At 46.2% G+C, this 60,948-nt stretch overlaps 1 protein-coding gene and 1 long non-coding RNA gene across 5 annotated transcripts; one reads left to right on the forward strand and one right to left on the reverse strand.

Moving 5' to 3' along the window:
• Window positions 1-4,167: 4,167 nt before the first annotated feature.
• Window positions 4,168-21,456, forward strand: LOC132416084 (uncharacterized). Of its 2 annotated transcripts, XR_009517458.1 has the most exons (4): window positions 4,168-4,328; window positions 10,872-11,064; window positions 15,782-15,974; window positions 20,692-21,456. It is a non-coding gene; the product is annotated as an uncharacterized lncRNA (long non-coding RNA). The 2 variants fall into 2 exon arrangements; XR_009517457.1 differs by lacking the exon at window positions 4,168-4,328 and having other exon boundaries at window positions 10,758-11,064.
• A 226-nt stretch (window positions 21,457-21,682) lies between these two features.
• Window positions 21,683-60,400, reverse strand: PDPR (pyruvate dehydrogenase phosphatase regulatory subunit). 3 transcript variants are annotated; one of them, XM_060000155.1, is made up of 20 exons: window positions 60,296-60,400; window positions 52,165-52,452; window positions 50,861-50,994; window positions 46,883-46,964; window positions 46,624-46,787; window positions 45,698-45,819; window positions 44,762-44,879; window positions 43,861-44,010; window positions 41,320-41,512; window positions 39,664-39,788; window positions 37,646-37,801; window positions 37,308-37,441; window positions 36,788-36,936; window positions 36,200-36,312; window positions 34,728-34,822; window positions 33,220-33,309; window positions 27,672-27,854; window positions 24,930-26,607; window positions 24,352-24,498; window positions 21,683-21,970 (listed from the first exon to the last, which is right to left on the reverse strand). In XM_060000155.1, exons 2-18 carry the CDS (start codon window positions 52,386-52,388, stop codon window positions 26,203-26,205), a joined length of 2,637 nt encoding a protein of 878 aa, XP_059856138.1. In that variant the 5' UTR covers window positions 52,389-52,452; window positions 60,296-60,400; the 3' UTR covers window positions 21,683-21,970; window positions 24,352-24,498; window positions 24,930-26,202. The 3 variants fall into 3 exon arrangements, with proteins under 3 accessions (XP_059856138.1, XP_059856137.1, XP_059856139.1); XM_060000154.1 differs by having other exon boundaries at window positions 24,352-26,607; XM_060000156.2 differs by lacking the exons at window positions 52,165-52,452; window positions 60,296-60,400 and having other exon boundaries at window positions 24,352-26,607; window positions 50,853-50,911.
• Between the last annotated feature and the right edge of the window lie 548 nt (window positions 60,401-60,948).

The raw sequence follows: 60,948 nt of genomic DNA on the forward strand, positions 1-60,948 counted from the left end.
GTGTGAGGGAGTGTTCTAACTTCATTGATTTACATGTGGCTGTCCAGCTTTCCTAGCACCACTTGCTGAAGAGACTGTCTATTCTCCATTGTATATTCTTGCCTCCTTTGTCAAAGATTAATTGACTGTAGGTGTGTGGATTTATTTCTGGGCTCTCTATTCTGTTCCATTGATCCATATGTCTGTTTTTGTGCCAATACTATGCTGTTTTAATTGCTGTAGCTTTGTAGTATTGTCTGAAGTCTGGGAGGGTTATGCCTCCTTCTTTGTTCTTTTTCCTCAGAATTGCTTTGGCAATTCTGGGTCTTTTATGTTTCCATGTAAATGTTAGGATTATTTGTTCTAGTTCTGTGAAAAATGTCATGGGTAATTTAATAGGGATTGCATTAAATCTGTAGATTGCTTTGGGTAGTATGCCATTTTAATAATATTAATTCTTCCCATCCAAGAGCATGGGCTATCTTTCCATTTCTTTAAATCATCTTCAGTTTTATCATTTTTTTTTTTTTTTTTTGCGGTACGCGGGCCTCTCACTGTTGTGGCCTCTCACTGTTGTGGCCTCTCCCGTTGTGGAGCACAGGCTCCGGACGCGCAGGCTCAGAGACCATGGCTCACGGGCCCAGCCGCTCCGTGGCATGTGGGATCTTCCTTGACCGGGGCACAAACCCATATCCCCTGCATTGGCAGGCGGACTGTCAACCACTGTGCCACCAGGGAAGCCCCTATCAATATTTTTATAGTTTTCAGCACATAAGTCTTTCACTTCCTCGTTCAGGTTTATTCCTAAGTATTTTTATTTTTCTGATGCAATTTTATTTATTTTTAAATTTATTTTATTTTATCTTTATCTGTGCTGTATTGCTTGTGAGATCCTAGTTCCCCTACCAAGGATCGAACCTGGGCCCTCAGCAGTGAAAGTGCGGAGTCCTAACCACTGAATTGCCAGGGAATTCCCTTGATGCAATTTTAAAAGGGATTTTCCTTTCCTTTTCTCATATTTCATTATTAATGTAAAGAAATGCGACAGGTTTCTGTATTTTAATCTTGTATCCTTTTACCTTGCTGAGCTCGTTTATCAGTTCTAGTAGTTTTTGTTTGGAGTCTTTAGGGTTTTCTATGTATAGCATCATGTCATCTGCATATCATGACAGTTTTACCTCTTCCAACTTGGACACCTTTTATTTCTTTTACTTGTTTGATTTCTATGGCTAGGACTTCCAATACTCTATTTAATAGAAGTAGTGAGAGTTTTTATCATGAATGGATATTGAATTTTATCAAATGCTTTTTCTGCATCCATTGAGATGATCATGTGGCTTTTGTCCTTTCTTTTGTTGATGTGGTGTATCACATTGATTGATTTGTGTATGTTGAACCATCCTTGTGAGACATTTTGCCCAAGTGAAAGTATTAACTGGTTACTGTCATAATCAATTTTTAAAAATTAATTTTATTTATTTATTTTTGGCTGCATTAGGTCTTCGCTGCTGTGCGTGGGCTTTCTCTAGTTGCGGCAAGCAGGGGCTACTCTTCATTGTGGCTCGTGGGCTTCTCATTGCGGTGGCTTCACTTGTTGCAGAGCACGGGCCCTAGGCACGTGGGCTAAGTAGTTGTGGCTCATGGGCTCTAGAGCGCAGGCTCAGTAGTTGTGGCGCACGGGCTTAGTTGCTTCGCAGCATGTGGCATCTTCCTGGACCAGGGTTTGAACCCGTGTCCCCTGCATTGGCAGGTGGATTCCTACCACTGCACCATCAGGGAAGCCTTATCATAATCAATTTGAAAATTGATTTAAATCAATTTAAAAATTGCTCTTTCTCTTTAGATTTAGTCTTTGTTGGTGACTGCTACAGAGGTCCAGGAAAGGTAACCACCTCCCTGGGTGGCTACCTGGGTCATACACTAAGGAAGAGGCAGTGCTGGCCAGCTCTAAAGTTGTACTCTTAACCAACCACCACAACAACCCTTTCAGCCTGGACTCTGAGAGGCTCCAGTCAGCTGATGCCCCAGATCCAAGTGTCTGAGGGTCCCTAACTCTACAGAGCCTCTCATGGGAAAGACAGCAGAGGGATGGGCACACCCCTCTTTGGGAGGCTACACCAAAGGAGCCTCATTCGCTCCTGTGTCACAGGGACCACGCTGGGTTATCAGTTATCATCTCTCCGGGGAGATATTAGTCTGACTTGGGTTTCTAACTAATCGCCACAGTGTGTCCTCCATATGAGGGGCTTTCTGAACCCAGGAAACCCCATTTCATAGGCCACAGCGCCACCTAATGCTGGTTTATATGAACAAAGAGAGTGACTGAATCATGCTGATCTGAGACCACTCCAGCATTAGCCCCATTTTACAGTTTGGCAAACAGAGGTTCTTTAAGAACCAGCTCAAGTCCTGCCTCATCCACAAAGCTTTACACAACTACTGTTTCTCCTCCATACTCTTCAAGAGTTGGCACCCAGGGGATTCCAGATACAAGAGGAGTTTGGAAAGCTCTTTAGAAGGACGGACATGTCTCTCAGCCTTGCTGATTCCAGTTCCTGTGGAGGATATGGGTTTAGATTCCCCAGGTGATTCTAATGCACCACCACTGTTTCTACCACATGTCTTAGCACTGACTTGAAGAGTTCACTACTTCATAGAGACTTAGATGTGAGGCCTGGTTTTTATTATCTGCAACTTGAGAACGTGCTTCTCTAGGCCTCACTTTCCTCACAGGTCAAGCAGGGATACTCTGCTCTAATTCACACAGTTGTGGTGAAGTTTCAACAAGGCAAGGCAGTTAGGGCACAGGAGCCATTTATAAAATTACTCTGTCTTATAGGGACTCTGAAATAGCACCCTGCACAGCACTGAGTCCATAGCAGGTGTTTTACTGCAAAACTGCACCATGATTTTTGGGTGCAGGTTGGTGTGGTGAGCGCACTGGCTGCTTCTCTCAGACAGTGAGCATTTTCCCCACAGGTGTGAAAAAGAGTGTAGGCACAGCCCTGGTTTCCACACAGACATGGGCTCACAGGTACGTGGGGGATACGCCCTGTGCCAGGTTCTTACCATGGAGTCCGTGTAAGGCTGGATGTCAAGTCCAGTGACAGCGATAGTAACTTCAGGGGGAGGAATGGGGTTTCTCCCCCAGCCATGCCCCCACTGCATGGAGAGTAACACTTGTAAACGTTTGTGTCGTCGCTATGTCAGTTCTCAAATTCTCTTTTACACTTCGATAACAGAACCATGGTTTTATGTGCAATGTTTATCCCATCACTCAGCAGGATGCCCCGCCACAAGAGGCCATCCATTGAACGAAATCGGCTTGTATGGTGAGATGGGCTTGAATCCAAAGAATGGGAACTAGCGAGTTGGCCCAACACGCAGGGGAGGCTGTACCATTAGATCGCTATCCATTCAAAGAATATGTACTTTGTGCCATTCTCTAAGTGCTGAGAACATGGCCCTGCACGAGATTTAGGTTCTGTCGTCACAGGGCAGAGCTTGCAACTAGTGGGAAAGGCAGTCAACAAACACTGATCTACTTCAGTGCCAAGTTCTATAAAGGAAAGAAAACAGGGCGATGTGATAGTAAGCAAGGTGATGGGGGAGCTTCTCTGAAGACGGAGTGAATGATTCCTCTTCCTCTGGTCCAGACACGCAGAGAAGGCGCAAAGAGTAAGGTCCGGCCCGGAGCTCAGGTCTTCTTATCCTGCCTCCGAGGTCTGGCCGGGCCAGCAGACAGGATTTCCCATCTGCTCTGCTAGCAATTCGCCCAAGAAGACCCGGGCGACTTCCAAAAAACAAAGCGGCTGTCAGTCCAAGAATCTTCTTTACGCCCTGACTAGTGTCTTTGGGCGGTGGACCTCGTGGGACCAGGCCTGGGGACTCGCATAGAAGGAAGAGAGAACCCCCGCCCTCCCCACACTGCAGTGGGGCTGCCGCCATCATGGCGATCCCGGCTGCACCTGGACAATTTAACAGGGCCCGAGGCTAGAGTCCTGAAGCGGCCCTGAAACACCACGCCTGCAGCTCACCGCCATCTTGGCAGAGGCGGTTCCCCGCTACACACACCCAGGGGCGGGGCCTCGGGAGACCCAAACAGGCCCCACGTGTCAGGGGCGGAGCCCTACCCTGACGTCACGGCGCGCGTCGGTTGGAAGGAGGACTAGAGCCGGCAAACCCTAGCTGGCTTCTCGCGTCACGGGAACTTTTTCCTCCCTCCTGTCCCGACCCCTTCCCTGTCCTTGTCCCACCTTCCGGCCCCCGGGAACCCCGGCAACGGTTGTGGCTGCTGCTCCGCTTCAGGCGGGGTGTTGCTGAGCGCGGAGCCCGAGGGCGCCCGTGAGGTAAGGAGAAGCTGCGGAGCCGCTCTGGCGTCCCCGTCCACGCGGACCTTGGCGGCCCGGGACCCACAGCGCCCCCCCTTTCCTCTGTGGTCTCGGTCTGGGGGCTTCGGCGTCCCTCGTTTCCCGTCGGTTCTGCCTGGTCCTCGGAAGGCGCGTCCCGGCGCCGGGACTCCGCCCGCCGGGGCCGACAGCGCGTCGCCCGGTCTCCCTCAGCCTCTCTGCGGCGGTGGCGTCTCGCGGACCCGTGCCCGGCTGCTCAGGGCCAGCGCACCGGCTCTGGCAGGCGCCCGCAGCCGAGCCCGGATGCCCAGGGCGGCCGGGGTAACCTCGCTCCTGAGGCCCGCCTCGGGCAGGCAGCCCCCACCCCCACGCCCCAGCGTGGGTCGGGCTTGCCCAGCTGGGTCGTCTCTGCAGGCGTAATTGTTTTCCCGCGTGGCAACGTGCGGTCCGCTTGTGCTTAACTAACCAGTAGAAGTTCTGCAGAGTCAGCGGTGAGGTTAGGTGGAAACGTCCATGCCGGGGCGGTGAGCTCTCTTCCCAACGTTTGACCCTTTGGGCCTGATGTGTATGACACCGAGATTTGATTCAGGCATCTTCACGTCCGTTTCGCCCGTGCTGGGGGGCGGCGAGGTAGCCGGGCTGAAGGGGACACGTTCCTAGGGCTAGAGATTTGTGTTAAGTTCTCAAACTTGGCTGATCACCTGGTGCACTTGTTGAAAAATATAGCACTCTGGACCGCAGCATCAGAATCTCCAGAGAGGGAGCCTATGAGTGAGTGTGTGAGTGTGTGTGTGTGTGTGTTTTAAAATGTGTCCCAGGTGGCTCTCATTTGGAGGCAGGTGTGGGAAATGTTGTGTTAATCCGTCTCCTCTCACCCAGTCTCCCTTGTGACCAGCAGCCAATTTGTACAAGGTGTTGTGACCATGCAGAGGAACAGCTCAGAAGGAGTTGGAGCTGTCCTCTTGCACTTGTTGGTGTAAGCAGATCTGAGCATAACCAGCGTCAGTATTGAGATTGTTTAGCAGGAATTCTTCTCCTTAGCAGAAATTAAACACATAATTTACTTTCAACCAGGTGTGTGTTTTACTTTGTTGTCTTTGACATCTTCCGTTTCTTCTCTACTGGCTTTTTCTCCTCTGATCTCACTCCTTTGCTATCGCTGCCAAACCTACTGGAATAGACTCTGATGCCATTGTTTCCTATACTGTTTTTTTTGTTTGTTTGTTTTTTGGTGTTTTTTTTTTGGATGCGTCCTCGGCATGTGGGATCTTAGTTCCCTGATCAGGAATCGAACCTGCGCCCCCTGTAGTGGAAGTGTGGAGTCTTATCCACTGCGCCACCAGGAAGGTCTCTAGAATCTTCATTTCAGAGATGTGCTCAGGCCTCTGTGTGAAGGCTGTGGGGCGTGGGGAGAATGGTGTGCAGATTAGAGGCGGGAAGCCCAGTTGGGAACCTTCTGCAGTAAACAGAGAGGATGGCGGGCTGTGCTCAGTTCAGGGCAGTGGAGATGGAGAGTAGACCCACTGGAGGGAGATTTACGATGTAGGGTTGTTGGTTAGGTCTTGATGATTGACTGGAGAGAGGAGATGAGAGAAAGGGGGGAATGTGGGATGACACCCAGGATTCTAGTGTATGGTGTTCCTGGGGGACACAGGAAGTGGAGCAGAGTTGGAGATTGGGGAAGATGGCTTTACCTTTTGGATGTGCTCAGTTTGACCTGTGGGAGTCCAAGTGGAGGTGGCCCTTCTTCCACTAGACGTGCGGGTCTAAGGCTCAGGAGTGCTATGGGTTAGGCCATCAGTCATGGCAGGAAAGGGAATCACCCTGAACAGTGGTGGATGGGGAAGCGAAGCTGGCCTCAGGGAACCCTGGGGGACGTCAACACAGAGGGAAGGGCAGAGGAGAGAGGCCAGTGATCGGGGCAGAAGGTGCCACAGAAAACAAGGAAAGAGTGTGTGGATAGGAGGGAGTGAGATGGTGCCCAGAAAGTGCCCTTGGAAAGGAGCAACATTTGCGTTCCTGGTGAGAGGAGTGCAGTGGCCTGGTGGGGCAGAAGCCCGACCACTTTTGGTTCAGAAGAGAGTAGGACGGGAAATAAAAAAGACAGGTTGTGAAATACATGTTAGGAAATTTTTGCTTAAAAAGTCCACAGGCCAAAAAAAAAAAAAAAACAGTCCACAGTCCAACTATGCCACCACCAAGCTAATAAAAGAAGGACTTAAGGGCTTCCCTGGTGGCGCAGTGGTTGAGAGTCCGCCTTCCGATGCAGGGGACGTGGGTTTGTGCCCCGGTCCGGGAAGATCTCACATACCGCGGAGCGGCTGGGCCCGTGAGCCATGGCCGCTGAGCCTGCGCGTCCAGAGCCTGTTCTCCGCAACGGGAGAGGCCACAACAGTGAGAGGCCCGCGTACCGCAAAAAAAAAAAAAAAAAAAAAAAAAAGAAGGACTTAAGACAAAGGTGGTGGCAAACATCAGGGCAGCTCATTGCTGCAATAATAACATTCTGGGAAAATATAATTGATACTGGTATTGGTGACCTTTGAGTGGAGGGAAATCTTCCTTCTGTTTTTGATGTTTCGCAAAGACCATCATTTTAGAATTTAGAATTTTAAAAATTAAAAATTGCTAATTGAGTGTTTTGGAGCTTTGTTTTATTTCTGAAATCGCCTGGGCGGGGGGAGGGGGTACTTGAGCACATCTAAATGCCGAGGAGAAGGAGGTAAATGTGAGGGTATGTGAAAGAGGGAGGACAGCTGATGGAGCTCGGTTCAGGGGAAGGGGGCAGGAAGGGGGATCCAGGCCGTTGTAAGGGATTAATTTCTGACCCTGTGAAGGAAGGCAGGGATGGTTTGCTGATGCAGGGAGGTATACAGGTGGTGTTTTGGGGAACAAGATGAGACAGGTTATCTCCTTTGATGAAGGAAGAGAGGAGGTGGTGTTAAAGGTTGGAGGAGAGCCATGTTATGGGTTCAGAACCTGGATGTAGAGAGAGCTGTGCCTGTGGCTTAATAGGAAGTAGCCCGGAGCGAAGTAGGGGTGCCTGCTAACTTAAGGCACAAAGGAACAGGGTCTTTCCCAAGTGTGACTGAGTGGTAATGGTTCAGAAGCAAGGAGGATGCCGACTGTGCCTCTTGATGGTGAGGTCAGTGGAACAGGGCTGGCTGTGTGACAGCGACAGTTCCCTCAGGAGAGCTGCATTTCCATTAAGACAGAGGGTGGAGAGAACATTAGTGAAGTGTTACCAACCAGGGATCTTGGCCTCCTTAATCAATAGAAATTGATAAGAGGCCAGACAGAAAATTCAGGCAGGGCTTTATTGGGCTCCTGCTGCAGCAGGCGGGAGTGAAAACAAGTAACAGTTTCCCTTGATTGCTCCGAGGAGGCCGGCAGCGAGCTGGTTCCTTATGTGGGGTGAGGGCAGGGGCGGGTCCAGGAGTCAGGCCAGAGGGGTGGCTTGGGTGGTCTGCCCCCCCCCCTCTGGTGGTGGTGAGTGCAGGGGGCATGCACAGGACCCTGCTTTTGCTCCTGACTCCTGCTTTTGCTCCCAGCTCTTCACAAGTGGCAGTTGGCTTTTTTTTGGTCTTTTTGTATCTTGTCTATAATTTCCCCCAGCTGTGCATGCATGCATATAGTTATTTTTAGTCCCTTATAGTTTCTTTGTATTTTGTTTGTATTTCATTTGTTCAGGTGTAAGCACTGCAGCAAAGGGTCCCAGGTCCTAGTCTGTCTCATTATCCCCTGAGGGATTCTACACCTTTTATTCTTAAGGGGTAAAGGGCCAAGGGTCTCATCTTCTGGAACGTCTTCCTGCCAGACAGGGGCTGCAGACCCTAGCTTACCCTAGAGGTGTAGAAGTCCCTCTCTGACTGTTCCAAGGACCTGTAGGGACCTGGGCCACCCTCTGCTGGAATGGGTTGAATTCCTTGAGCCCTCATGAGTCTTACTTGAAACTCTTAGAACCTAGAAGACACAAACTTGCCCAGAAGGCTAAACAAACAAGGGCCAAAAAGAAGAACACCAGTAGCCACTAAAGGGCCTAGAAAGGGAAGGAACCAGCGTAACTTTAGGAGGGCTTCCTTAACTGTTGACCAGGCAGTGGAGGCGATATTGCCGCTTCTAAAATTATGAAGCCAGTCTGCCTGGGCATATATTTCCTTAATGTTAACTTCCACCTGTCCTATCACACTAATTCAGGTGCAGTAGGAAGTATTATCGCACAGACTCCACCTTGTTCTTCCAGAAGGTTATCAAGAGCTAGACGACTGTCAAGAACTAAATTCGCCAAAGAAACGAGAGGTCTTAAGTCCCATTAAGGCTTGTCTTGTCTGTTCCATCATATAACCAAGCTGTCTGATCTCAGTGTTGCTTCATGATAGGTAAAGCCTCCCCATGGAGCTGCCAGTCCTGTGGCCAGCTCTGCCCTTGCTAAGATCATTCCTAGGGGACTTCCCTGGTGGTCCAGTGGTTAAGACTCTGTGCTTCCAATGCAGGGGGCCTGGGTTCGATCCCTGGTCAGGGAACTAGATCCCACACGCATGCCGCAACTAAAAGATCCTGCGTTTCGCAACTAAAGATCCTGTGTGCCACAACTAAGACTCCGCGTAGCCAAACAAACAAACATATATAGAGAAAAAAGATCATTCCTAGTGCCTTCTGGGTTTGGTGGTGAGCCTGACTGGTTCTGTTACAGATAAAAATCCCTCTTAACCCTGTAGTCCTTATAGCACACTGTCCTATGAAGTGAACATTGTCAGTGCATTTATACGCTATGGCTTGGTTGGAAAAGACAGGGTCTGTCGATAATTCCGTAACATATGATGGTTTGGGTGTCCGCAGAGGAAAACAAACCCTTCCGGGGGTGCAGACCTGAATGTCTGTCTCACAGCTGTTAAGACCGGATAGCCCTTGAAGGACATAACTGTTGTTAGTACTTAAACAGTTAGGGGACAGCAGACTATTATGTTGATGATTAAGCATATAAAGCTCTACAGCATTTCTAACAAGATGTTCACGTATGATCCGCTGAGTACAATAGCAAGAATGGCAAACAGGAGTCCAACCCACTACATCATTTTACTTATCTGTCGATGGTGCCTGTCTTTTGAATAGGTATCTCAGACCTTCCACTGGCTTACAGGTGTATTGCTCTTCTGTTGTAACCTGCGGGGCTTCTGGAGGTAAAAGCTTTAGTCTGGAAAAATGTACCCAACTAGATATCCCTTGCACTTTGACAGCAGTGGGAGTGGTTCAGATTACTTTATAGGGGCCCTTCCATTTTGGCAATAGTTGGTCTTCGGGGGACCCCGTTCCAGGTTTTAAGAAGAACTTGGTCCCTGGGATTTGTGAAGGAGCAGCTCCTTCCTCTGTATTTTTAGTGGGAGCTTGCAGTGCCTTGTGGGTATAGTTCAGGATTGTCTTTTGAACTTGTCCTAGATTAATAATGTATCTCAGGGCCTGGTTCACTTCTTCATCCAGTAGAATGTCAGTAGTAAGAAAAGGTCTCCCGTAGGTCCTTTTATTGTTTTACTTGTTTATTTTTTAAGGAGTTTTTTTTTTTGTTAATTTATTTTTGGCTGCATTGGGTCTTCGTTGCTGCGCACGGGCTTTCTCTAAGTTGCGGCAAGCGGGGGCTAGCTACTCTGTTGTGGTGCGCGGGCTTCTCATTGCAGTGGCTTCTCTTGTTGCGGAGCACGGGCTCTTAGGTGCACAGGCTTCAGCAGTTGTGGCAGGCGGGCTCAGTAGTTGTGGTGCACGGGCTTAGTTGCTCTGCGGCATAGGGATCTTCCCAGACCAGTGCTCAAACCCGTGTCCCCTGCATTGGTAGGCAGATTCTTAACCACTGCGCCACCAGGGAAGTCCTGAAGACATTTTTTAGAAAGCAGAATTGTGTTAATACAGTCTTTTATTCAATTTTAACATAATTTTATTTATTGAATAGTTAAGACAGTCACATTCCAAATTCAAAATATATGAAAGGGTCTATAATGAAGAGTTTTCCTCTTTCTACTTGGACTTAATTTCTGGGAAATTTCAATCTTTTAAAAGTGGAGAGAATGTATAAAGAACCCATGTACCCACCAGCCAGCTTCAGTCTGGCTTCATCTATTGCCACTGTTCCACTGGATTATTCCCTGGTGTTGGCCTTATTTTAAAACAAGCTGAGACTCTGTCTTATGCAGTAAAAGGCAAGGATTTCCTAAGTTGAAATTGCTGCAGATCTCCTTGGGGGCCATTTAAGAGCTCTTTTACTACCACTGATCACTTTAAGATTTTATTTTGGGGCCACATATAGTATTTGCTTTTCCAGAGCTCCTTTCCTTTCTAAAGAGTATCTTTTTTCTCCATCTTTATGCCAAGAACTCTGTAGGAATGCCCCATACTTCCCCGAGGCTTCTGCTTCTGATAGATGGCCCAGTTGGCTCATCTTAGAAAACCTCCACAAGACGTTTTCCGAAAGGAGAGGGAATAGAAGAGTGTAAGGGGTAGGGAGTTTTGAATCCCCTAAAGCTGACGACCGTGTTTGGGTCTGTTTTTGTTGCTCAGAGCCCCTGTTGAGTTCCCTGCTGCGTAGGATGCCAGAACTGGAGACTGTGGAGATCATGAAGTTGGTGAATTGCCCCGAGACCTTCACCCCGGACATGAGGTGCATCATGGGCGTGTCCCCTTCAGTGCGGGGCTACTTCGTCCTGGCGGGAGTGAACTCTGCTGGCCTTTCGTTTGGTGGAGGAGCTGGAAGGTAAGTCTTTCGCACTCAGGTTCGGCTTGCGAGGCTTCTTCCTTTCTGGAATTACTTCTGGTTCATAGGGTTTGTGACATACCTAATCCGGTATGTTCATAAGAAGAGGAAGACACATGTCATGAGAGAGTCGTCCCCTTGAAAGTACTTGCCATGGGAGGCACTCCCCGTGTTCCAGACACGTCATTGTACAGAATGTTTTTGGAACTCCTCTTTTGCAGTTAGCCTTGGAGCCAGTGGGATGTTCTTCTGTACTACTTCAGTCATAACAAATGTTGGTCCTTTGAATCTGTATTTGAGTTTGGAAATAGCCAAGTGTGGTGAGTGAAGTAGAAGATCATGCTGATCACACAGGTTTTTATTTTCAAATTTGGTACTTACAAAAATTAAGCGAGGGGGCTTCCCTGGTGGCACGGTGGTTGAGAGTCCGCCTGCAGATGCAGGGGACACGGGTTCGTGCCCCTGTCCGGGAAGATCCCACATGCCACGGAGCGGCTGGGCCCGTGAGCCATGGCCGCTGAGCCTGCGCGTCCAGAGCCTGTTCTCCGCAACGGGAGAGGCCACAAGAGTGAGAGGCCCGCGTACCGCAAAAAAAAAAAAAAAAAAAAAGAAGGACTTAAGACAAAGGTGGTGGCAAACATCAGGGCAGCTCATTGCTGCAATAATAACATTCTGGGAAAATATAATTGATACTGGTATTGGTGACCTTTGAGTGGAGGGAAATCTTCCTTCTGTTTTTGATGTTTCGCAAAGACCATCATTTTAGAATTTAGAATTTTAAAAATTAAAAATTGCTAATTGAGTGTTTTGGAGCTTTGTTTTATTTCTGAAATCGCCTGGGCGGGGGGAGGGGGTACTTGAGCACATCTAAATGCCGAGGAGAAGGAGGTAAATGTGAGGGTGTGTGAAAGAGGGAGGACAGCTGATGGAGCTCGGTTCAGGGGAAGGGGGCAGGAAGGGGGATCCAGGCCGTTGTAAGGGATTAATTTCTGACCCTGTGAAGGAAGGCAGGGATGGTTTGCTGATGCAGGGAGGTATACAGGTGGTGTTTTGGGGAACAAGATGAGACAGGTTATCTCCTTTGATGAAGGAAGAGAGGAGGTGGTGTTAAAGGTTGGGAGAAGAGCCATGTTATGGGTTCAGAACCTGGATGTAGAGAGAGCTGTGCCTGTGGCTTAATAGGAAGTAGCCCGGAGCCAAGTAGGGGTGCCTGCTAACTTAAGGCACAAAGGAACAGGGTCTTTCCCAAGTGTGACTGAGTGGTAATGGTTCAGAAGCAAGGAGGATGCCGACTGTGCCTCTTGATGGTGAGGTCAGTGGAACAGGGCTGGCTGTGTGACAGCGACAGTTCCCTCAGGAGAGCTGCATTTCCATTAAGACAGAGGGTGGAGAGAACATTAGTGAAGTGTTACCAACCAGGGATCTTGGCCTCCTTAATCAATAGAAATTGATAAGAGGCCAGACAGAAAATTCAGGCAGGGCTTTATTGGGCTCCTGCTGCAGCAGGCGGGAGTGAAAACAAGTAACAGTTTCCCTTGATTGCTCCGAGGAGGCCGGCAGCGAGCTGGTTCCTTATGTGGGGTGAGGGCAGGGGCGGGTCCAGGAGTCAGGCCAGAGGGGTGGCTTGGGTGGTCTGCCCCCCCCCCCCTCTGGTGGTGGTGAGTGCAGGGGGCATGCACAGGACCCTGCTTTTGCTCCTGACTCCTGCTTTTGCTCCCAGCTCTTCACAAGTGGCAGTTGGCTTTTTTTTTTGGTCTTTTTGTATCTTGTCTATAATTTCCCCCAGCTGTGCATGCATGCATATAGTTATTTTTAGTCCCTTATAGTTTCTTTGTATTTTGTTTGTATTTCATTTGTTCAGGTGTAAGCACTGCAGCAAAGGGTCCCAGGTCCTAGTCTGTCTCATTATCCCCTGAGGGATTCTACACCTTTTATTCTTAAGGGGTAAAGGGCCAAGGGTCTCATCTTCTGGAACGTCTTCCTGCCAGACAGGGGCTGCAGACCCTAGCTTACCCTAGAGGTGTAGAAGTCCCTCTCTGACTGTTCCAAGGACCTGTAGGGACCTGGGCCACCCTCTGCTGGAATGGGTTGAATTCCTTGAGCCCTCATGAGTCTTACTTGAAACTCTTAGAACCTAGAAGACACAAACTTGCCCAGAAGGCTAAACAAACAAGGGCCAAAAAGAAGAACACCAGTAGCCACTAAAGGGCCTAGAAAGGGAAGGAACCAGCGTAACTTTAGGAGGGCTTCCTTAACTGTTGACCAGGCAGTGGAGGCGATATTGCCGCTTCTAAAATTATGAAGCCAGTCTGCCTGGGCATATATTTCCTTAATGTTAACTTCCACCTGTCCTATCACACTAATTCAGGTGCAGTAGGAAGTATTATCGCACAGACTCCACCTTGTTCTTCCAGAAGGTTATCAAGAGCTAGACGACTGTCAAGAACTAAATTCGCCAAAGAAACGAGAGGTCTTAAGTCCCATTAAGGCTTGTCTTGTCTGTTCCATCATATAACCAAGCTGTCTGATCTCAGTGTTGCTTCATGATAGGTAAAGCCTCCCCATGGAGCTGCCAGTCCTGTGGCCAGCTCTGCCCTTGCTAAGATCATTCCTAGGGGACTTCCCTGGTGGTCCAGTGGTTAAGACTCTGTGCTTCCAATGCAGGGGGCCTGGGTTCGATCCCTGGTCAGGGAACTAGATCCCACACGCATGCCGCAACTAAAAGATCCTGCGTTTCGCAACTAAAGATCCTGTGTGCCACAACTAAGACTCCGCGTAGCCAAACAAACAAACATATATAGAGAAAAAAGATCATTCCTAGTGCCTTCTGGGTTTGGTGGTGAGCCTGACTGGTTCTGTTACAGATAAAAATCCCTCTTAACCCTGTAGTCCTTATAGCACACTGTCCTATGAAGTGAACATTGTCAGTGCATTTATACGCTATGGCTTGGTTGGAAAAGACAGGGTCTGTCGATAATTCCGTAACATATGATGGTTTGGGTGTCCGCAGAGGAAAACAAACCCTTCCGGGGGTGCAGACCTGAATGTCTGTCTCACAGCTGTTAAGACCGGATAGCCCTTGAAGGACATAACTGTTGTTAGTACTTAAACAGTTAGGGGACAGCAGACTATTATGTTGATGATTAAGCATATAAAGCTCTACAGCATTTCTAACAAGATGTTCACGTATGATCCGCTGAGTACAATAGCAAGAATGGCAAACAGGAGTCCAACCCACTACATCATTTTACTTATCTGTCGATGGTGCCTGTCTTTTGAATAGGTATCTCAGACCTTCCACTGGCTTACAGGTGTATTGCTCTTCTGTTGTAACCTGCGGGGCTTCTGGAGGTAAAAGCTTTAGTCTGGAAAAATGTACCCAACTAGATATCCCTTGCACTTTGACAGCAGTGGGAGTGGTTCAGATTACTTTATAGGGGCCCTTCCATTTTGGCAATAGTTGGTCTTCGGGGGACCCCGTTCCAGGTTTTAAGAAGAACTTGGTCCCTGGGATTTGTGAAGGAGCAGCTCCTTCCTCTGTATTTTTAGTGGGAGCTTGCAGTGCCTTGTGGGTATAGTTCAGGATTGTCTTTTGAACTTGTCCTAGATTAATAATGTATCTCAGGGCCTGGTTCACTTCTTCATCCAGTAGAATGTCAGTAGTAAGAAAAGGTCTCCCGTAGGTCCTTTTATTGTTTTACTTGTTTATTTTTTAAGGAGTTTTTTTTTTTGTTAATTTATTTTTGGCTGCATTGGGTCTTCGTTGCTGCGCACGGGCTTTCTCTAAGTTGCGGCAAGCGGGGGCTAGCTACTCTGTTGTGGTGCGCGGGCTTCTCATTGCAGTGGCTTCTCTTGTTGCGGAGCACGGGCTCTTAGGTGCACAGGCTTCAGCAGTTGTGGCAGGCGGGCTCAGTAGTTGTGGTGCACGGGCTTAGTTGCTCTGCGGCATAGGGATCTTCCCAGACCAGTGCTCAAACCCGTGTCCCCTGCATTGGTAGGCAGATTCTTAACCACTGCGCCACCAGGGAAGTCCTGAAGACATTTTTTAGAAAGCAGAATTGTGTTAATACAGTCTTTTATTCAATTTTAACATAATTTTATTTATTGAATAGTTAAGACAGTCACATTCCAAATTCAAAATATATGAAAGGGTCTATAATGAAGAGTTTTCCTCTTTCTACTTGGACTTAATTTCTGGGAAATTTCAATCTTTTAAAAGTGGAGAGAATGTATAAAGAACCCATGTACCCACCAGCCAGCTTCAGTCTGGCTTCATCTATTGCCACTGTTCCACTGGATTATTCCCTGGTGTTGGCCTTATTTTAAAACAAGCTGAGACTCTGTCTTATGCAGTAAAAGGCAAGGATTTCCTAAGTTGAAATTGCTGCAGATCTCCTTGGGGGCCATTTAAGAGCTCTTTTACTACCACTGATCACTTTAAGATTTTATTTTGGGGCCACATATAGTATTTGCTTTTCCAGAGCTCCTTTCCTTTCTAAAGAGTATCTTTTTTCTCCATCTTTATGCCAAGAACTCTGTAGGAATGCCCCATACTTCCCCGAGGCTTCTGCTTCTGATAGATGGCCCAGTTGGCTCATCTTAGAAAACCTCCACAAGACGTTTTCCGAAAGGAGAGGGAATAGAAGAGTGTAAGGGGTAGGGAGTTTTGAATCCCCTAAAGCTGACGACCGTGTTTGGGTCTGTTTTTGTTGCTCAGAGCCCCTGTTGAGTTCCCTGCTGCGTAGGATGCCAGAACTGGAGACTGTGGAGATCATGAAGTTGGTGAATTGCCCCGAGACCTTCACCCCGGACATGAGGTGCATCATGGGCGTGTCCCCTTCAGTGCGGGGCTACTTCGTCCTGGCGGGAGTGAACTCTGCTGGCCTTTCGTTTGGTGGAGGAGCTGGAAGGTAAGTCTTTCGCACTCAGGTTCGGCTTGCGAGGCTTCTTCCTTTCTGGAATTACTTCTGGTTCATAGGGTTTGTGACATACCTAATCCGGTATGTTCATAAGAAGAGGAAGACACATGTCATGAGAGAGTCGTCCCCTTGAAAGTACTTGCCATGGGAGGCACTCCCCGTGTTCCAGACACGTCATTGTACAGAATGTTTTTGGAACTCCTCTTTTGCAGTTAGCCTTGGAGCCAGTGGGATGTTCTTCTGTACTACTTCAGTCATAACAAATGTTGGTCCTTTGAATCTGTATTTGAGTTTGGAAATAGCCAAGTGTGGTGAGTGAAGTAGAAGATCATGCTGATCACACAGGTTTTTATTTTCAAATTTGGTACTTACAAAAATTAAGCGAGGGGGCTTCCCTGGTGGCACGGTGGTTGAGAGTCCGCCTGCAGATGCAGGGGACACGGGTTCGTGCCCCTGTCCGGGAAGATCCCACATGCCACGGAGCGGCTGGGCCCGTGAGCCATGGCCGCTGAGCCTGCGCGTCCAGAGCCTGTTCTCCGCAACGGGAGAGGCCACAAGAGTGAGAGGCCCGCGTACCGCAAAAAAAAAAAAAAAAAAAAAGAAGGACTTAAGACAAAGGTGGTGGCAAACATCAGGGCAGCTCATTGCTGCAATAATAACATTCTGGGAAAATATAATTGATACTGGTATTGGTGACCTTTGAGTGGAGGGAAATCTTCCTTCTGTTTTTGATGTTTCGCAAAGACCATCATTTTAGAATTTAGAATTTTAAAAATTAAAAATTGCTAATTGAGTGTTTTGGAGCTTTGTTTTATTTCTGAAATCGCCTGGGCGGGGGGAGGGGGTACTTGAGCACATCTAAATGCCGAGGAGAAGGAGGTAAATGTGAGGGTGTGTGAAAGAGGGAGGACAGCTGATGGAGCTCGGTTCAGGGGAAGGGGGCAGGAAGGGGGATCCAGGCCGTTGTAAGGGATTAATTTCTGACCCTGTGAAGGAAGGCAGGGATGGTTTGCTGATGCAGGGAGGTATACAGGTGGTGTTTTGGGGAACAAGATGAGACAGGTTATCTCCTTTGATGAAGGAAGAGAGGAGGTGGTGTTAAAGGTTGGGAGAAGAGCCATGTTATGGGTTCAGAACCTGGATGTAGAGAGAGCTGTGCCTGTGGCTTAATAGGAAGTAGCCCGGAGCCAAGTAGGGGTGCCTGCTAACTTAAGGCACAAAGGAACAGGGTCTTTCCCAAGTGTGACTGAGTGGTAATGGTTCAGAAGCAAGGAGGATGCCGACTGTGCCTCTTGATGGTGAGGTCAGTGGAACAGGGCTGGCTGTGTGACAGCGAACAGTTCCCTCAGGAGAGCTGCATTTCCATTAAGACAGAGGGTGGAGAGAACATTAGTGAAGTGTTACCAACCAGGGATCTTGGCCTCCTTAATCAATAGAAATTGATAAGAGGCCAGACAGAAAATTCAGGCAGGGCTTTATTGGGCTCCTGCTGCAGCAGGCGGGAGTGAAAACAAGTAACAGTTTCCCTTGATTGCTCCGAGGAGGCCGGCAGCGAGCTGGTTCCTTATGTGGGGTGAGGGCAGGGGCGGGTCCAGGAGTCAGGCCAGAGGGGTGGCTTGGGTGGTCTGCCCCCCGCCCCCTCTGGTGGTGGTGAGTGCAGGGGGCATGCACAGGACCCTGCTTTTGCTCCTGACTCCTGCTTTTGCTCCCAGCTCTTCACAAGTGGCAGTTGGCTTTTTTTTTGGTCTTTTTGTATCTTGTCTATAATTTCCCCCAGCTGTGCATGCATGCATATAGTTATTTTTAGTCCCTTATAGTTTCTTTGTATTTTGTTTGTATTTCATTTGTTCAGGTGTAAGCACTGCAGCAAAGGGTCCCAGGTCCTAGTCTGTCTCATTATCCCCTGAGGGATTCTACACCTTTTATTCTTAAGGGGTAAAGGGCCAAGGGTCTCATCTTCTGGAACGTCTTCCTGCCAGACAGGGGCTGCAGACCCTAGCTTACCCTAGAGGTGTAGAAGTCCCTCTCTGACTGTTCCAAGGACCTGTAGGGACCTGGGCCACCCTCTGCTGGAATGGGTTGAATTCCTTGAGCCCTCATGAGTCTTACTTGAAACTCTTAGAACCTAGAAGACACAAACTTGCCCAGAAGGCTAAACAAACAAGGGCCAAAAAGAAGAACACCAGTAGCCACTAAAGGGCCTAGAAAGGGAAGGAACCAGCGTAACTTTAGGAGGGCTTCCTTAACTGTTGACCAGGCAGTGGAGGCGATATTGCCGCTTCTAAAATTATGAAGCCAGTCTGCCTGGGCATATATTTCCTTAATGTTAACTTCCACCTGTCCTATCACACTAATTCAGGTGCAGTAGGAAGTATTATCGCACAGACTCCACCTTGTTCTTCCAGAAGGTTATCAAGAGCTAGACGACTGTCAAGAACTAAATTCGCCAAAGAAACGAGAGGTCTTAAGTCCCATTAAGGCTTGTCTTGTCTGTTCCATCATATAACCAAGCTGTCTGATCTCAGTGTTGCTTCATGATAGGTAAAGCCTCCCCATGGAGCTGCCAGTCCTGTGGCCAGCTCTGCCCTTGCTAAGATCATTCCTAGGGGACTTCCCTGGTGGTCCAGTGGTTAAGACTCTGTGCTTCCAATGCAGGGGGCCTGGGTTCGATCCCTGGTCAGGGAACTAGATCCCACACGCATGCCGCAACTAAAAGATCCTGCGTTTCGCAACTAAAGATCCTGTGTGCCACAACTAAGACTCCGCGTAGCCAAACAAACAAACATATATAGAGAAAAAAGATCATTCCTAGTGCCTTCTGGGTTTGGTGGTGAGCCTGACTGGTTCTGTTACAGATAAAAATCCCTCTTAACCCTGTAGTCCTTATAGCACACTGTCCTATGAAGTGAACATTGTCAGTGCATTTATACGCTATGGCTTGGTTGGAAAAGACAGGGTCTGTCGATAATTCCGTAACATATGATGGTTTGGGTGTCCGCAGAGGAAAACAAACCCTTCCGGGGGTGCAGACCTGAATGTCTGTCTCACAGCTGTTAAGACCGGATAGCCCTTGAAGGACATAACTGTTGTTAGTACTTAAACAGTTAGGGGACAGCAGACTATTATGTTGATGATTAAGCATATAAAGCTCTACAGCATTTCTAACAAGATGTTCACGTATGATCCGCTGAGTACAATAGCAAGAATGGCAAACAGGAGTCCAACCCACTACATCATTTTACTTATCTGTCGATGGTGCCTGTCTTTTGAATAGGTATCTCAGACCTTCCACTGGCTTACAGGTGTATTGCTCTTCTGTTGTAACCTGCGGGGCTTCTGGAGGTAAAAGCTTTAGTCTGGAAAAATGTACCCAACTAGATATCCCTTGCACTTTGACAGCAGTGGGAGTGGTTCAGATTACTTTATAGGGGCCCTTCCATTTTGGCAATAGTTGGTCTTCGGGGGACCCCGTTCCAGGTTTTAAGAAGAACTTGGTCCCTGGGATTTGTGAAGGAGCAGCTCCTTCCTCTGTATTTTTAGTGGGAGCTTGCAGTGCCTTGTGGGTATAGTTCAGGATTGTCTTTTGAACTTGTCCTAGATTAATAATGTATCTCAGGGCCTGGTTCACTTCTTCATCCAGTAGAATGTCAGTAGTAAGAAAAGGTCTCCCGTAGGTCCTTTTATTGTTTTACTTGTTTATTTTTTAAGGAGTTTTTTTTTTTGTTAATTTATTTTTGGCTGCATTGGGTCTTCGTTGCTGCGCACGGGCTTTCTCTAAGTTGCGGCAAGCGGGGGCTAGCTACTCTGTTGTGGTGCGCGGGCTTCTCATTGCAGTGGCTTCTCTTGTTGCGGAGCACGGGCTCTTAGGTGCACAGGCTTCAGCAGTTGTGGCAGGCGGGCTCAGTAGTTGTGGTGCACGGGCTTAGTTGCTCTGCGGCATAGGGATCTTCCCAGACCAGTGCTCAAACCCGTGTCCCCTGCATTGGTAGGCAGATTCTTAACCACTGCGCCACCAGGGAAGTCCTGAAGACATTTTTTAGAAAGCAGAATTGTGTTAATACAGTCTTTTATTCAATTTTAACATAATTTTATTTATTGAATAGTTAAGACAGTCACATTCCAAATTCAAAATATATGAAAGGGTCTATAATGAAGAGTTTTCCTCTTTCTACTTGGACTTAATTTCTGGGAAATTTCAATCTTTTAAAAGTGGAGAGAATGTATAAAGAACCCATGTACCCACCAGCCAGCTTCAGTCTGGCTTCATCTATTGCCACTGTTCCACTGGATTATTCCCTGGTGTTGGCCTTATTTTAAAACAAGCTGAGACTCTGTCTTATGCAGTAAAAGGCAAGGATTTCCTAAGTTGAAATTGCTGCAGATCTCCTTGGGGGCCATTTAAGAGCTCTTTTACTACCACTGATCACTTTAAGATTTTATTTTGGGGCCACATATAGTATTTGCTTTTCCAGAGCTCCTTTCCTTTCTAAAGAGTATCTTTTTTCTCCATCTTTATGCCAAGAACTCTGTAGGAATGCCCCATACTTCCCCAAGGCTTCTGCTTCTGATAGATGGCCCAGTTGGCTCATCTTAGAAAACCTCCACAAGACGTTTTCCGAAAGGAGAGGGAATAGAAGAGTGTAAGGGGTAGGGAGTTTTGAATCCCCTAAAGCTGACGACCGTGTTTGGGTCTGTTTTTGTTGCTCAGAGCCCCTGTTGAGTTCCCTGCTGCGTAGGATGCCAGAACTGGAGACTGTGGAGATCATGAAGTTGGTGAATTGCCCCGAGACCTTCACCCCGGACATGAGGTGCATCATGGGCGAGTCCCCTTCAGTGCGGGGCTACTTCGTCCTGGCGGGAGTGAACTCTGCTGGCCTTTCGTTTGGTGGAGGAGCTGGAAGGTAAGTCTTTCGCACTCAGGTTCGGCTTGCGAGGCTTCTTCCTTTCTGGAATTACTTCTGGTTCATAGGGTTTGTGACATACCTAATCCAGTATGTTCATAAGAAGAGGAAGACACATGTCATGAGAGAGTCGTCCCCTTGAAAGTACTTGCCATGGGAGGCACTCCCCGTGTTCCAGACACGTCATTGTACAGAATGTTTTTGGAACTCCTCTTTTGCAGTTAGCCTTGGAGCCAGTGGGATGTTTTTTTGGAACTACTTCAGTCATAACAAATGTTGCTCATTCATGAAATTGGAAATAGAGCACGTTTGGACGATAAGATGATGAAATTTTTGTTAGACATGTTAGCCTACCTATGGATTCCCAGATGTGGTGACTCACAGAACAGTTGGTAAAGAGAATAGAAGTCCAGTGACTAAATTTCTGGATGGAAGCTAAGTATAGTAAAGGATCACTGGCTGCTTCTGTTTTTCTCTTCTACTGCTGTAAGCAAAAATACACACACAGCTCGTTTTCCACACAGACATGGGCTCATGTTACATAACATCTTACAGAAAGACCCGAATGAACTTTTTGGCCAACCCAATACTTGAGTGATGAGTCAAGTACCAGGTTCTTACTACTAAGTCAAGTGTAAGGCAGGATGTCAAGTCCAGTGACAGTGATAGGGACTTCAGGAGGAGGAATGGGGCTTTTCCCCCACAGCCATGCTGCCCATTGCATGGAGGGAAGGGATCTTATTTACCTGTTTTCAAATTCTCTTGTACACTTTGGGAACAGGTACAAATGGTTTTATGTACAACGTTTATTCTTAGTGATGGCAAAAACATATCTGGTTACCACAGATGCAGGACATTTCTCAGGCAGACACAGCAAGAGTAGTGAAAATGTCCATTTATTCATTTACAAACTTAGTAACATAAAATTGAAATCTGACTTGATAGAAATACAGTGCACAACGTTAATACCACATTCGCAGAGGGCAGAAATGCTCTGTCACCCTGTGTGCCTGTCATCACCAGGGCTCGTGAGAAACATCCCATTTACTAAAGTGCCTCGCACGTCTTCAGGACCACATGCTGATGCTACACATGGGATAGAAAAGGGCTGAGTTGAACTGCACGTTTACAAATGCAAAGAACGAGTTGTAGCCTTTACAGTAATTACAATGGCATTTTCTTACATCCCAAGAGTTGACCAGAGAGTAAAGTGTTAGCTGTGCTGCTGGAAGACCCTTCACTGAAACGAGCTGCAGAAGCTTTCGACCCTACACCCATCTGTTGAAGGTACTTTTTTTCATCTCCACCCACCATGTGACACTCTGGAGTGTAAGGCACTAGAACCTGGCTTGGAGGAAAGAGGTGCCCCAAGCTCCAGTTCTTGGTGTGCAAAGGAAATCCTGGCATTGATCCATAGAAACAGATGCTAAAAGTATCCTCTCCACTTCTTAAAATTTCTGTCCTTGAGAGACAGAAAAATGAGAAGGTAGAAAGTCTGCAAAGGATGAAAATAGGTGTATCTAAATATCATGAGAAAAATGGCCCATGAAGAAACGTGTAATTCCCCAAGGGTTCTGCTCAGAGAAGTCACGAATCATACACAAGGAACTCTGGTGTTTAATGGATAAAGAGAAGGCAAAGACATACAAAAATACTCAGTCCTCTTGAAAAATAGTGTATTTGTCATGGTAAGGGACTGCATATGCCAGCCCCGTGATGACAGTGAAGGAGCCTTACAACTAACGGAGCACCTTAATGTGGAGGGCGGTGGCGGTGGGTGTGGGGAGCGGCTCTGATACGTGGCTCCCTAGCTCCCTCACGACTCACTGCAGGACGCGGCTACTGCCTGTTACTTCATCTGCCGTCTCTTCCACTCAACTGTGCTGCTCCTGAGTCCATGTGCCTGCACATGACATGTGCCAGATGAAAATTCCTTACTCGTGAGAAACTTTTCTCTACCTCCTGTTGATAAAATGCTGCTTATATCAAAGTTTGTGAGGGATGGGGGTGTGTGTACAGAAAGAAAATGAACACAGTAGGTTATACTTCAGGATTGAGCACTGTTGACCAAATCTCTATCTTAGATACTAAAGATACTTAGATCCTTGCTGCCTACACTGGCCAAGAGGCAACAAAGATATAAAAAGGAACTTGTAATGCCTGAAAGCCAGCCAATGCAGTTGTTTTACAGAGGCAGAAATCAAGGCGGAGGGGTCATCCCTCCAGTGAAGCAAAATCACTTTAGGAAGCTCCTATCATTCCTGCCACATACATGGTGGCAGTGGGGAGGGGTTAATGTCGCAAATGCATGCAAAGGCAGGATAAAGGAGAAAGCTGAAGAGTTAGTTTCATGTTGAGTTACTTCCTTGGAAACAACAGCCTAGGAAAGAAGAGATACAGCTAAAACTCTGTACAAGGACGTAGAATCCAGGGACAGCACACCTCCTGATGAGAATCAAACAAGTGACTTGGTGCAGAAATGGGAACTTTGGGGCCAAAGTTGAGACTGGGGTTAATCACTGGGCTAAATGGCATCTCTTGCATTTGGGGGTACAGGGACTTCTCAGAAAAGCACTAGAATGTAGTGGGAACTGTTCAGTTTTCTCTCCTGGAGCTTGTCCTGCCCATGCAGTGCTACGTGACCAAAACACAAGTTAAAGGACATCACATTGTGCTATCCAAGCAGGTAGGTCTTGTCTGTCCCTTTTGCTCTAAAAACTTTCTGAATTAGAGCTTTTATCACAGACAAGAAATCTTCCATGTCAGTCACATGACCATGGGATTTACATGTGGCACAAGTAGCTAGGGGCTTATCTCAAGAGAGGAGAAGGCTCACAGGAGACTTGCAACCTTGATTCTCCATCTGTTTGAAGCCAGCACACTTTGTGTTTCTAGGTGCAAAATGATTCTTCAATTGCATATGCTGAGAAGATTGTGGAGCCCCTCTCCCAAGACAGCACAAGTGGTGATAACATCATTTCAGAGAGAAGAAAAAAGTACCAACCACCTAAAACGAGTCCAGCTACTCCTTGAACAATCCCTGCAACCTCCAGGGAGAGGTGAGTTGTCACAGAAAGCAAACACATGCGGTCCCAGTGCCCATCGGGGATGACACAGAAATGAAGATGTTTTGATTGTCAACTATGCTTGAGGCAGGAAAGAGTCACCCCCTTCCCTTTAGGACCAAATAGAGAAACCTACCAGATTCATATTGCCTATATTTGAATGAACCAAAGGAGACTTGAAAGATGAATTGTAAAGTGCTGGAAGATAAATATGTAAGTTTCAGGGTACTCAATAAACAAGTGATTTCCCCCCAGAATCTTAACATCTTGTCAGTCTTAGAAGTGTGACCCCTATTTATGGACAAGATGTGATTTATGCATAAATCTAGATTTTCTTTTGGATTCAATCCCAAATAACTTTCCATTTATAAAGACGACTTTGCAGTGGTGTGCATGGGATACCTTTAGTTCTACATCTGTTTCCATCTTCTTGGGTCAGTCGGCTCCCTGCTGGTAACACCTGCATTGTCCGGTGCCAGTTTCCTGCTCTCCCAAGTTTCACAGCTGCTGTTCACTGCTCTCCAGCTGGGCAGCACCTCTCCTCTTTGCCTAGAAGCAGTATCTCTCAGCTAGTTAAATTCACATTTGCACCAAAATACCAAGGCCCCCCGACAGAATTCTAATCACATACTCCCTCGTTAAATCAATGAAGACCTCGTAAGAAGGTGGACAGTAAAGTCAGTGATCAAGTGGGTAAACAGAAATCCCAGAGAAATGCCAGAGCAGGCAGACACCTGAGAATTGTAAGCTGCTCTAATAAAATGAAAGGATTGTCTCTAATATACTTACAGACCTATCAGACCTAATGCATGCAAGATACCAAGATAACAAAGGCTATGGTTAATTAAAATCTCTAGCAGCCATTTGTTTGCAAGGGGAAATTAAGTGTGGGGATGGATACCACAGTCTGTGCGATCCAAGTTCCACCCTTAGAAAAGACACTGCTTAAAAGTGCGCAGGGCGCTCTTACCCCAAGTTACCTTCTATTCCAGAAAATGTGGAGAGATGTCTGGAAAAAGAAGATGGAAGGCAGACCTTGGGCTCAGGTAACATACGCTCTCCACACTGGGAAATCTCAAGGGACCCAAGTGGGTCGTCTCTGTGTGGATCTGTGTCTTTTGTGCAGGGGAAGCAACCCTGGGGTCCCAGTAGCTCTCTTCAACTCAGTGTGGCCACAAGGTTTAGTTACTCAGCCAGGATGCTTGTCCTGTCTCCCCCGTCCTAAGGGAGAGAGCGTGCACTGAGCCAGTGGGCCTCCTGTGGAAGGGACACATGAGGCTGAACTGAAAGTCACATGTGCTCGGAGAAGAGGAACATCAAGGTGGGGTGACTGAACTGTGAGTAGCTGAAAGAAAAGCAGCACTGTTTCATAGAAAACTCAGCATCGCTGGAGCTTAGTTTGAGGTTAGACCCTTTCAGCTAGGAAAAGCAACACTAAAGGCAACATGGTCTTTCCCTTTCAAACACTGTGGCTTATTTGTTTAGTCGGTTAAATAAACCACAACCCCTCTCATAATAGAGATTAGCAAGAGATGAAGAAAATTATAGGCAGGTGGCCCTAGCCCAACAGTCTGATAACTGGGTCACAGTCTGATAACTGGGTCAGTAGGGAGGCCCAGGATGAACTAATCTGTGCTAAACCCCAGGTAACGCCCACATGATGCCTCTCATCAGCGAGGTAGATGGTCATCCTCCTGCTAGAGGTATCAGGGTGCCGACCCACAGCACAAAGGGATGGGAGAAGGACCTGCCTGGCTAAAAGGCATAAGCTATTCCACACGGCTGTATCACACAGACAGCAGCTAGCCAGAATTCACAGGTTACTCGAGAAAATTTAGCCCCACAGAGAGGGACTCTTACCCTGAGGCCTGCACACCACAAGCCTCCCTTGCTTCAAGACCCAGCATTAAGTGAGGCTGTCACTGTAACCCCCTTCCACAAGTGGAGTCTGCCTCTGTCCTGCCTTCCTGTCCCCACAGGAACCTGAGATGGGGGGAGGGATGACCAGCCCAGAGTGAGTATCAGGAGATGGGTATCAGGAGATGGGAACTGCAGAAGGAGGGAGGAGAAGATGGAGGGACAAGAGAGGGTGCAAAGGAAAAGTTTTAAACGCTTAAAATTATATCAAGGGAAAAAAAAATTATATCGAGATAAGAGGTGGGAGGCAAAGGTTAAATCAAGAAGAGAGATGGGATCAGGAAGAGGAGCTCCTAAGATGACTAGAAGGTGGGAAGGTGGCGGGACTGCCTGGCATTACTTCCCGTGCAAGTCACTGAGCTCCACGTCATCCTTTCGGCGCTTATGGGTGAAGAGGGAGGTGACCGGGTAGAGCTTGGCCTTGGCCTGGAACCGGTGTCCTGCGATGTCAATCTCATATTCTCCCCGGTTGATGAAATCTGCTGTCACCACCTGCTCTTCTCCGGTGTCCTCGGAAAAATTGTGCACGAAGCCCAGGCACACGTGGCGCTCCAGGGTGTAACCATATGCGCTGCTGGTGGTCTTGCCCACGTACTGCCCGTTTCGGTAAATGGGCTCCCCCCACCAAGGCCAGAGGTCCAGGTCTGTGTCGTGGTCGTCCAGGATGAACATAGTGAAGCGTTTGTACACCCCGTTCTGCTTCTGCTGCAGCAGGGCATCTCGCCCAATGAAATCCATCCCCTAGGAAAGAGCACAGAGACAGCATCACTGCTTGGGACCCGGTGTCACTGCAGTGGGCTGCCCACTCCCCACCACACCCCTGCAAGCTCTGGAGAACGTGTGCTTCCCCCATGCGGAAAACTGCATTCACAGTATGAAAGACACCTGCAGAGAATTCTTGTAACAACACAGGTAAGCATCACTCTCTTTTCTATTTTATAAACACATTTCAATCACAAGACCACACAGAACAAAAATAGGAAGAAAAATCAACACTTGAAATGCTTGCTAGAATTATTGTAAAAAAACAATGTTTTTATATAATCTCAACCAGCAGTCCATGCATATATATCCGTATTCTATGCATAAATATTTACATATATGCATATGTCCAAAAAAGAGCAGGATAAAATAAACTCTTAATGCGTGTCGCTGAAAAAATATTCTTTATGTTTTTCCCTATTTTCCAAATCGAGTATTCTTTACTTTTATATCAGAGAAAAATACTTACCTAATTGCTCAAAAAGAACATCAGAGATCTACTATACTGATAGGGAATGACTGTTAAGATATTTTAAGTGAAAAAGGCAAGGTGCAATATACCAAGTATACAGTATCCAACCACCAAGGTTAAGAACGTGGTGAGGGGAAATTACTCATCTGTTTGCACTGCATGGAAGCTCTCTACAAGGAGAGGCAGGACACTGCTGCTTCTGGTCAAGCTGGCAGTGGGACTGGGTGGGCTCAGAGGTGGGAAAGAGCCTTTTCATCCTCTTGAATGGTGATTACAAATAAATTAGGCAGTTGAATGTAAAGTGACTCATTTGTACATGTGGCATATTAATGAATTACCACAATCAACTCAGAAAAACTGCCCAGAAAGCACTCAGTCTAAAAGAGAACAAAGTGCCCCAAACAAGTGTTGTCTATTTATGATGTTTCCATATTAAGTGTTTTATCCCATAGATACATTTGGAGGTCTCAACACCTATACACTTTTGCTCCCACCTCAGCTCTTCCTGTTCTCATGCAGGCTCCCTGCTCAGGAAGCTGAGGGCAGAGTGGAGTGTGCACAGGTACAATACCTTGTCTAACTTCACCCGAGACTCTCGTCCGCATTCCAGGGGTGTGGTGAGGGTGTTTAAATCCTGACCCCAGAAGGCAAAAAACTTTTCAATTCGGAGACTACGAAGAGCATAATACCCAGCATTCCGGATTCCATATTTCTGTCCAACACTCATCACTTCATTGTATACGTGCAGGGCGTACTAGAGGGAGAGACAAAAGGTCAGTAACCAGCAGACCTTCAGAATTAAACACGGAATCTGTCTGGCAGTGCCTGACGGCTGACACTGTTACCTGGACAAGGGAGAAGGTTGTCTACAATCCTCAGGAACCAAAGTGCTGCAGCCCGGGCTTAAGCTCCACGAAAGCAGCACCTTTATCTTTTTACTTCTCTAAAATGTCTAGGATCTCAGTATATAGCACTTATTAAATAATAACTCACAGAAGCTCTCTTACCACTCAGTAAACGACCAGTCTCGTAACTGCCTCTCCAACAGCCATGCATCCTCCACTGGCTTTGGCTTTGTTTTTTTGCGCCAGTTCCCTGAACTTGGTCCTTCCCTTATGCAATGGCCTATGCTGTGAAACTGGTGTTACACGTAACTCTAGACATGCACGCACAACTCTGATTTGTCACACTGATTATGGCGTATCTTAAGAGACCTAGAGTGAGTCACAGAGGACCCCAAAAATCAGAACTCTCCTACCCGTGTCCCACAATATCCAGTCTCTCATGTTGTTTTGTTCTTGGTTCCGGACATGTTTAAGTATCACATAACTTAAATGAACAAAAGTTTTCCAAATTGAAAGCAAATACTCAAATACTCTGTTAAGTCTAAAGCCCAACAACAAACTACACTGTTTACTTTAAAAACTGTAAAAGTAAAACAGAAAACAAGACAGAGGAATGAGGAAGACAGATACTGTATAACCTCACTTATATGTGGAATCTTAAAAACAACTATTAAACAACAATAAAACCAAAATAGCAACTAAACTCACAGACCAAGAGATCAATTTGTGGTTACAGTTGGGGATTGGAGGAAGGTGGTCAAAAGGTACAAACTTCCAGTTATAAGGTAAGTACTAGGGATATAATGCACAACATGATGACTAGGTGACACTGCTGTGTGATAACATGAAAATTGAGTAAATCCTGAGAGTTCTTCTCATCACAAGGAAAAAAAAATTTTTTTCTTTTTATTGTGTCTATATGAGATGATGGATGCTAGTAACTTAACACTGTGGTAATCATTTCACAGTCTATGTAAGTCAATCCATTATCCTGTCCACCTTAATCTTATACAATGATGTATGTAAATTATATCTCAATAAAACGGGGGAAAAGTCAAAAACAAAAATCTGCTTCATTGGTATCGCAATTCTTTATCCTGGCAATGTATGTTGCTCTATAAACTGCACTACTGCAGCCGAACAGGCACTGGCTAAGCAGACTGCTGTGATCAAGGCAACTTTAGATGTGGAAAAGGGTGTCTGGGCTATTGGGTACAACATAGCCTGTGGTATGTGTGTAAGTGAAACACTGCAAATAGCAAAGGTGGGTGGAGGAGACCATTGGAGACTGGCTGGGAAACGAGAGTAAGAATGAGCTGTCTCTCGGGCGGGTTCAGTGTCTCAAGCTGAATGCTCTGTACTTGAATTAAGAAGACAAAGGTTTAAAGCAGGTGAGTAGTCTTGGGCTAGAGAAGAGCAAAGCGAAAAGTGGGTCCCCACTACTTACTCATTTTCTCACCAGATGCCAGGGATTGAGTGTGAACAAACCAATCTGCTATCTGCCACCATGCTTTGGAAGGCAGCTCCTCAGAGACAAGTATAAGCTTCTTGACAAAAGCCAGCTTGAAAAGAACCCAAGCAGTGCACAGATTACCTCTTGGACTCACAGAAAACCATAAAAATGGGACCAGCCCAGGAAAATTGGGTAGAAAACAGGGTTTCTCCCTCCTGATGGGCTTGGCTGATTAATGACCCAGGAGCAGGTGGTAACACCTGAATGACCATATGGCACTTCAGTACAGGCAAAACGTATCAGCTACATGCATACTAACTCTTAAACCATGAATAATCCCTTCACCTTAATATTGTTATAATACTCTTGAGTGTGGAAAAGCAGATAAAATTTCATGGGCTGGTAAATCCGTGCTTCATTTAATAATTAAAAGGAAACCTAACACCATGAGTAGTATGACTATGTCAAGAACATGACGAGGTTGAAGATCACTGCTACTTGTCACAACTGGACAAGGGAAAGAAAATGCAGGAATAAAAATTGTTAAGAAACAAAAACTATTATTGTTTGTGTATGGATACCCTGGAAATTCCAGAAATCAACTAAAAAACAGCTATAAACAGTAAGATAGTTTAGGAGGGAAACAGGTTAAAGCATTAATATACAGGGAAAAAACCTTTCATAAACCAGAAGACACCAGAATAAAGACACTCTTCCCATTCACAACAGCAACACCACCAAAATATTCATATAAATTTAAGAAATGTATACCATCTACATGAAGAAAACTTCAAAATGCCTCTGAAGGTCACCAAAAAAAAAAACCCCGCATAAAGAAAGGTATATTTTGATTGTAAGATTCAACACATATAAAAATGTCAATTCTTCCTAATTTACAAACGTAACAATCCAACAACTCAGGGTGTTTTTGTTTTAACTAGATGATTATAGAAGTTATAAGGAGATCAGCTCGGTGCTTTGTGACCACCTAGACGGGTGGGACAGGGAGGGTGGGAGGGAGGAAGACGCAAGAGGGAGGAGATACGGGAACATATGTATATGTATAACTGATTCACTTTGTTATAAAGCAGAAACTAACACACCATTGTAAAGCAATTATACTCCAATAAAGATGTTAAAAAAAAAAGTTTATAAGGGAAAATAAGGAAACAGGAATTCATCTTTTCCAGAGTTTTCCAAGCTATGAGGGAGGATAAGCATTACCAAGTATTAAAATATACAATAAAGACTCAGTAATTAAAACAATGTGATACTGGATACACAAATAGAATAAAAGTCCAGAAATAAATCTAAATATATATAGAAACTTAGTATGTGATAAAGGTAGAATCTCATATCAACTGGTCATCCATGTTAGAAAAAATAGTTTGATCCATAGCTCATAAAGTACCAAGAGACAGTGCAAAAGGTTGGAGCATTTAAACATGAAAAAACAAAACACACAAACCCATAAATAGCAACACCACAAACTATAAAAGCACCAGAAGTGGAAAAATTTTTTAACTCTGGAGTGGGGAAGCCCCTTCTATGTATTAAACTCTAGAAGCCACAAAAGATTCATCAATTCACCTACAAAAAAATTTTTTTGCAACATATGAAACATTTCCATAATAAAAAGTAAAATTTAGAAAACCCTTCTGGGACTTCCCTGGTGGCAGAGTGGTTAAGAATTCACCTGCCAGGGGACATGGGTTCCATCCCTGGTCCAGGAAGATCCCACATGCCACAGAGCAACTAAGACCGTGTGCCACAACTACTGAGCCTATGCTCTAGAGCCCGCGAGCCACAACTACTGAGCCCACATGCCACAATTACTGAAGCCTACGTGCCTAGAGCCCGTGCTCCACAACAAGAGAAGCCACCACAATGAGAAGCCCACGCACTGCAATGAAGAGTAGCCCCCGCTCACCACAAATAGAGAAAGCCTGCGCCCAGCAACAAAGACCCAACACAGCCAAAAAATACATATATAACAACCCCCCCCCCCAAAAAAACCCTTCTATGTGGCAAAAAAAACAAATCAAGACAAATGATAAACTGGAAAAAATTTTACAACTTAATAGTAAGGACTGGCTGGCTGATTCAGAGAATGCCTAGAAATTGGGGGAAAAGACCAATAATTCAATACAAAAATGGACAAAAGATACTGCCAGGACATTCATTCATGCAACATTTATTAAGCGTTTACTATGTGCCAAGTATTTCTCTAACTGCTGGGGATACAGAAGTTAAACAAATATCCCTGCCTTTAGCAAACCTACATTTAAACGGGTAATGTGATGAACGAGATAAAGAAAATATACATTCTATGAGACAGTGGTAAGCACTCTTTGAGAAAAATAAAACAGGGAAGGAGGCTAGGGAGGAGGGGGCCAGAGACTGCAACTTTAAATGGTCTCTTCAAGAAGGTGAGGTGGGACTTCCCTGGTGGCGCAGTGGTTAAGAATCCGCCTGCCAATGCAGGGGACATGGGTTCGAGCCCTGGTCCAGGAAGATCCCACATGCTGTGGAGCAACTAAGCCCGTGCACCACAACTACTAAGCCTGCACTCTAGAGCCTGTCACTCTAGAACCCGTGAGCCACAACTACTGAAGCCTGCACGCCGAGAGCCCGTGCTCTGCAACAAGAGAAGCCACCACAATGAGAAGCCCGCACACCACAATGAAGAGTAGCCCCCGCTCGCCAGAACCAGAGAAAGCCCGCGGGCAGCAACGAAGACCCAACACAACCAAAAATAATAAACTAAAAAAAAAAAAAAAAAAAAAAATGGGGAGGTGTGGGGACCTCCCTGGTGGTCCAGTGGTTAAGACTCCGTGCTTCCACTGCAGGGGACGTGGGTTCAATCCCTGGTTCGGGAACTAGGATCCCACAGGCCATGCAGCGTGGCCAAAAAGTTTTTTTTTTTTTTAATTAAAAAGAAAAAAAGGTGAGGTGTGAATAAGACCTGAAGCATGTGTGGCTGTGAGCTTGGGAGGCTCTACAGGGGGGAGGGATATGCCAAAGAAAGGGGAAGGGCAAGTGGAAAGGCCCTGAGGCAGAAACATGTCCAGCAAGGAGAGGCAAGAAGACAGGGTGAGATGAGGAGCAGCAGTGTGGAGGAAGGTCGGCAGAGCTGTGTGCGCCCTGCAGATGGGCTTTTACTCGGAGTGAGATGGGTTTTGACAAGTAGCTTGATCTCTTGCATGGAACTGCACCCATCAGCCCAAAGTTTGACAACTCTGTGTGCTGGTACAAGCAATAAAGAAAAAGACACTCTTGTACACTGCAGAAGTTTTTATAACAGCAAAGGACTAGAAACCCTATAAATGTCTATTAGTACCAGACTGGTTAAATAAATTACGATTCAACTATATAATGGCATACTATATCGTTTTCATTAAAAAATAAAGAAAAAAGAAAAAGGAAGCTCTTTCTCTTTAGGTACTGGCAGGGAAAAATCTCTAAATTGCTAAGTAAAAAAAATCAAGATGAAGAACAGCAGTAAGCCTCCATTTGTGTTTCTAAAAAAGAGGGTTATGTATACGTCTTTGAACTTGCTTCCATATGCACAAAAATCTCTGACATGATATAAACTAACAATTATATCACTGGTGGTGGCTGGTGGGAACTGGTCGGGTGGCACTGAATACTTTTTAGAGGTTTTTAGTTTTAGACCATGTAAATATATTACCTACACAAAAAAAGTGCATAACTTAGCTAAAAACGTTAAAATCTCTTTAACGCAGCCTACCTCAGTGACCAAGGCCCGGTCAGACATGGTGCTCTAACCCTGCCAGCACCCATCCTCTCGTGGTTCTCACCTCTATAGGAATGTAAAGCATGAATCCTGGCTCTCCCGTGTGAGTCATGCTCATCACCCGGATCCCATTTGCGTAGCCCACACTCATCTCCTGTGGAAACAAAGGGAGAAGGTCATCGTGGAAACTTGCTAGGGGAAGTGGGCCCCTCCATGTCTGTTAGAGGAATGAATGCCTGAGGCAACCCCTCTCATTAGCTCTGTACCCTGTGTTGGACCCTAATGGAGATACATGTGAATGAAAATTTCTTCCTCAAGACAGTCTGTTTCCAGGCATTGGGGTCATTAGGAACAGAGCACAGCCTTTCCAATGCTCTTCTCATGAACAGCCCCAGTTCAGGAGTGCCAGCCAAGCCAGTGGAGGGAAGTGGAGGCAAAGTCTTTGAAAAGCATGAAATACTTCTTTTTACAAAGTCGTGCTAAAGATTTGTTTTAGTCAGAGACACCGGGAATGAAGACCAGGCAAATGTGTTCTCTGGCGGACCTGGCAGACAAGTCCTGGGTACCTGCCCCACAGAAGATGATGCCCGATGACCAAAGAACACCGTTCACCTGCTACCCTGGGGGAAGAGACTGGGCTTCTCATGTTCAAAACGTGATTCCAGCAGCTCAGTTACCCAAAAGGGGCCCCTGACTCAATCACCGTTCCTGCAATGGGAAGTGGTAAGCCCCAGACGGCCCCAAAGCAGACTGTTGCCATGAGGAGCAGGCATTGCAGCACAGTACGCTGTAGGCGCACGCATGTGGGTTACTTCTTCAAGGAGCAAAGAATGTACTGTGACAGGGTCTGCTGCCAGCTAACAGAGTTTCCTGTTGCTTTAACTGTGCCATGGAGAAAAAGGAGAGCTGTAAAATCACTTAAGAGGTGGATCCTAACTTCGGTTTGAACGTCAAAGAGCATCCCATCAGTAACGGTCCCGAAGCTGCTTGTTACAGGCTGCCAAAACATGTCTGTCTGGACCTCTCTAATCAACCACTTCCCAGAGAGTGTGTTCAGTTATCATTCCTTTTATTCGGTTACAATTTGTTTCACTCAGCTCTAGTTGCCAAGTATAAGAAAGAAAATTTATAAGAAAGAAAGAAAATTAAGTAAGTTGTTTAGGGATTCACCTAAATCATTTCTTACCTGAAGGTGCCACATACACAGAAGTTACTTTGTGTATGGAAAAGAGGAAGCACTGCATGGAGAGAAGGGACCTGACCTTGACATTTTTTGGCATCCGCATCATAATACTGTAACTTAAAAATTTAATCCACCTCTACAGAAATCAATAAATATATAGAACTGATACTCAGAGAAATTAGGTCTTCAAAGATATCAATGTTTATTAAACAAGAAGAACATGAAGACTGAAAAATAAAGAAATGGATTTACTCAGTCATTCTGTTTGCTTAATAAAAGTCAGAACATGCTTTGTGGGTATTAACACCATAGTGAGAACATGTAATTGCCATCTCTATAAAAGAAATATTCCCTGCTTATTTAAAAACTACAACTTTACTAGTACCCACCTTGCAAAACAGACTTGGGAAATGGTCTGGAGTCATAGGGGCATAGGACAACTCAGACAGCACATCCACAGCTCGAGGACCAATCAGATTGAGGGCTAAACGGAAAAGAACAAGAGATGTCTGGCCGCTCCAGGTGTATAGCTGAACCAATGGGAAAGGTCTGCTCTGACTTGCTCACCTATGGCCAGGTGTGGGTGGCAAGACCATGAAAATGTCCATTTGCTTAGGCAATCCTAGGGTGGACCTTGATTCTGGCAAATACACTTCTCCTGACAGGGCTGCTTAATGCTGCTACTGACTCCTGGCATCTGACAGCCTGGCTAGTGTGTTGCCTCTTCCTGAACAAAGGAAGACAAAACTCCACAGCCTCCTTTGCAACTAGATTAGGATCATGAGGCCAGGGGATAGGAGCCCACTCCCAGGGCTGGCCAAACCACCCCCTGCACAATTCCTGTTCCCTGGGACTTCCCTGATAGTCCAGTGGCTAAGACTCCATGCTCCCAATGCAGGGGGCCCGGGTTCGATCCCTGGTCAGAGAACTAGATCCCAGATGCCGCAACCAAGAAGTCCACATGCCGCAACTAAAGATCCCATGTGCCGCAATGAAAATCCTGCATGCCTCAACTAAGACCCGGCACAGCCAAATAAATAAATAAATATTTAAAAACAAGACAAAACAAAAACAATTCCCATTCCCCTCCTCTTCCCAGTGTGGCTACATGATGGAAAAAGCCCCAAACCCAAATCAGTACCTGGAGAGCCCTGAGGAGAGCTGCCCACCCAGCCTGGATTCTGTCACATTTACGACAGCACCTAAGCTAATTACACATCAAATACCCTTAAATGGACTAGAAAATAGGCTTGCTTCAATAAGCTTCTATAGTTTTCTAATCTGGTAGCGAGAAAGTAATCATATTTGCTACCATGATGAACTGAGGATGAGGGCCTGGTGGAGGCGAGGGGCAGGGGTCCATTGAGGGTAGGGAGGGCTTAAAGCTGGAATCAGGTGGCAGAAGAGGAGGGGTTGCTCCCTGAGAAGACTGCTGAGGAAGAGATAATAAGGAAATTAAGTTATCTATCCTTAAAAAGTATTTACTCATTAAAGGAAAAATAAAAACTAAGGGGAAATTTTGAAGAAAATAATACTTAGATAATAAGTATAAAAATACTTTAATAATGAGTCACTCATTCATTCAACAAATATTTGCACTCTGATATGCTGGCTGTAGGGGACACAGCAGTAAACAAAACACAAAGAAACTGAAGCACCAACTCATTCACACTTCACTTATAAAAACATGGGGAAGCATTAGAGATCAATTTTCTATGACCAGGAGCCTCTTCCAAGATTCTAATTCTGACACTCATTTTTGAATATCAGATATAGAGAAGGCAAATGGAGAAGACAGATCTGGATCAACTTCGAGCAGCTGGCTTTTCCTCGCTCAGCTGACTGCAGAGGGCCCCCTTACCAGTGTATTTCCAGGTGACGTCCTCCAGAATCAGGTTGCTGTCTTCTGGCATGTACTTCTTAAGCCAGGCCCAACAATGGACCTGTTGGTCGGTTGGAGAAATCATGAAGAAACTGAAAGTGAGACCCAAAAGTAATCAAAACCAGGCAGGAGAATGATCAGGAGGCAGTAAGTTCTCAGCTAGTTTCAAAGCAACGAACAGAACACTGGTGAATGATCTCTTAGCTTTTAGGGAAGGCCAACTGCACATACTTCTAGGATATACCACATAATGACAAAACAGAAGATTCTGGCTTTCTGCTAGTGCCAAGAAATTATACAGACCTACTAACATAAGATAAGGCATTTTTCCTCAATAGAGTAATTTTCCACACCAAGTTTTACATAATCTGATGGGTTTCTTTTTTTTTTTTTTTTTTTCCTCCTGGTGCTTTTTGTGTGTGTGTGTGCTGGGTTGCTAATGAACTGGCCGTGACTTTGAAATGTTTTATTGTCCTCAGTGTTATTACAGTTTCCTGGAGAGGTGAGCTGAGTGCTCGGCTCCGCCACAGCCGTTAGGCGGAGGGAGCAGAGTGGCAGCCGGCTCACCTGCGCTTGCTCAGCCGTGCTATGCTGCAGTCATTTTCGTACCCTCCGCCCTCGTTGAGCATGCCAGTATGCACGATGTGGCCCACGGGCACGTCAAGGTCATTGGAGAAGAGGTATTGGAGAATTTCTAATGCCTGATCCCCGGTGGACTGTAGGGTTAGGGAACGAAGCAGAGAGAACAAACATGAGAACCTCTGGCCGGTAATGCAGCCTGACAAGCAAAGTCACTTGCGGAGAAAATTCAATTAGCCGGTACTCGTGCAACAGTATTTGCAGATTTGCTCCACTGCAACGAGCTCCAGAGAAAGCTAGCTACTGATTCTAGTGTCAAATAAGCCTCTGCAAGCAGATAAAGAACCAGAAACAAAGCGCTAAAAATTCCAGAAAATGTTATAATACAGGTGAAACACTAAAATATATCAGAGTTCTCAGTCTGCTTTGAAGTGACAGATGAAAAACAAGAGGCATTCAATAAATACACAAGTTTCCAAATCTGTTCTTTTGGTTCCCAAATACTTACTGTTATTTCAAACTTTGTGAAAGAGGACATGTCAATGACACACACGGCCTCCTTACAGCACTTGACTTCGGACTCCACAATCTCAAACCAGTCTGGCTTGTAAAAAGTCTTGCTCTGCTCCAAGGCCAACAGGTCTACAGGACAGAGAAAACCAAAGGAAGACAGAAAAGGAGGGGACTTGTACTGGTGAGTCTCCTTGATAGATCAGTAGAGTATAGTAGGTTTTTATTATTTATTTTTCTAGGAAGACAAACTAGCTATGCACGTTTAAAAACAAGGTTTACTATTCTTAAGACAAAAAAACCCCAAAAACCAAAAATGAGAACGTGCCTTCTTACCCTTGTCTGGTGGCACAAAGTACTTTGGCCTCTCAAATCCATGTTTCTCCATCCACCTGGCTCCTTGTGCATCCAGCCGGTCATACAGAGGGGATGTGCGTAACTGCCTTCCTGTCTGGAAGTCCCAGCGGGGAACCTTCAGATCGTACAGCAGAGCTAGGAGAGAGAAGAGCAGTCTATGAAAGCCCAACGCACAGAGCTGAGCACCAATATCCATGGGCCTCTGGAGCTGCTCCTACTCAAAAAAGCATGCTTTCAGGCTGCTGTAGCCTAATTTGCCAAACAGTACCCAGTGTGACACGAATGTTCCAGAAGAAAGGATCACATTGCAAGAGCTGTTAACACCCCTCCACAGACTTATATAGCTGTGAGTCACATAACAACTCTAGATCTTTGTTTATAATTACTGTTCCAAATTAGTAGGTAGAAACAATTGCAGAAAGGTCAGAGTTCTAAACCTTGTTAAGCTCCCAGCAGAGATGAAGGTTATGTCTACACGGGACACAGGTGGTTACAAAGTGTGAAAAAATGGCACCTGATTCTTTCCAGTGCCTGTGTTGTTGCAGTCTCAGACCTGTTATTCACTTTTCCTAATATTTAGCCATTTCTGAAGCAAAAGGGCACACAGCATACCTTGATTTGGTGGTTCTGAAATCTGACAGGTTGCAAAGTATTGTCCCAGTGACATGATTTACATAACAAAGGGAGGGTCAGAATTCATTTCTCCTAATGTCCAATCTGCAACAGTGAATAAGTAAAATACCCAGAAAGAGTGTGGTCTCTAGTCTCTTGCAGAGAGAAGACCAGACTTCACACCAGGCCAAACAAGAGGTACATCAGCGTGGGGGGAGACTGGGAGATCACAGAGAAGGAAACCAAGCTGGTGTCCTTATACTGTGACAGTCTCCTCTGGGCTTTAGGTTCTACTTTCCCTTTCCCCGTTTTCTATCATGCCTGCGACTTCCAGCTCATGAGAATCAGAGGCGGCCACCAAAAGGACTGCATCATCAAGAAGAAGCTCCAGCTCATTTACAATTTGCACAGCTTCCAAAGTAACGATGGATGTAGAAACCTAGACTCTTAGCAGTTCAACACTGTAACCAAAATATTCACTAAATAACCTTAGCAGTTACACATACTGCTTCCAGGTCCTTTAACTCCCATGGATGTGAATTCTCTGCCCCAGACCAAAAGTGAGCACACAGGTGTGACAGGTCATCCAAAGGCCTCATTGCTAATGGATCCTCCAGCTACTAAACCAGCAGTCCGTCCTTAAACAAGAATGCTGGTCACAGCCAGTGCAGAATCTTAGTCCTGAGGATAACTATTCCCCAAACAGATATATTTGGTCAAGTCTGAAAACAGTTCCTCAGTATACAAAAATGAAATTACAATCTGATTTGGTTCAATTCCTGATTCAAAAGCTATCTCTAAAGGGCACACTGGAAAACAAAGCCAAGACAAAGTAGTAACAAGTTAAAAGCGTCCTTCAAAGTCAGAGAGAAGCAAAAACAAGGAGAAAGAGCAGGAATGTATGTTTGGTATTTACATGAGAAATGGTTTCCTATCTTGCTAGCATACGATGGGATGACGACGAGAGTCACTCAAAGGAGCCTGAAGCTTTGAGACTAACTTGGCAAATTCTCTGCCTTGGAAAGCAAACCATGATCTCAGAGACCAAGTGGGGAGTGAGAGCATTCATTCTGACACAGCAAAGTGGAAAGGAGGCAATGCTGGGAATGTTCAAGAAGCTGCTGCCAGGAGTCTGACAGGAATCACCACCTGTACGTCCTAGTCCACTTTCCTGGTCCCCGAGGTAACTAAGATATAATACACTAAAGAAAATGTTCCATAAATGTCATGTGGGCATAATGCCCCCAACACAGGCCTGAAACAGCCACACTCAGACGCCCAACTTGAAGCAATTACTAAAGAACCAAGGAAGAATCTGCCCCTCTGGATGACAGAACCAGTCAGATGCCTGCAACGATGGGCAACAGGGATAAAGCTTCACTTACGCATGACTTCCATGACACGGTGGCGCAGGAAGGTTCGGCTGCTCTGGAGGGCTCCAAAACGCTTCAGGTCCAGTTCCCAGACACTTTCTGAGGGATAGCCGTGCACCATCCACTCGGCGAGGTACCTGTGTAGATGGGGGAGTTGCTGGGCCTCTCAGCACCGTGATACTCTCAGCGCTGTACTAGGAATCAAGCACCAACAGAATCGAAAGACTCTATCTTGTCAAGAGTGGTTGAGCAATTCTGGGCAATTTCCTTAACTTCTGGAAGAAACAAATTATATCCATCTACTGCTCTCACAAGACCGCTATGAGGATATGAGCTCTAATGATAAGATTCCCTAGAAAGTATAGAGATAAGCCACATTCCATACAAATGTACTCCATACATCCAATGGGTTTTTTGTTTGTTTTTTTCCTGTAAAAAGTCACCTCAGGAGGTTATACAGTTATCTGGCCATATCGCCTTTGCTCCAAACATTTTTGGTAACTTATACTCCATAACTGTCTTCAGAGCCATTCTACAATTCACTCAAGAACACTGGTCAATTAAAAAATGTTTTTAAATTGTGGTAAAAAACACACAACGTAAAATTTACCATCTTAACCATTTACAAGTGTATACTTCAGTGGTATTAAGCACTTTCACGTTATCTGTAACTATCACCACCATCCACCTCCAGAATTCTTTTCATCAAACAAACTCTATATCCACTAAGCAGCCCCTCCCTACTCCCTCCTTACACTAGCCCCTGGCAAGCACCATTCTACATCTGTCTCTATGAATTAGACTACTGTAAGTATTCATATGGGTGGAATTATACAGTATTTGTCCTTTCAACACCGGCTTAATTTTTAATTTATTTATTTTTGGCTGTGTTGGGTCTTCGTTGCTGCGCGCAGGCTTTTCTCTAGTTGCAGTGAGTGGGGGCTACTCTTTGTTGTGGTGCACATGCTTCTCATTGCAGTGGCTTCTTGTTGCGGAGCACAGGCTCTAGGCATGCGGGCTTTAGTAGTTGTGGCACGTGGGCTCAGTAGTTGTGGCATGTGGGCTCTAGAGTGCAGGCTCAGTAGTTGTGGCGCATGGGCTTAGTTGCTCTGCGGCATGTGGCATCTTCCCGGACTGGACGCACAGGCTCAGCAGCCATGGCTCACGGGCCCAGCCGCTCCGTGGCATGTGGGATCTTCCTGGACAGGGGCACGAACCTGTGTCCCCTGCATCTGCAGGCAGACTCTCAACCACTGTGCCACCAGGGAAGCCCCCTCGCTTAATTTTTATAAGTACCAAATTTGAAAATAAAAACCTGTGTGATCAGCATGATCTTCTACTTCACTCACCACACTTGGCTATTTCCAAACTCAAATACAGATTCAAAGGACCAACATTTGTTATGACTGAAGTAGTACAGAAGAACATCCCACTGGCTCCAAGGCTAACTCCAAAAGAGGAGTTCCAAAAACATTCTGTACAATGACGTGTCTGGAACACGGGGAGAGCCTCCCATGGCAAGTACTTTCAAGGGGACGACTCTCTCATGACATGTGTCTTCTTCTTATTTGAACATACTGGATTAGGTATATCACAAACCCTATGAACCAGAAGTAATTCCAGAAAGGAAGAAGCCTCGCAAGCCGAACCTGAGTGCGAAAGACTTACCTTCCAGCTCCTCCACCAAACGAAAGGCCAGCAGAGTTCATTCCCGCCAGGACGAAGTAGCCCCGCACTGAAGGGGACTCGCCCATGATGCACCTCATGTCCGGCGTGAAGGTCTCGGGGCAATTCACCAACTTCATGATCTCCATAGTCTCCAGTTCTGGCATCCTACGCAGCAGGGAACTCAACAGGGGCTCTGAGCAACAAAAACAGACCCAAACACAGTCGTCAGCTTTAGGGGATTCAAAACTCCCTACCCCTTACACTTTTCTATTCTCTCTCCTTTCGGAAAACGTCTTGTGGAGGTTTTCTAAGATGAGCCAACTGGGCCATCTATCAGAAGCAGAAGCCTTGGGGAAGTATGGGACCTTCCTACAGAGGGAAAGGAGCTATGGAAGAGTAAATACTACATCTGGCTATAGAATCTCAAAGGGATCAGGACTCATGGAAAAGCTCTTAAATGACCCCCAAAGAGATGTGCAATAAAAGGCAATGTTTTCCTAAGTTGGAACAGCTGCACAAGACAGATCCTCAACCTGTTTTAAGGTAAGTCCATCGTCAGGGAATGATCCAGGGGACAGTGGTAAAGATGAAGCCAGACTGAAGCTGGCTGGTAGGTACATGCGATTTCTTTATATTATTCTCTTCATTTTTAAAAGTTTGAAATTTCCTAAATTTAAAGAAAAAAAATTTTAAGTCCAAGCGGAAGGAAGGACACTCTTCACTACAGACCCTTTCATATCTTTTGAATTTGGAACCATGTGACTGTATTACCTATTCGATAAATTAAATTAAAATTATTTAAAAATTGAGTAAAAGAACATATTAATGAAACTGTTTTGCTTCTTAAAATTCTCTTCAATTTTAAATGAAGTCCTATCAAAAGAAGGTTTCCTCCCAGCCTAAAATTTCAGCAATGATTTTAGGCGAATAAGTGATAAGCCAAAAGTCCCTTAAACCAAGATTTTAATTTTAGGTCCCTGAATCTGCTCACCAATAACTGTATCCTTAGATCAGACAAACTCTGTAGACTACCCTCTGTAACCACCAAAAGGGGTTGTTACAAAGATCAAATAAGGAACTACAGGTATATCTCGGTTCAGTTCTAGACCACCGCAATAAAGTGAATATCGCAATATAGCGAGTCACGTGAATTTTTTGGTTTCTCAGTACATATAAAAATTTTGTCCACACTATACTATAGTGTACTGTATGTACAATAGCATTATGTCTAAAAAACAATGTACATAACCAAAAACAATGTAAATTAAAAACTACTTGGCTAGATATGCAAGCAACCTAAGTGTTCATCAACAGATGGCTAAAGAAGATGTGTGTGTGTGTGTGTGTATACACACACACACATGCACACACACAATGGAATACTACTCAGCTCTTAAAAAAACTTTTGCCATTTGCAATAACATGGGTGGACTTGAAGGGTATTATGCTTAGTGAAATGAGTCAGAGAAAGACAAACACTGTATGTTATTACTTATATGTGGACTCTAAAAAAGAAAAACTAGTGAATGTAAACAAAAAAGAAACACTCACAGATACAGAGAACAAACTAGTGGTTATTGTTGGGGAGAAGGAAAAGGGGAGGGACAAGATAGGGGCAGGGAGTCAAGAAGTACAAACTACTATGTATAAAAAAAATAAGGATGTACTGTACAACACAGAACGTAGTCAATATTTTATAATAACTATTAGTGGAACATAACCTTTAAAATTGTGAATCATTATATTGTTTGTACGCATGAAACTTGTGTACCGTACATCAATTGTACCTCAAAAAAAGATCATTTAAAAAAATTTTCTACTTAGACTTCAGTGTATTATTTAAAACTTCTAAAAAAAGTAAAAAACAAAAACAAACCAAAAAAAAGCCTTTACTGCTAAAATATGCTAATCATCATCAGCCTTCAGCAAATCATATCTTTTGCAACAGTAACAACAAAAAGCACTGATCACAGATCCCCATAACAACCATAACAATTAAAAAGCTTGAAATATTGTTAGAATTACCAAAATGTGCCAGAGACACAAAGTGAGAAAATGCTGTTGGAAAATAGTCCCAACAGACTTGTTCAACACAAACTTCAATCTATAAAAAACTCAGTATCGGGCTTCCCTGGTGGCGCAGTGGTTGAGAGTCTGCCTGCCGATGCAGGGGACACGGGTTCGTGCCCTGGTCCGGGAAGGTCCCGCACGCCGCGGAGCGGCTGGGCCCGTGAGCCATGGCCGCTGAGCCTGCGCGTCCGGAGCCTGTGCTCCGCAACGGGAGAGGCCACAGCAGTGAGAGGCCCGTGTACCGCAAAAAAAAAAAAAACAAAAAAAAAAACTCAGTATCATACAGCAGAATTTGACATGACACTAAATCAACTATACTTCAAAAAAAAAAAATTGAAAAACGAAACCAAGAAAAAACTCAGCATGTGCGAAGCACAATAAAATGAGGTATGCCTGTGTTCCTGAAAAGGCTTTAAAGTGTACCATCTTAGACAAATATAAGGCAATCTTGTTAGAATCTAGTTCACACACCAAAGTGATCCCAGTCTTCCTGCAGATTCTGAATCTCCAGCTGGTTCTTGCCCTCAGTGAAAATTGGCTTTGGGTTCTTCTCAAAGCCCCCAGACAGGATGCCACCCTGCCAGTTCCGAATATAAATTCTTCCATCGGCATCCACAATAGCTGAGGAAGAGAAATGACAAGGGGGTGGGGGGTAGAGGAGTAGACAGGGTTGAGCGACAAGCCAGCTGTCTAAATGGACAGAAAAAGCAGCAAAACAAAAACACCCAAAATTGGACTTATTAACCAAACAGCATTCAGTGAACACAGGCATTCATTAGCTTTAAAATACTGTTCCCGGTCATGGGGGAGGATCCTCCCTCTCAGATTTACAGTGGAGACTGTTTCTCAGATTATCCCTAACCAGATCACTTACCTAGAAGCTTTGACTAGTTCTCAGAATCAAACTGCTTAACTGCCACTGTGCCACTTGAAAGCCAGAGAGAAGGGGGGACTGTGGAGCCCACTCCAGGGATGAAGGCCTCCAAGTGGTATCAACCCCTCCCTACAGCGCTGGGAGTCTCTGAACAGCCCGAGTTTATAGCTCACCTGTGACATCTCCACAACGTGTAGCATTAAGTCAAGAACTCTAGGTTACATTCCAAACACTCTCAGTTTAGACCTGTTTGAGACTACCCGTTAGCTTGCAAACAAACAAAACTGCTTAAGTGCAATGCCCACCTTGGCCATCCTTTCATAAAGAGTTATTAAAGTCAAGTTACAATGGGGTCCACCTCCCTGTACCATGCTCCAGAAAAGAAACAAAAAGAAAAGACTCTTCCGGGCGCAGTCTGTCCTTAGCAGAAAGCCTTCCTTTGCAGAGGACAGAACAGGGGCAAGGAAACAAGATTAAAAACAAAGTGCAAGTCCTCACTTGGTGTGTTGCTCTGCAGAGGGGTCTCCCAGGGGCGAGTCAGAAGGTAGAAGTGTTCGCAGGCATGTAACGGGATACTAACCGGCTCCTCGTTGGACAGACCCAGCTCGTATGCCCACTACAAACGGACAGATTGATTTGTGGGTGGAAGAGGAACAGAAAGACAAATGAGCAAGTGCAGCCTCTTGAAAAGAGTTTAATTTCAAGTGGCTTCTGTGCGCTCTTGCCTCCACGTCAGCTGTGGGAAGCCAAGTTCCAGCCTGCTTTAGTTCAGTTATTGAACGGGGAGCAACAGTACGCCCTTTAAACCACAAAGTCTGCTTTTCTAGCAGAGGAAGACAGATTTACCAGCTTGTGAAAGGAGCTCGTGGGGAGCAAGTGAGGCCCTTCTAACAGAACGCCTGGCCTCAACCACAAACCCCAAATACCAATCATAAAGAACTGCACATGGCAGCAAGTACTCCTAGGTCCCCTTAAGACTGTGGAGTGGGAGGCAAGGGACCAATCTGCCTTCAAAGCAGCAGCAGTTTAGTGTCCTGGAAACTGAATCCACACTCCTGACACAATAAAACAGCCTAATACTCATCTGCTGGGTGGTAGGATGAAATGAAACACCACAGACAGACCCGACGCCAAGGACTGATTTCTGTCAATGCCCAACTCTCCTGGCCTTCCTGACCAGGACAGCGCCAATTAGCCAGGGGGGAGGAAGGAAAAGGTCACCCAGGCTTCTATTTGAGGAATAAGAACAGGCTTCCGATTTGGAGTAAGAGATTCTGAGTTTTCCTGTCCAAACAAGAAACAGTGTGGTCCCTGACATATGCTTAGTCCACCACAATATTAACTGTACATCTGTACCGCCCCCCCACCCCAAAAAAATCCTGGAGACAAAAGTTAAATAAGAAAAGCAGTGACCCAGTACTGTCGCTAGCCTACCTGACCCGCACAGTTGACAAAATAGTGGCACTGGATCTGTCCTTTATCAGTCTCCACACCAGTGACTTGACCTTTCCTCACCATAACATGAAGAATACTTGTCCGGTCATAGATCTGAACACCTGTTCCAATGTAAACAAAGAGTTGGGGCATCATCATCTGATGTTTCAGAATTAGGCATGTGCAGCAGACTCACAGCAAACACGGAAGAGGCCAGGTCGATGCTGGCCTTTAATTTTAAAAACCAAAAAAACTCCTGGAACCGCATCCTGAGACTGTGTAAATGGACCTTTCCCAAGACTGAAAATACCAGGCCAACTGAAAAAACTGACTTTAGTATGTAATCAAATTCCAGGAATCATGGGAATTCCCTGGCGGTCCAGTGTTTAGGGCTCTGCGCTTCCACTGCAGGGGGCACAGGTTCGATCTCTGGTCAGGGACATAAGGTCCCACATGCCACGCAGCATGGCCAAAAAAATTCCAGGGATCATAAAAGGGGTAGGAGAGAAAAAGTGCCATTGGGCATCCTTAAATCCTAATCTACGTACATCATGAATCAGTTCATCCAAAGTATATAACACCATAGACGCTGATTAGTCTTCCCCCCATTCATTCCAACATCAGAATATGATCCAAGCTGTGGATTAAATCCCCAAGGTGTGTTTCAACCTTAGAGCTTCTCAAGTCCTGTGGGGGAGAAAAAGCCCTTACATCTGAAGTGCTTTAAGCAGGACTAAAAGCAGTTCCTTGGAACTTAATAAGAAAAATGTGGCCCTGAAGAAAAATATTAACAGATACTATATTAAGACAAAAATTCTAGGAGCCAGGAGCCAGTGTCCCAATATGGAAGTTGGTTGGTGTTCCTGCCCTACTGAGAGATGCTTTCTTAGACGACCTCTTCCTTCCTAACCCCAAAACGTGCTTACCATTTTGGGAGGCAGCACTTGCCAGGGCAAGAGCCACATCAGCAGAGGACACCACTGCATCCTCGGGGACATGCATGGCCCCCACCAGGTCGTGCACATTGAGGAGAGGGTGAAGTTCGGCCACTTTCTTGGGGGAGATGATCTCGGAGGGGATGCCTATAACACTGCCACAGAACACAGGGGGACAATGACATTCACTGCCCTCCGGCAGAGGTCAGGTGACAGTAAAGTCAGGACAGGCTTCTAGCCTCATACGTACTTCAGCCTTGAATTGATGCGCTTCAGGGAGATCAGCCGGTCCTGAGTTTGGGCCAGAAAGATCGAGCCTGTCCTTATGTAACCTGGAAGAAAAAACAGCCCGAACTGAGACAGAGCAGGCCAAATGCAGGGGGGCGGAGGAGCAAGCCCACTAGACTGTAAAGTGGAAGACCTGTGATGAGTCCTGGGCTGCCACCTCCCAATCATTCTCAGCTCACAGTTTTGTGAGGATCAAATGAGTCTAACGTACATAAAATCACTCTTACACTAGAAATGAAGGACACCAATGCTGAACAAACCTTTGGTTTTTTTTTTGGGGGGGGCGCCGAGAAGTAACTGTGACCCATCAATTCTTCACTCCTTTATGCAATTATAATTAGACCCTTTCTCCTCCTATTGTTGGCGGGAGAGTAACCCTTGGTGAAGGCCACTCAGCACATCTTCCACCTCAGTACAGTCAGCAGGCCTGTGACCTAAGCTCAGCCAATCTGATTCTCCTGGAATACTGAGTCTTGAGCAAGGAGGGGAATGGCTGGACGTCCCTCATCTCGGGAGCAGCAGCGTCCTGGCCACATGATTCCTGTTCCAGCTGAGGGACTGGCTGCTGTTGGGTCCCTACAACCTGGCCTCCACCCTGCCTCCAGCTGGCAGCCTCCTGTCAACTCTACAGGCCCCAGTGGCCTTCCAACAAACTCCTTCTGCCCAAGTTAGCCATGGTCAATTCCTGTTGTTTGCAATCAGTGTACTGGATATGACCACTATTACACAATGACAATCCTCCCAGAATGCAATGAGTCTTAGCTGTTATGAAGAAACACTCGCATCAATCAAGTGTCTTTTTAAAAAGGAAATACAGTCACGATATTTAAATATTTTATTGTTCCTTCTGAAATCATCAGATAAATATGCCCTTCGCAGACATGACAAGATTGCCAAGTTCGGAAAACTGAAATTTCAGAGCCTGATTTTTATAAGTGGTAAATTTATCCTCAATATATTTACTTCTTTGCTCAATCCTGGGGTACACAGAAAGCAGAACTGTCCATACCACTGTGAAAAATAAACTTGCTAATTATGGCTCAATGTTTGTTCACATTTCCTTTTGTCTTGACTGAAGGTGGAGTCTAAATACTGTGATCAGAAGTCCCTGGGTTTGTTCTTTTTTCCCCCATAGTAAAGCTGTTATTCACATGAAATGCAACTAGATTATTTCGGATAGTGTTCCACTGAACGTTCCCCCCTTTTCCTGATGGTTTTATTCTATATTTGAATATGCAAAATGTTTACATTGTTCTAAAAGTCAAAACTATACAAAGTCAGGCCAGAAATACCACTACCCCCCAGGCCCCCACCCTGCACCCTGTTTCCCACCTACCCTGGGAGGTAACCAACCTCAGTACTTTCCGGTTTATCCTTCCTATGTTTCTTTCTTTGCAAAATTAAGTATACATTTGCATATTTTCTTATTTCTTCTTACACAAAAGTAGCACATTTTATATACTTTTTAACACCTTGTTTTTCTCATTTAACAATTATCACAGAGATCACTCCATAGCAATTCACAGACATCTTCCTCCTTCTTTTTACATCTACCTAATAATCCTTTGTGGGGATGTTCCATTTTATTTTACCAATCTCATGCACGTATATTTTTGTACAAGATGTTCTTAAGTGGAAAAAACAAAGTACATAATATGCTTAATACAATCTCATTTGGGTTAAAAAAAAGTAGACCTGTATATACATACAAACTAACCACAGACTAGTAACCTTCTGGTGGGTATTCAGTGGGGAGGATCACTTTTTATTTTCAGATTTCTGTATTGTTCACATTTATTATAATGAGTATATAACTTATTACATATGTTTAAAACTTTTTAAAAGTTCCTTCTAACCCACAAAGTAATTTTTTAAAATTGATTTGGCACCGACTTAGTAAATTAATGGTTTAATCTATCTGCATCTAGGTTTTTCATCTGTAAAAGAATGATCTGGACTTCCCTGGTGGTGCAGTGGTTAAGAATCCGCCTGCCAATGCAGGGGACATGGGTTCAAGCCCTGGTCTGGGAAGATCCCACATGCCACGGAGCAACTAAGCCCGTGTGCCACAACTACCGAGCCTGTGCTCTAGAGCCTGCGAGCCACAACTACTGAGCCCCCATGCCACAACTACTGAAGCCCGCGCACCTAGAGCCCGTGCTCTGCAACAAGAGAAGCCACCATAATGAGAAGCCCGTGCACTGCGACGAAGAGTAGCCCCTGCTTGCTGCAACTAGAGAAAGCCCACGCGCAGCAATGAAGACCCAATGAAGCCAAAAATAAATAAGTAAAATAAATTTAAAAAAAAAGAATGATCCTTCCTTATTATAAGATCAAATAATATGTGGAATACTTTCAAAGATTATTAAAACTTTTAGATTATCATGTTCAATCACTTGACAAAAATTACATCACGTGCAAAAGAAGCACTGCAGAAACTAGTATCTGCGTAATGAGGACCCTTGGAGTGACCCAGTAATTCAGAGTAGAAAGCAGTTAACATACACCTCACATGAATGAACTATTTTCAGAGGATTAGCTTATTATATGTTATCATCAAATGTATGTTGTACACATGTCACCTATTTAATATCTCAAAGCAGTCCACTGAATGACAGCAGTCATTGGAATGCACACCTGTATATTCTGCTGGACAACAGAATTCTCCAGCAGGGAAGTCCCTACATCATCTTTCACTGCATCACTGGTGAACTACAATGGGGGTGACAGACTGAGGGGGATGCCCTTACTCTCTGTTGCCTGACTTCCTCACTGCCCCACAGACATCAAAGAGAGATCAGGCCCAATAAAGGATTCCAGCCAGTGACCTCAAACAAAAGCTAGACTAACTTACCTTACAGAAGCCTGCAGCCCTGATTCCTCTGGAATCTAACCAGCTGAGCCATGCAAGGCTCAACAAATCACGAGTAACTGAACCAAAGGACCAGGACTCAGCAGTTCCATTTCTGGGCTCATTATGTGGACCCTCTTCTGACTCAAATACTGGTTAGTATCTGATTCAAGTACCTTGTTGTCATTAAATTAAATCCAACCAAAAAGGACTGAAATACAGTTAGGTCCATGTCTATCATATTCAAGTTATTAGAAAATCAGTCTTAAGTTACAATTTACAAGTAAGGTTACACTTCGGTTGGCAAAAAGAAAAGCTACCATTTTTTGTCCGTATTAATCTTGAAGTATCTGTGATCTGAATTATGCAAGGTCTGCCTCATATAGGCATTGTCCTGAATTTCATCACGGGGCCTCACTACCCTCTCATGATTATACTGTGGTCACCAAACTGCTTCATCAGCCACGAGACTGGGTTTGACTCTGGGCTTCTAGCTAATCCATCACCTTATAACAAAGCGCTGGACTTTCTTTCTACCTTGTTACCACATGGGACCATAGCGTGGCTTTGTCTCCCTCTTCTTGGGACAGTTCCTACTTACTCCAGTATTATTTAACTTACAATTCTGTGTCCTTACCCCCTTGATTACACAGGTAAGGAGAAATACATGTTTATGCTTTCTAGGTAGAAATATCCTTAATATCAATTTTTTGAAGTGCAGTGGGTCAAACTATGATTGAACTACCAAGCACCTAAAGTTGAGTTGTTTCTCCTCCTCTTCATTCAGGAGCCAAGTGTTGCCACTTACTAGACTTCAATGAGTGAAATATATAGGAAACGGCCCAGGAAAACTTCCACTCTATAAGAATTATAGAATCTGAAAAGGAGCTAGGATACTGACTGAAGGCCCTCGATTTACAGATAAGGAAAGTGAAGCTAGCTCAACAAGCTAAGTGACTTGCCCAAGGTCATACCCTGACAAGTGGCAAAACCTGTATTAAAACTCAAGTCTGAATTACCAAATCACAAGCTGACTTGGTATAGGACCAAATACAGTACTGAGTAAAAGAGTCTAGATTACCTGCTTACCTGTATGGATCCCTGTTTCTTGCTCTAACTGATGGTAGAGTTTGTTTGAGTAGTCTGCCATCTTTTGCTCAATGGTCAAGTGCCTGGCGGTGCTTAGGATGCCAGCACAGAACCTCGTAGAGCCAGCAGCCAGCCTGCAGGATAGATGCAAATGCTATTAGGTAGACGCATATATCGGTGAATACAAGAAGTTCAAGGTTCCTCATTATACCACTGTTGTAACATCCAAAGATGGAAACAACCGCAATGTCCATCAACCTGAGAATGATTTAAAATTTTGGAGTTCACCTATACAACAGAATACTTTACGGCCATAAAAAATAAATGAACACTTTTATGCACCAATCCTAATGGAACAACCCTAATGAAAAAAGCCAGGTGACGAACACTGTTTAAGGTACGCTACTACTCGTATGAAAAAGGGAAAAAAAATAAATGAATATGCATATACCCACATACATACCTACCAATACATATCTGATTATACATGGAGAAGAGTATCTGAAATGGTACCTAAGGAACTTAACTGGCTTCCAGTGAGGGAAACTTGTAGCTAGAGGTCAGCGAGCAGGAGACTTTCCCCTGTACACTCTTTTACACATTTTCAAGTTTGAACTATGTAAATGTATCACCTATTCAGAAATAACCACACTTTAAATTTTTAAAATGTTGTCCAATTTGCGGTAGGCAACAACATAAACAGCATGGAACAGAAAAAGGACACTAGGTGAAAAGTGAATAAATTCGAATAAAGCAGCAATGTTAGTTTAAAATAATGTATCACAATTGCGTCATTAATTGAAACATTAATCCTAATATAAGATGTTAATAGTAGGTAAACCTGGATGCAAGGTATATGGTAACTCTGCACTATTGTTCCAATTGTTCTATAAATCTAAACTGTTCTAAAGTAAGTTAATCAACTGAAAAGGAACAGAAATAAGAAATAATGTAGCCAATTTCATTTTGGCTCAAAGAGGAAGCACCTGAGTCGCAGGATTTATTGCTGTATTATTACAACAAAGAGAGCAAGATGATAAGATGTGCTTTGAACCGGAAATAAACACATCTTTTAGCTACTTGTTATGTCCCAATCTGCCATCTCTCTGAAAACCAGAAAACAGGAGTATTAGGCATCGCAAAACAAAGTACCAAAGATTTCACTTTTCTGTAATTCTACTTATGCTACTTAGTGACACTTACATTAGCTATTGCTGAGTCAGTATTACTGAAATGAGAGGGATGAGGGAAGCCCATATAATCAGTGCAGCACAGCCCCAAGCCATGTCCAGCTTGATCCCTACCTGCCCTGCTCCAAAAGGACGATATCCTTCCACCCCATCTTGGAGAGATGATAGGCCACAGATGTGCCCATGATTCCACCACCACAGATGACCACCTGTGCCTGGGCAGGCAGGGCCACAGAATGCGCTTTGGCAGCTGACGCACCGCTTCTGGCTGAGGACCACTTCTGCCATCCTCGGCTGCTTCTTGGTCTTCGGACCACCGATAGCAACTGGTAAAGCATCACGTCTGTCAGCAACTGGGAGACGTGCTCTCACTCAGCAAGAAGCGGATCCCAAGAATTCAAACTAGACAGAGAAAACCAAGAGCATAAGATTAACGAGAAAGTGTTGAAACACAGAACAATAATTGTACATTCAGCAAATGTCTGAGGACTCACTGAGTTCCAGACACATTGCTAGGTATAGATACAGCAATGAAGACAAATGAGGAGGTCCCTGCCTTTACACAACTTACATTTGAGACAGAGAGACAAGCAGCCAATATACAAATAAAACAAGTAACAAAGCTAGTACGACGGAGTCACTAGGGGCACACCAAAATATCATGGTCAGAAAGGTGACATTTGAAAAGACCTGATGGATGAAAAAGAACCCGCTACGTGAGAGTATTCGGACAGAAGAACCAGCATGTGCAAAGGCCCTGAAGTGAGAGAGCTTGAGGAGTCCAAGCACAGAAAAGAGGCCAGTGTGTCCACAGCACGTGAGGGAGAGGAGGTGACCTGAGATCGAGCTGGAGGTGGCAGAGACCAATCGTACACAGCTCTTGGATGCCACCACGAGGAGTGGGATCTATTCTACATGCAAAGGAAAACACTAAAGCAGGGGAATGACATAATCTGGCCTGTTTTTCCAAGATCAGGCTGGCTCCATGGAAGGCTCCCAGAAGGACAGGGAAAGCAGGGGTGAGTCAGGAAGCTATGGCAGTTCTCCAGGGGGGACACCATAGTGGCTCAGACGAGGATGGTGGCAGCAGAGTCAGAGAAATGACTGGATTGTTTGGGAAGTAGAAAACACAGAACTTACTTGCCAACAAACTGGATGTTAAAACGGGAAAAACGGAGAAATAAGGATGATGGCTAAGTTTGTGGGGTAAGCAACTGGGGCCACGGACTATGTGAGATGGATCAGACATAGGGAGGGAGGCTGTGAGGGTGTGCATGAGTGTGAACAGTGAAAGGTCCCAGTCTTAGATGTCAACAGCCAGAGACCCAGCAGGCAGCACGTGAAAACAGGGAGCAGCAGCTGGGTTCCCAAGCCTGAAACCTGGGGGTGTGGTCCGGGAGTCATTAGCATATGTACAATATTTGAAGCCCTAGCATCTGGAGGAACAAGACCCCCAAGGCTCCCGGCATTTACACACAAGGAAGAGAAGGAAAGGACTACAAACAGGACTGAAGGCTGTAGATGCACAGAGCGTCCTGAAAAAGAAAAGTGGCTGAAGAGATAGAGAAGGAGTGGCCAGTGAGGAAGAAAGAAAACCAGGCAGAGGGCACAGAAGCCAACAGAGGAACGTGTGTGAAGAAGTGGTAACTACAGAGGGTGCTGAGGGGGGAGCAAGACGGCCACGTGTCCACCAGATGTGACAGCACAGAGCCCCAGGTGTCCTCAAAAAGAACATTCTCTGGGGAATGGCAGGGATAGAACAGAGACTAGAGCAAACTAAAGAGTAAGCGAGATGAGGGAGTGAGGCAACCGCTACCCCGTGCTCTGAGGGGAGCAGAGGAACTCAGAGCCGAGCAAGGCGGTCTGTGTTTAGGGCCGGGAGCTATTAAGCATGTTTCACTGCTTGGGGGATGAGCCAGTAAAAAGGAAAGAGACGGCAGAGAAAGGAGAGGCAAGAACAAAGGATGAGGCCCAGGAGAAGGAGAGAGAGAGACGGGATTCAAAGCTGCAGGGAAGGACAGCTGGCCTCACGCTTCCACAGCGATGGGGGGAGTTGAAGGTACCAGGTGTGCGCTGCTGAGAGCAGAGGATGATGAGTCCCGTCAGGCTGATCACTTACACACCAGTCACAGGCTGTAACCAAGACATTTCTACAAGACAATAAATATCCTACGTTAGACAAGGAAAAGCGTGGAGGCCAGGTCCACGGGGATGAGGATCGTGTACAGCGTAAGACCTAAGCTGAGCCTGGGAGGGGCAAGGTTGGGACAGAGACGGGAAGCACACACCATCAAGCTGCAGAACAAGCCTGGCCCTAACTGCCTGTGAGACAGGCTGGGACCTGGGACCCTTTGTTGCAGTGCCTGCACCAAGACAAACATCTCCTGGAGCAACAAAACAGAGAAACAGTAAGGGACTAAGAATAACTGCATGCAGGGCAATGGGGGCAAAGAGAACAAAGATACAAAGAGGCCAAAACCCACCTGCCATTTCTGAGGTGCCAGAAGCAAAAGCAGGCTCCTGGCATGACCCCCGCGCACAGCACCACCACGGGGGTGGGCACACCACCCCAGCCACCCCCGGCCCCACCCACCGATCTGCCCCCACCCCGGGGGAGTGAGCAAGGGAACCTGCCGCTTGCTTTTGCTCCCTCGAGTCCCGATAAAGCCTTGCCTCAATTTCTACTGATTAAAGAGTCCAAGAACCCACTGGTGGATGACAGCGAAGGACGTGGCTCAGAGGCCGCAGCTTCTATGAACGCTGGGTAACAGCAGAAACTGAAGTACGGTGAAGCCAGACCATGGAAGCCTCTGATACTTGGTCCAGTACCACAGGCTGAATATGACAAAGGCAGGCTTTTAACAAAATTAATCTAACAGCAAAACAGGGGACTGTTCAAGTTTCAAGAAACTGAAGAAAGACCTGTTCGCAGACTATGCCGTCACAGACGTACAGGAAGACGAGGTCTGAAGACCAGAGTGGGGGTGACAAGCAGACATGAGGGTGGCTAGCAAGTCACCAACAGCACGTCCACCAGCAGCCTCAGGACCCAGCACGCTCCACCATCAGCCTGAATCACCTAAGGCCACGTATCAACACCCACCTGTCAGAGGACTCTCAGATCTGTGACGAGGGCAGGCACAGACTGCATCCCAAGAGAAATCCCAACCAACTAGGGACTAACTTTTCTGGCCACCTTGAGGTCCCACCACGCCTCATGTCCCTGTCAAACTCTGTCTCAAGATGGAAGCTTCTCCACACAGCTAGTCTTGCTGTAAGCTCATCTCCACATGACCAATTTCTCTCCCCAGTTCCAAACCATCTGTTTTCCTCCCTAAAACCTCTATGGGCGCTCTAGAACACCCTTACCAAAGTGACGCACCCACCCCTTCACGAATGTTCTCTCCACCCTCTGTCTTAATGGAAATGCAGCTCTCCTGAGGGAACTGTCACTGTCACACAGCCAGCCCTGTTCCACTGACCTCACCATCAAGAGGCACAGTCGGCATCCTCCTTGCTTCTGAGCCATTACCACTCAGTCACACTTGGGAAAGACCCTGTTCCTTTGTGCCTTAAGTTAGCAGGCACCCCTACTTGGCTCCGGGCTACTTCCTATTAAGCCACAGGCACAGCTCTCTCTACATCCGGGTTCTGAACCCATAACATGGCTCTTCTCCCAACCTTTAACACCACCTCCTCTCTTCCTTCATCAAAGGAGATAACCTGTCTCATCTTGTTCCCCAAAACCCCACCTGTAAACCTCCCTGCATGAGCAAACCATCTCTGCCTTCCTTCACAGGGTCAGAAGTTAATCCCTTACAGTGGCCTGGATCCCCCTTCCTGCCCCCTTCCCCTGAACCGAGCTCCATCAGCTGTCCTCCCTCTTTCACATACCTTCACATTTACCTCCTTCTCCTCAGCATTTAGATGTGCTTAAGTACCCCCTCTCCCTGCCCAGGGGATTTAAGAAATAAAACAAAGCTCCAAAACACTCTTCAATTAGCAATTTTAAAAATTCTAAGTTATAAAATGATGGTCTGCAAAAAATCAAAAACAGAGGTAAAGGGCTTCTCTGGTGGTGCAGTGGTTAAGAATCTGCCTGCCAATGCAGGGGACACGGGTTCGAGCCCTGGTCCGGGAAGATCCCACATGCAGCAGAGCAACTAAGTCCATGCACAACTACTGAACCTGCGCTCTAGAGGCCACAAGTCACAACTACTGAGCCCACGTGCTGCAACTACTAAAGCCCATGTGCCTAGAGCCCATGCTCCACAACGAGAAGGCACTGCAATGAGAAGCCCGCGCACTGCAACAAAGAGGAGCTCCTACTTGCCTCAACTAGAGAAAGCCCGCGCACAGCAACAAAGACCCAATGTAGCCAAAAATAAAAATAAATAAAATTTATCTAAAAAAAAAGAAAAACAGGAGGAAGTTAAGATTTCCCTCCACTCAAAGATCACCAGTACCAGTGTCAATTATATTTTCCCAGAATGTTATTTTTGCAGCAATGAGCTGCCCTGACGTCCACTTGTTTGCCACCACCTTTGCCTTAAGTCCTTCTTTATTACCTTGGTGATGGCACAGTCGGCCAGTGGACATTTTAAGCAAAAATTTCTTAACATGTATTTCACAACCTGTCTTTTTTATTTCCCGTCCTACTCTCTTCTGAACCAAAAGTGGTCGGGCTTCTGCCCCACCAGGCCACTGCACTCCTCTTACCAGGAACGCAAATGTTGCTCCTTTCCAAGGGCACTTTCTGGGCACTCCCTCCTATCCACACTTTTTCCTTGTTTTCTGTGGCACCTTCTGCCCCGATCACTGGCCTCTCTCCTCTGCCCTTCCCTCTGTGTTGACGTCCCCCAGGGTTCCCTGAGGCCAGCTTCGCTTCCCCATCCACCACTGTTCAGGGTGATTCCCTTTCCTGCCATGACTGATGGCCTAACCCATAGCACTCCTGAGCCTTAGACCCGCACGTCTAGTGGAAGAAGGGCCACCTCCACTTGGACTCCCACAGGTCAAACTGAGCACATCCAAAAGGTAAAGCCATCTTCCCTGATCTCCAACTCTGCTCCACTTCCTGTGTCCCCCAGGAACACCATACACTAGAATCCTGGGTGTCATCCCACATTCCTCCCTTGCTCTCATCTCCTCTCTCCAGTCAATCATCAAGGCCTAACCAACAACCCTACATCGTAAATCTCCCTCCAGTGGGTCTACTCTCCATCTCCACTGCCCTGAACTGAGCACAGCCCGCCATCCTCTCTGTTTACTGCAAAAGGTTCCCAACTGGGCTTCCCGCCTCTAATCTGCACACCATTCTCCCCACGCCCCACAGCCTTCACACAGAGGCCTGAGCACATCTCTGAAATGAAGATCCTATTTCGTGCCCCTGCTCAAACCCTTCAATGACTATCTGGCGCCCTCAGAAAAAGTCAAATTCCTTAATAGGAAGTGCAAGACCCTGCTCACTTCTTATCTCTGATCTAATTTCTCTTCTCTCTCTCTCCTCTCACACTAGCATCAAACCTAAACTACTTTAATTCCTCACACGTGTCAGGCATGAACTTTCTCTTCCACCTCTGGGATTTGTGCAGACTGTTCCTTCTCAGTGGCATAGTTCCTGCCACCCCTCCCCCCAAATAAAGATAATCCCTGCAGCTCTCAGCCTGTCTGACATCTTATTTGTTCCCACTCTCCCCCCAACACTCAGGTAACTGTTCTGTATTTCCCCGAACACCCTGCACAAGCCCCAGCTCAGAGCCAACCACACTCTGTAACGGTCTGTCTGCCAATCAGGGAAGCAAAACAGCAAGCTGCGTGAGGAGGAAGCAGACTTCAGAAGCAGACAGATCTGGGTCTGATAATCTCCCCCACCACTCATTAGCTGTATGACTTTGAGCAGGTTGTTCAATCTCTGTGGTTCAGGCTGCTCGTCTGTTACATGGGCTAGGAATACCTACCTCACGTGGCTGCTGCAAGACTAAAGCAGAAATGCAGGAAGAACATGGCAAGTGGCACCTCAGAAGCACTTGGAAAGTGGTAGCGTTTAGCCCCTTGGGATAATGGAGCTCTCTGAGAGCAGGGACCACTTATAACTTGATCAGGGTTGTCACAGTAGGCACCCTGGAAATACAACCTGACAATTAAATGAGAACAGTGAACAAAGGAGATGGGGAAAAAATTCAGTGATGACTCATATCTCAAGGCTAGCCCCCAGATGTGAGGAGATCTCTAAATAACCTGATATAATTTTTTAAAAAAGGTTATATTCTTATAGGTAGTTATGATGTGCCAGGCACTGCTTTATGTATACAACTAATTTAACCCTCACAAATCTAGAAGATGTTACAATTTTTATTCTACACTTGAGGTAAAGGAGGCACAGAGACGTGAAGTGACTGATCCAAGATCCTACAATACTGGTGAGTGGCAGAGCCTCAATTCAAAGCCCGCCAGTTCAGCATTAGAGTCTGCCATTGAATCATTACTTCTTGCTACCTGTAAGTTAGGATTAGATGATTAAAACAGGGTAGCTGAGAGGCCAGAACCACAAGGCACTTCCCCAAATAGAAAAAAGGAATTGCAAAGGTAGCATTAAAAAACGTAACAACAGGGACTTCCCTGGTGGCGCAGTGGTTAAGAATCCACCTGCCAATGCAGAGGACACAGGTTCGAGCCCCGGTCCGGGAAGATCCCACATGCCGCAGAGCAGCTAAGCCCGTATGCCACAACTACTGAGCCTGTGCTCTAGGGCCTGTGAGCCAGAACTACGGAAGTCTACGCACCGCAACGAAGACTAGCCCCCGCTCACCACAACTAGAGAAAGCCCACGCGCAGCAATGAAGACCCAACACAGCCAAAAATAAATAATAAAAAAACCCCAAAAACATAACAACAGATGAGTTTCAAGATGGAAGAAATAATACTAAAAGGCCAGGGTGATAAGAACCAAGAAAAGGATTTTTGACCTTGTGCTCACCATGACCTTCAAGAGTCAGTGAAGTGGTGAGGACAAAAAAAGAAGGACTTACAGTGGATGCAAACAGTGAAGGTACAGAAGGCATCACAGTCTATTCCAGTAGGTTTGGCAGCTAAAGCAAAATAAAACTTGAGAGCAAAGGAGATAAAGCCAGTAGAGAAGAAACGGAAGATGTCAAAGACAACAAAGTAAAACACACACCTGGTTGAAAGTAAATTACGTGTTTAATTTCTGCTAAGGAGAAGAATTCCTGCTAAACAATCTCAATACTGACGCTGGTTATGCTCAGATCTGCTTACACCAACAAGAGCAAGAGGACAGCTCCAACTCCTTCTGAGCTGTTCCTCTGCATGGTCACAACACCTTGTACAAATTGGCTGCTGGTCACAAGGGAGACTGGGTGAGAAGAGACGGATTAACACAACATTTCCCACACCTGCCTCCAAATGAGAGCCACCTGGGACACATTTTAAAACACACTCACACACACACACACAGGCTCCCTCTCTGGAGATTCTGATCCTGCGGTCCAGGGTGCTATATTTTTCAACAAGTGCACCAGGTGATCAGCCAAGTTTGAGAACTTAACACAAATCTCTAGCCCTAGGAACGTGTCCCCTTCAGCCCGGCTACCTCGCCGCCCCCCAGCACGGGCGAAACGCACGTGAAGATGCCTGAATCCAATCTCGGTGTCATACACATCAGGCCCAAAGGGTCAAACGTTGGGAAGAGAGCTCACCGCCCCGGCCTGGACGTTTCCACCTAACCTCACCGCTGACTCTGCAGCACTTCTACTAGTTAGTTAAGCACAAGCGGACCGCACGTTGCCACGCGGGAAAACAATTACGCCTGCAGAGACGACCCAGCTGGGCAAGCCCGACCCACGCTGGGGCGTGGGGGTGGGGGCTGCCTGCCCGAGGCGGGCCTCAGGAGCGAGGTTACCCCGGCCGCCCTGGGCATCCGGGCTCGGCTGCGGGCGCCTGCCAGAGCCGGTGCGCTGGCCCCGGGCAGCCGGGCACGGGTCCGCGAGACGCCACCGCCGCAGAGAGGCTGAGGGAGACCGGGCGACGCGCTGTCGGCCCCGGCGGGCGGAGTCCCGGCGCCGGGAAGCGCCTTCCGAGGGCCAGGCAGAACCGACGGGAAACGAGGGACGCCGGAAGCCCCCTGACCGAGACCACAGAGGAAAGCGGGGGGGCGCTGGGGGTCCCGGGCCGCCACGGTCCGCGCGGACGGGGACGCCAGAGCGGCTCCGCAGCTTCTCCTTACCTCACGGGCGCCCTCGGGCTCCGCGCTCAGCAACACTCCGGCTGAAGCGGGGCAGCAGCCACAACCCTTGCCGGGGTTCCCGGGAGCCGGAAGGTGGTACACGGCTTGGGAAGGGGGCGGGACAGGAGGGAGGAAAAAGTTCCGGCGAAGCTTGATACGGCGACCTTCCGCGCTTTACGGTGCCTAGCAAGGGTACGCCGGCACGTGACCTCACTCGCGCACGCGCACCGTGACGTTAGGTGGTAGGGCTCCGCCCCTGACACGTGGGGCTTGTTTGGGTCTCTGGAGGCCCGTCCCCTAAATGGGGGCCGCCTCCGCCAAGATGGCGGCGACCTGTGGGACTGCCCTTTGAGGCTCGCTTTAGGACTCTAGCCTCGGAGCCTGCTATTTATGCAGGTGCAGTCCTGCCGGCCGAGGTGGTGGCAACCCCGCTGCAGTGTGGGGAGAGAGCGGGGGTTCTTTCTTCCCTTGAGGCGCGTTCCCCAGGTCTTGTCCCACGTCGTCCGCTGCCCAAAGACACTCTAGTCCAGGGCGTAAAGAAGATTCTTGGACAACCGCTTCGTTTTTTGTAAGTCGCCCGGGTCTTCTTGGGCGAATAGCTATCAGAGCAGATGGGAAATCCTGTCTGCTGGCCCGGCCAGACCTCGGAGGCA

This window comes from Delphinus delphis, chromosome 20 (genome assembly GCF_949987515.2).
Source record: "Delphinus delphis chromosome 20, mDelDel1.2, whole genome shotgun sequence".
NCBI classification, from domain to species: Eukaryota; Metazoa; Chordata; class Mammalia; order Artiodactyla; family Delphinidae; genus Delphinus; species Delphinus delphis.

Excerpts from the sequence above, each read along its gene's own strand:
- PDPR (XM_060000155.1), bottom strand. The coding sequence starts at position 52,388 with ATGCTTTACCAGTTGCTATCGGTGGTCCGAAGACCAAGAAGCAGCCGA. Across the intron at positions 39,789-41,319 it reads TTTGGTGGAGGAGCTGGAAG|GTACCTCGCCGAGTGGATGG; the intron begins GTAAGTCTTTCG and ends CCATCTACACAG. Across the intron at positions 37,442-37,645 it reads CTTTGTGCCACCAGACAAGG|ACCTGTTGGCCTTGGAGCAG; the intron begins GTAAGAAGGCAC and ends TCTGTCCTGTAG.